Here is a 72,017-nt window from a genome sequence, read left to right as displayed (position 1 = left end):
GTACGAAATACTGTTATATAATGTCATTTTTGTAGAAATATCCAAACTGAAGCGATTATTTTAAATCGTTTTTAGGTTATTTCTTTTGGAAAATAGCAGCGGTGTGCAATGTATTTCAAAATATGTGTGGTGTATATAAATACCTATTTGCACCATTAAATGATAAAGACTATTTCATTTCTCAGACATATATATATATATATTATAATTAGTGTAAATAAATGACGAATAAAGTTAATTATTTTGGTTTCCAAATAAGACCTGTCAGTTGATCATGTAAAGCATGGATAAGTAACCTTGAAGTAACCGATCTTCTCCGTATACAAATGATCGAAACTACCAAAATTACGACAACTACCGCCGTTGCAAGAGTTCCAGAAATTATGCCGGTAATAGGTAGTTGAGTCTTGGCGATATGAGAAGAATATCCTGAGAAAGAAAAATGCAACTAGCTGTGTGTGATGCTTAATTTACTTATTTTAGCATGATGCTAAAACTTTAACATATAAGATGCTTAGAACACTACACACGTAAACAAATTATAAAATTATAAACGTTTTGGATAATTTTATATTGATATAAAAATATTGTTGTTACATGTATGTAAGTTAAAATGTAATGCACATTCACATGTAAAAGTAGAGTATAAATGAATATTGACAGCCTCAGTAAATATAACATTTTATATAAATATATAAATATAAATTTACCATTTGTTCGTATGCGAAGTTCATCCGTGGCAGGTGATTTCCCAAGTTTATTGACAGAATATAACACGATGACGTACTCAGAACCACTTTCTAAACCGCTAAATGTATAATTCATAAAATCTTTGCCATTATCGATAATAGAAACATTGATCCATAATTGGACTGAAGATTTCTTGTATCTCAGGATGAATGTCTGAGCCGGTCCACCATCTAATCCTGGTCTCCATCTCACAGTGAATGAGGATTCCGTAGTGAGATCATCAATATGCCCAAAGTCAGTCGGTAGATTTGGCTTTTCTGTAATGTTTGTAACTACAGTAACAAAGGCAACAAAAATGTAACCGTTGCATAAAAGTTGCTTTTGATACGTTAATTTTTTCCATTAAACATATAGAGAAACAAGAAAATGTGCAGTAAAAAACAGCATTATGATCGGTCTTTTATTTTTTCACCGTTAGATTTGAAATATGATATGACTTTTGCTTTGTTCAGCACTGGGAAACTCATATTGTACGTGACATTTTATCAAATATACAAAGATATTTCATCAAAAGTACCTTCCGGTCCAACTTTAAACATTTGCTCAAAAATTCCATTGGAGTTTTCAATGTCCAAACGATACGTCCCATAGTCAGATTGTCCAACCTCAAGAATTGTAAGATTTGACTGTAGCCCAGCAGTATTTATAAGAATGTTGTCACTGTTTGCTAAAGGCATCCATACAGACCCAACATATCTCCGCCATTTATAATCGGATATAGCTGGTACGGGATAAGCAAGAGCTGTGAAGCTCAGAATAGCTGGAACTGTCTCAACAGTGAATATTATGTTCCGTATTTTTACTTTCGGTGATGGTCGCGGGGAACCTAAAAGAGAATATTACATTTTATATGTATGTCAACTGTAATAACAAGCATATGACTTTTACTAATTTTAACATCCTTATACACATAGATTCACATTACATTTCTCAAGATTTGATAGCAAAGTAAAACAATATACATAAACAAATAAACCAGAAATTCGTTTTCATAAACAGTGGGGTAAACTTCCCGATCGGTAAATCGGGACATTCCCTTTTTTGTTACTATATTTGGACATTTTTCCCATTCGGAAAACAAAATCACTGTTTTTTTAATAGGGCCAGAAAAACTGTTGAGTGCATAAGGATGTTCAAATTACAGAAATGGTGGTGGTACCACTGTGCACAAGAAGTGTAGTTCTAAAATTCTACCGTTCGGTCTCTTTAAATTTTTAATTGTCCTTGAAAGTTCAATTTAAGGCTATTTTTATTAAACCAGAATTTGAGACTTCATTTCGTGTTACAATTAATAATTTATGGATATACATCTTTTCTAAATTATCTTCGTTAAAGGTAATCATCGTTTGCTAACATGACATGGGCATATATATATATATATATATATATATATATATATATATATATATATATATATATATATATATATATATATATATATATATATATATATATATATATATATATATATACATCATAGCTCTACACCGAGAGGCCAATTGCTTAACAGTCTTGCTTTGTTCTCGGTGCTTCCGAGGGATCTACTTTCCAGATTTTATTTACATGACAGGACTACGTGAATATATAACAAAATGCATTGATGCCAGTTCAATTTATTTTTGAGGCATTACATAAGAAGCATTGAATAGTGGTAAACGATTTAGAAAACATTCTCGTATTCAAACTTACATTTGACATTCAAGGTGAGATATTTCTTAGAAGGTTCTCCGCTATTATACTCATTCAATCCTGTGCATATGTATACACCTGCATGAAGACAACCGGCGGATTGTCGCATATATACAAGTGCTAGCGAATTGTCCTTGGTCGTCTTCAAGATATGTTCCATAAAATGTATCTTTATAATTGACTTTGGATTACTGTCAATGTTGCACCTGAATTCAACAGTCACATTTTCGTCTATTGTAACCGGATTCTGTCCGTAATATCCATTCACAAAGAAGTCTACTACCCTTGCCTTATCTGTAAATAATTATTCTATTGACAGTGCATTCGACTTTAACTGCGAGGTATAGGTGGCTATTTGTTATTTGTTTGCGAATTGTAAAATAAATGACAAATTCGATTCAATCCACTAAGGATACGTCAGTCACCTGAGCGGCAATTATCGCCGGTTTTTCAGTAAACGAACGGGCTTACGTATGGTGCAAATAAAAATAGAATTTTCTAATTTGTTATGATTTTCTCTTACGGACTTTTTCTGATAATTTAGCAAAATATTTCTTGCGGTATATTCCTACATGTACTGGTTTTTACCCAGAGTTTTCAAATGTTTAAGCCGAATTTATATGCTATTTGACTTCCCGCTTAGCGTATCTCGTGAGGCCAGCACACATCGGCGTACGCCGTAAAGACCCAAGCAGTGGCAGGAAGCCAAACAAATGCCTGGTTGGTTGCCAGTAGCAAAACGGCGCACACCGCATCAGTGAAAGAAACTGACCCAATATACTGGTAACAGTGTATGGTTGTATGTTGAAAAGATTGTTTTGTTTCCCCGTAGAAAATAAAGCATGTAAATAAGACAGTTACGCTCACTCGGTTTTCAAATCGCTACCAAGGTCTGTAAATTCTATGTATACATATTCCTCGCACGGTAACTATTTCCTCAACTTTGCTTGTTTTCTTCTTTTGATTAGATTAGTTTTAATTGTACAGTGTGAACCTTTAACACAAACCTGTTTCTAGAATGCTAAAATGAATAAAACATTAAGTTCATGTTCACAGCGTGCAAAATTTGATACTCATTACAGTAAGACCTGTGTATAAAGACCACCATTTGGAGACCTATAATGTGGTCTTTATTGGGAGGCAGCTTTTATTCACAGGCTAAAATACACTGTAAATGTTAAAATGGGAAAGAAACATGTGGTGTGTAGAGCCAGGTGGTCTCTGTTCAGAGGTGGTCTTTAACACATGTTTGACTGTATTTGAAATGACAAATAAGGGTCTTATATAAAATGAAATTTAGGTGTCGTATTGCATACGCAATGTGTATGCCAAAATCAATGAATTATTATGTTTACCAAACAAAATTGTTTGTTTATTCTCGAGATCTATAAACATTGAGAGGTAAAATGTAAACATTTTTTAATCTGATAAACTTGTTATATAAAGTAAGCGTTACATACATAGAACATCGAGGTAAAACTGTTTGCTTATTCGTCCGTCAGTAACATCCCCTACCGTTGGTTCCATTGTATTGTTTACGGTACACGTGTACGCCATTGAGTCATTACGAAGAACAGTCGGTATCGCTAATTGCTGTCCATTCCATAATATATCATCACCATCCCTTGTCCAATGGACTGACAGAATGCTCGGATTACCCGGTTTAACTGGGCAGGTTATGTTCAAAGAAGCGCCCTCAACTGCGGTTTTATTTTTAAGTCTGCCTATCTCCGGTGCATCTGGAAATATACTGGCATTTTACAGTAGTGATGATATTTCCCTTGCCTTTCTAAAGGTCTTCTTTAAAGTGGAATTCTTAACCGAAAACTTTAATAAGGTGCTTAAAGCGCCTAATACATTTTCATCAACTAAATTTTCATAAATTATGAAACGTATTAATTAACAATAACGAAACACTTCTTACTAAAATTGTAAAATATCTTTATTAACCTAGAATCAATTTCCACATAAAGCATTTATTTTACTCTTAAATTTATGTTTTTCCTGGGAAAATTAATAAATTCTTTAACCATCAATAAGGAGTACTTAACCTGTAAAAAATTTGATAGCTGCAAAAACACTTATATTAACAATAATTAAAATTACAGTCAATTTACACTTGTAGACTTGATATTGACATGGAATTTACACTTGTAGATTTCACTTAACAGCTTAGATACAGCTGTAAAAATGTTATAGCTGTAAAGTTTATCATTCTAAAAAATATAGCAGAAGAAATGTTACAGGTCTTGTAACAGGACGCATCATTGTATGAAGCGAAATCCTATAGTATAAAAAGTTTAAAGGTTGCATAATTATAATTCTCTAGTACAGGCAGCAATTATCACAAAAGGATAAATAATCACACAAGAAGCAAACGACAATAAGGGATGTTTCCACATTCAATCAGCAAATGTTATGTTTAAGATCGTTTAAGAATAGAAATCTGTTTGTCATATTTCTTTTACACTTACTTAATCTTAAAATATTTTAATACTAAATGCCATTGCTTATACAACTCCCTTTACAAACTTATGAGATGGATAAACACTTACATGTACTCCATTATTGTCCAAATTTCAATAGTTTTGAAAATGTGACTTTTGTCTGAATGCAAGTTCTATCCCTGAGGCTCCAAAATTAAAGAAAACAGATTATTTTTATGTTCAGAAAATGTTCTTTCCGAGTGAAATTACAGCTGCATTTTTGAGACATGAAAGTATTGCAGCAGCTGCTGTAAAACTTTTTTAAAGCTGTAGCGTTTTGCTGTAAAATCATTTTCGTACTCAGAAAGATAATTTCATACTTTTATCTGATGCTTAATTTATCTCCAGATATTGCATATTATGACTATAATTATATACATTTAATAATGTGTTGTTTCAAACTTAGTACTTTTTTCTAAGTAACTTTTTACATCGTTAATTATCTAGATTTTCGGTAAAATTCTCTTTGTTCCTATATATAGAGAGAGCGGAGTTACTTACGTAATATAGCTATGTGTATGCTTGTATTATTCTCCCCTCTCTCCGTCTTACCAAAGCTGCGTTTCATTGTATTAAATGCATGACAGCTGTACACCCCTGTCTGTTCTCTCTTAATATTTTCAATAGTTAATTCTGATGATGTCGAGGTCAATTGACCGTACCAAGAATATGATGATCTTGGTATGCTTGTTGCGTCGCATGTTAATGTAAACGAGCTTTGCTCTATCACCTCGATACTGCCCGAAACATTTATATAATTACTTAATTTGAAGTACAAATAAATAGTCGGTGCGCTAGGTGGATCTGAAAATTAACATAATTCATTTATAATATTAACAACTACAAACAACATTGTCGTATCGCTGATGGAGTAAAGTCTAATGAAAGTGTACATGTGAAAGCGACTGATGCACAAATGGCACGAATGTAGTGTCTTTTAGAAATATATAACATAAATGTTTTTCACAAATAACGTGCATAAGATGACCTACATCTTTTTTTGCATATTTTCATAATCAAAGCCTGCCTTTCTTTTTCACTTCAGGTAAAATGCATAGACTTTATCAGCCATAATTAAAATTAAAATATTTGACTGGCTTTTTAAATATTGATAGATATCATATTACTATTGAACTGTTGAAAGTTTAAACGAAATTCTAATTTAAGTCTAGCCAAAGAGAAGGCATATACAATTACTAGTGTATGATCTGAGTGTATATGAACCAAAAGGTAAATCAAGCAATACATTATATTAGATTCTAACTATTTCGTTTCTACTATTATTCATATATTATTTTATTCAGTTTATTTGATATGAAGTTAAAGTACTCACAAAGAATAAATACTGAAAGTTTTGCTTCAGTCTGTCCTTCACGGCTTTCTCCAACTGTTTCATTCATTACATTTGTTGCTGTACATGTGCTCGCAAAATCACTTGAAAACGAGGTAACTGTCAATATTTGACTTTTTATTTTCTGGTTACTCCAGCTATAGTTAGGCTCAGGTTCCCCGTTTGAAATACATGCTACAGTAAAGGTATCACCAAGAATCATATCCAAAGACATGTAAGTGATAAGAGGACCGCTGAGGTTTCCATATCGAAATATTGGCGTTGTCGGTGGATCTGAAATATGATAGCTCAAATTTTATTTAAACTGAAACATTTTATATATGCATATGCAACTTCGTAAAACTACCTGTTTTATATGTTCTGATTTAAACATTTATAATCAAATCAATCAGTGGATCGTATGGAAGCATATAGCGGAACACAGCCAATAAATAACATACTTGGTGTTATTAAACCATTTTACTGGAGAAAATGCAATGCCTAAAACACAATTCCCATTCACATACACCCTAGCAATACTTATTAACTTATCCCTGTTATTAAAGCAGACCATATATTTCATTTAGTCGTTAAGAATGCACAAAGCGCATGGCTTTATCGATTGGGTCAATTTTGCGTGGAAAAACACTCATTGATTGTTTGTAGTACTTCAGACAGGACCGAAAATAGAAATAAATCACGCGTCCAAATGTGACCGGCACATAATACTAATATTATACCGATATTGACAATAAAAACGGTTTATAATCTTACATAACATCGTTACGTTCACGTAAGAGACACGAGTGCCAGTCACAACATCACCACCTGAAACAGGCATTGTATTTTCCGCTGTGCAAAGGTAACTTCCTTCATTACTTGTCTGGAAGTTGACAATTTTTAATATTTGTCCAGGATTGACTTTTCCACCCGGTACTGTCCATTTGAAACTTGGAGATGGATTACTTGAACTGTTGCAACTTATTAGAAAAGTATTGTGTCTGATAATTTTGATGTTTTCAGATGAAGGAACGGTGACATTACGTACTGTTATGGCTGGTTTTGACGGTTCATCTGCAATAAACGATACCATACAATGAAGTTTTATTCTTGATCGCGTCGTTTTTATATTTTGTAACAACATATAAAAGCTTTTATCGATTTTAAGTTATTTATTGATGATAATAATACATGTAACTCATTTCAAGTTAGCATAATTTATGATCTTGGATAACTGTACACGAACTTACACAACACGTCAACATTCACAATAACAAGCTCTCGTTCGGATTCAATGTGCTCTGACCGACATATGCATGTCCCCGTCTGATTCCTAGACACAGTCCATGAAATTTCAGTTGTAACTATGTTTCCATCAGAAGAGATTTTCCATGATTTATCAAAGCAGATCCAACTTATAGATGCTAAAGGATTACCGCCTCGAACAGAGCAAGATAATTTCCCGACAGTGTTCTCAATCACTCTGTAAATGCTCTCGTTTTGGAAACCATGAATGTGTGGAGGGCCATCAGGAGAATCTAAAGGAAAACGTTTCAACAATCAATAATAACTACCAGTACACAAAGCTTATCTTATATCAAACTGATAAAAGAGCATTTTCATCTACTAGAGGTTCGGCGAAATCCCGAGACGAACATCAAATGTATTTTTTTTTGTTTATTTGGTAAGCATGCACACTCGAATAAAACACTAGAAGTGGTTTCAGCCTAACAGTGTTCGACATTATTCGGCTCGCCGAATTTAAACTTCAAACAACATCTAAGTAAAGTACTTGCTAAAAGTGAATAAATAAAGATGGCATTGCATGACACTGCGATTAATAAAGATTTAGAAATTTACATCAAGAAATAATAATATTCTTTGATCTCAGTAAAAACCCTATGTCCGTAATTAAATAATGTCGTCTAATATTAATATAGAAAGTTTGCACAACTTACATCTCCCCGCTGAATATATAAATACACTTACAAGTAACGTTTAGAAATATAATGTTGGATTCCACCTGTTGCTTCGGTACGTTGCTTGCAGTGCAGTATAAAGACAAACCATTAACCTGTCTGGTTGGTTCGTACATCAGCGTTCCAATTGTATATATGAGCCCATCGTTGTTGGTTGTGTTGGCCTGTGTCACATTTTTTGAAATTTGTATTTTGTCTGCCTGACCTGTACCTTTATCTAGGAACCATTTTATCGTCGCTATCGGTCTTGCTGGTGTTGTCGTGCATACGAATCTCCCACTCGAATTCTCTGACATTGTTGTTAGATTGCCTTTAGGTGTAGTAATTCCAACTTTGTTTACAGGTACTGTCAGTGATATTATATGAAAGATAAAAGTATAAAATGGCATTTCAAATTAAGTTCGGCCCTATTTATCATATTATCATTTATGATAAAACTACATATAGTGTTCTGAAATAAAACTTTTGTTTGTGTTATTCTATGGTTCTTATCTTATATAGTAAATTCTGTGCATCTTCACACATCTGGAATCATAATGCAATAATGCACACTAAGTTAAGTTCTATATGAAATCTTCGTTTTATTTCTCCCTCATTTGGACTTCCAATGTGAATAGTGGCAAAATTAATGTTTTCCTTAAGGTAGTTCTGCACGTTCGGATTATATTTTCCACAATGAAGAATTTCATTTAACCCTGAGCTTTCAAAAATTAAGAATATGATCAGAGATTTAGGCAATAAAACGATAGTGTCGAGTGATTACTTTTTGAATACTTTGGAGCTTACACAGATTTTCATAATGACTCACTTATTTATAGCTGAAACAATGATATGCACTTTATTTGACATAACACTAGGTACGTCATTGCTGAAAACGTTTCAATAACGATTAAGTACAGATTCATGTCCAGTAAAAAGCGGAAATAATTTTTAGTCAGTTATATAGGTACACACACACAAAAGGGAAAATAGTTATATACAAAACAGACAAATCATTTGAACACAGCAGGACACTGCCAGAGCATTGTCACTGGCTAAAATACACAAATCATATTGTATAATTAGCTATAACCTCTTAAAATATAAGTGTAGATATATATCATTTTATGAATATAAAGGCAAGATTAGAATATATCTTAACTTCCTCACAGAGAATTTAAAGCACTGAAGACTTGCCTTTCACGTAGATTGATACAGTATTGCTCTCAATATTTGTTTGCCGACAGCTCCATGTGTCACCGTGATTCTGGCGTTCAATTTTCTTCAGCGTTAATGAAAACAAGTTGTTTCCACGACATTCCCATGCATATAAAGCCGTATTGTTCAAGAAACCAACAGCAACGCACGTGTCATCGATCTGGACTATGACAGGGTTAGCAGATGCACCGGAATAAATCCATCTTGAGCTTGTTACTTCTTCTGTACCATCATACCAACACGTTAATGTGACACTTCCATTTTCTATAACGGCAGCTATTTCCGGGGACAATGTAACATTCTTGGAGAACACCCCTGGTGATATTACAATTGTTCTGTATTACAAGGGGATATTTAGTTTCATTACGAATCACGACATTAGAGATACATTTCGAATAGGAAAACAATGCTATATTAAAATTAAGAGATGAAAATTCTGAATTATCCAAAATTCACATAATGGCAAAGTATTTCTTTAAAGCCGAATATTTCATCCCACCGTGGTCTTGTGTTACAACTATTGTATAATGTAAATGTTCTCTGGTGCTGTGAACACAGTATATAAATTGATGTAAAGACGCAATCCTACGTTTACGTTTCGATTTGAATAGAACTGATTAACCATTTATAAAACTAATGCAAATATTTTAATAGTGCGAAATTGAGCCAACACTTGCACAATACAAACTTCGAGTAGCTGTGTATTTTAAGAGAAGATTTCACATTTAATTACTCTTTAAGTAGCATTAAGTTGTAAGGAGTAAAATGTATTTATTATGAAAAGGGTACTTCTGTATTTATAACAGACTATTTGCGTTTCTATACAAGAGTTCTATTCCGCACAATTATCATCAAACAAGGAGTGAAACCAAATGTAAATGTGCAAAAGCAAGTACGTTTATAAAACTTATATCAATCAAGCATGTTCCTAGCTACAGCACGAAGAAGAAAACTTAAGATCTGGCAAAACTAAAGACATTAGCATTTGCATATGGTATTTACTTAGTTTTGTTTCATCAACCAGCTTTTGTTTTGACGTTTCGTTTATAAATGAAACTTCATTTACATATTCTTCAGGTTAAAGTTCTATGCATTTAGTAAGTACTTTAAGCTAGGCATATTTAATGCCTTTCTACATATTAGAAGTAAAAATGTATTTATCTGCAAACAAATAAAATATCATAATTTAATCTTTGTATAAAACTGTGGTTCTAAGATATCACATATTTATTAATTTTGTTGTCCATGATAGAAACATATACAATTAATGATTATATATCATAATTATTTTTGAAAGAGAAATAGTTCATTCTATGTTATTTTGTTAAACCTGCACTTCCGCAGCGTGGGAATATATTTAAATACTAGATAAAACGGAATCACTTCAAATGGGTCTCAAAATATGTATAGTCATATATTTCTCAAACCTCACCTGTCCAAAAACATACAATAATCCAAAAAGACAATGTCTGAATATTGCAAAAACCGGTCATTATCTTTGTGTTGAATTACAGTGCTCTCTAAATCATATTAACGGTCCCAATTTGTTACGAGACAAATGTAAATCCAGCAATACTATCCTTGCATTGATTACTTTTCTTATATATCTTCCTTGCCGGTATTTCAATTTCTTAAATCTGTAAACCAGTGTTTAAAGGCGTATGCTAGAGTTTCTGTACATGAGATGGGCGAAATTTTTCCCAATAACAAAAATTCTTCAAACCTTGCATATTGAAGGGAAATCATTCAAAATAAAAACCGCAATAAAAGTCATAGGTCACCGGTATTGAAAAGAGTTGTCTGCCCTTGAAAACGTCATTTAATCTTATATGCAGACATCCTAGCGTACACCTTTAAGTAATTTTTACAATAAAGTTTGTAAAAGAAGTGCTACTACAACATAGTACACATGTTATATTTTAATAAAGCTTACACACCTTGGCCGATAGTACGTGGCGAGTAGGGCTCTGCATGCAGCCCCTGAATCATTGTTTATGGATTGAAATGTGTTGCTATACTCGACTACATGAAAAGATCCAATGGCAATTGCTGTTTTGCACTTTATATAGTTTTACACCTTTCAAGGCAAACATTCATTTTTAGGATATGGCAACATTCACTAGCCAGTTATGTCTTAAATAGCTATGATAAAATATACATTTCAAAATGGGACATAACTCTCTGTAATTGGTATTTATGTTCCTTAAATAAATCTCCAAGTGAATGTACGAAAAGTGAATGATGTCAAAAAAATAATACTTAAATGAGATTGTCCACCTTGAAGGAATTTAGCTGCTTTAACTTACTAAATTATAAATATAACCCCGCAATATTTCGACATGAGTTTGCACACATTTGTATCAGCAAAAACATTACAACGAGTTTAATTAACAATGTCTACAAAGGTGATTCAAAGTAAAAGGAATTATGGTCTTCTTGTAATAATTTACAAACACTTTATCTGGTAATTTATATTGTGTACACTATTGAAACACCAAATACCATACAAAATAATAGACTTTACAATATGTCTGCCTTCTTAATTTTATTTGAAAGTTTCGTGTTTCATACATTCAGATATTGATTGGAACGACGCAACATTTTATGACATTTCACTGTGTCTATAAAGCCTGCACTAGGTAAACATAATTCATACAAATAAATAGCGCATCGATATATTTTAAAATACGTTTACAAGTGCAAAATTAAATGTTAACGAGTTTGAACAAATAATCATTGTGATGAATTGGCAGTTTAGTTTCACGCACCATGGGCATGAAGTTGAAATTTCTTTTCATGTAAGGCCATCAAAAACAAACATTTTTGTCTGGCTCCATTGACATATCAATGAACTTAAATTTTTACAAAGCGATGATACTGATATCTTTGCATAAACTTTCGTAAAAATATTTTAATTCACTGTTTCTTGTCGCTTTTAGGAAATTGTCACGGTGTGAGAATTATTTCGAAATAGAATTGGGGTATATTTAAGAACTGAAAGCTATTTTTGTGCATTTATACGGGTCTAAATCATATTGGGACTTCGTACAAATCATAGAATGACGCTGGGTAGGAGTCCCACATAAAACTTGCCTCATAAGTAAGTGGTTTACTTTCAACCAGAACCAGAATATCAAATAAATGTCAGAATATTTTTTAACATCTAGAAAGAGAACATAAGTGGAATAATATTGCGATATATTCAAATACGTGATTATCATATACATTAAAGATGGCTGGTGAAATATTAGATCAGTTAACAATTAAGCTTTCTACTGTCTGTACAAAAGCATACATAATCTCTACTTAATATACAATTTTACCACATAATTTAATAAATTACAAATATATGGCTTTAATAAATACGACTTTTGCCGGGGAAAATGCTTATCTATGTCAGGACGTTTTAGTCAGCTCTCATGTATACAAACGGATACAAGTTTAAACACATGAAAGAGGTTTTCACCCTTTCTCAAGATATGCAGGTATAAGTTATTGCTGGGTGATATCAGTCATGTTTGCTCAAACGGATAATGCTACTTATACTCGGATTCCTTGTAAAATATCATGATAATTTGGATTCACAAATACTCTCCTCTTCAACAATGCTGCCGTTACAAGAAGTTGCGTAAATGTTTTGCTATTTTTTTCAATCGTTTTTCAGATTCAATCTTAAAATTTAAAAGTAATCGTAAGACACTTTTGTGACGACGTATATGACTTTTATGGAATGTTTCTTACGAACCTCGTAAGATTTTAAGTCAGGGAAATATTTCTTTTGTATTTGGTAATGTTGTGGATCGTTTCATTAAAAGAGATCATAATCCTTTTGAGAGACACCACATGTATGTTGTCCAGCTAATTTACAGTTGGCAATAACGCTTCGTTTTTGGTTTTCCCTGATAAAACTGACGGAATTATAGTTTTAAATATCCAACGGGATTATATTGCCTGACATCTATCTTCTATGGAACGCCTAGACTGCCTTGGCATGATATTTATTAGTTCGTCATGTGCCATTTCCAATATATTCTGTACAAGTCATAATTTGTTATGTAGATAAAGCAGTTTGTTATGTACATAGACTAGTTTGCGCAGTACATTCGCTACTTTGTGCTGTACAATTAATAGTTCGTTATGTGCTTTTTTCAATATATTCGGTACAAATCAAAATTTGTTATGTAGATAAAACAGTTTGTTGTGTACACTAGTTTGTGCTGTCCAATTAATAGTTCGTCGTTTGCATTTTCCAATACATTCGGTACAAGTCATAATTTGTTATGTAGATAAAGTAGTTTGTTTTGTACAGTTATCAGTTTGTCCTGTACATTTGTTAGTTTGTACTGTGCATTTAGCAGTTTGTTCTGTAGACTTAATAGTTCGTCATGCGCATTTACCGATGTATTCGGTGCATAATCATAATTTGTTATGTAGATAAAGTAGTATGTTATGTACATTTACTAGTTCGTCTGGTACATTTTTATCTAGATTATTCTGTACAATTAATACCCGGTAGTTCGTCATGTGCCATTTCCAATATATATCGTCTGGTACATTTTTATCTAGAATATTCTGTACAATTAATACCCGGTAGTTCGTCATGTGCCATTTCCAATATATTCGGTACAAATCATAATTTATTATGTAGATAAAGCAGTTTGTTATGTACATTTACTAGTTTGTCCGGTACATATATTACTTTGAGCTGTGCATTTAGTAGTTTGTTCTGTAGACTTAGTAGTTCGTCATGCGCATTTACCAATGTATTCGGTGCAAATCATAATTTGTTATGTAGATAAAGTAGTATGTTATGTACATTTACTAGTTCGTCTGGTACACTTTTATCTACATAACAAATTATGATTTGTACCGAACATATTGGAAAATGCACATGACGATCTATTAATTGTACAGCACAAACTAGCGAATGCATAGCACAATCTAAGATGTGTACAGCGCAAACTAGTCTATGTACATAACAAACTGCTTTATCTACATAACAAATTATGATTTGTACCGAGTATATTGGTAAATGCAAATGACGAACTATTAATTGTACAGAACAATCTGGTGAATGTACAGCACAAACTAGGAAATGTACCGGACAAACTAGTAAATGTACATAACAAACTGCTATATCTACATAACAAATTATGATTTGTACAGAATATATTGGAAATGGCACATGACGACCTAATAATTATCACACAAAGGCAGAAAATCTTTTGTTCAGAATTGCATGCTTCTTTATCTTGTGTTTATATGTTGCTTTATCTTTTCCAAAGGCATTGAGGGCATACGCATATGGGTCCTTAAATTAAAACATACAAACAACAAAGAAAACAAACAATAAAGGGATACTGAGGGACTCGCTTAGAAGAGGCCAGTGGCAAAAGCACCACCGGGGAGTCTGAATTGATTAACTGCTCAAATACCTTAACTTTGTATCCACCATCATCTTCAAACGTTTCAGGAGATTGCATTTGATCACAACAATTTAAATCCCTCACACAGACAATGGTTACCAAAGGCAACGTTTATAAACACAGAAATGCTCTTGTTATTAATCATAAAAAACTAGAAATAATATATATTTGCAAAAGGCAGAACAGGTACAAAATCAGATTAAAACAACAATCATTTCATTGGCAGCGTAATTTCTGGTGAATAGCAAAAGAATGTATGCTATGTGCAGTAATATCTAAATAATTGAAAAATCACAGACGACAGGCTTTAAAGTTTAAATTTAGATTAATTTAGTGTAACCTTTCCTTACAATTAGGTAGTTTGTGTTCGATCAATATCTGGTTTTACGTACACTATTTTGTAAATACAGTCCTGTGTTTATTTCAGACGGACTTTAAGTATGTAAGGTCTATATTCAGTTGGTGGAAAATTTTGGTTTAAGTTTAGAGTTTAATCCAGGAAGGAAATATTAACTTTTTCTAATATTCGGATGAAAAACATGAAAGCAGATTTTGTCTTTTTCATCTACGTTTTTGGAACTATGTCGTTACCTTGGGGTAATTTTCTTATTTTCACTTTATATAGATATAATAGAAGATTCATTAGCAAACCTATACTTGTTCTCAAGTGATAAATACGTTATTGCGTAACACCTTTTAATAAGTAAATACCTGAAAATATCATTTACTATTTTTAAATTAAGTTATTCTTTAAACCTTTCTGTTCGTTTTATCCTCATTTGTTTGCTATATCTGTGTATGTATGCGTGTGTTTTTAGCAGATTTGATCTGAATGAGATTTTTATGAGTGACATATGACATTTTCGGCATCCATCAAGCCTCCAAGTGTAGGTTGAATGCATTTTTATAAATGCATTAAATGAACTCTGACACGATTCCAAATGACCAGAAATTATAAAAATACTAAGTTCAAGTCCTGAACACGTTTAACGACAGCTATATTGCACTTTGGGGTTGATGTGATAGTTAATATTAACATAAAAGATAAAGATAAGTAAGACATTCAATGCAACCAAACACTCGGATTGATTCTTTAAGAGACAAGTGATGGAGTATGCAATACTTAACACGCCCACTGAAACCACCTTGAGCACACCCTTATTATGTGAACGCATAATATGGCCTCTAATATATGTTAGACCAAACTGTTACCTAAAATCTACAAAAACAACGATCTCCTGGACGATTAGAACGAATCAATCAATATAATACATACTCGGTTTGACTGAGTTTGTTATTGAGAGGTAAGGGGTAAGGGAATAAACAACATCATTTCCACCCCTAGCACCGGCCAAAGTTGAACTCGATTAAAACAGAATGGAATGGACCAGAAAGCAACTCTGAGTCACAAGCCTACTGTATACGCTAAATTTTGTAATCATTTAGTTTTTAAGCATATAACAAAGCTGAATTGGTACATTAATGTATTTGAGTTTGAGTTTAATTAAAACATTTATGATATGCCTTTAAATCTTTAACTTTGTTTGAGTTTCAAAAAGAATAAATCATATTTGCAGAAGTAACGACGAGCGTTACCATAAACAGTACTGGTGGACTCGGAGATACAGGTACTGTGCGATGTGGGTCGGAGGTTACTTTTATGTGTAATATCTCAACCTATATGTACTCTATGACATGGTCTATAGATTCCGTAATAGTAGCACAATGTACATTGTTGGAGTGTACAGATACAGAGCTCAAAAACACAATGTTCACGTTCAACACTTCCACAGGAATATTTACAATGACAATTAATCCGGTCACATTTGCAACCAACGGCAGAGTGATTACATGTGAAGATGGAACAAGCTCAACCGATGTTACGATAAATGTGATAGGTAGTTATGTCACTCTTTATTATCCTTACAATGTATTTCACGGCATTATGTAAACAACATTTGAATTGTGTCAAGGCTAGTAAGCGGGCCGTGTCAAGATTGCAAGATTTTGACTACACTGTTTGTTTGTTTCATTTATCAACAAGGGATACCTATATTTCCCATGTACAACGTATGAATATTAAAAAAACACACACGTTTCTTTTTTTTTGAAAGAAAATTACTTTTCGAAAAGATCCAGCGTCTTTTTAAAATAAGAATTTATTATTACGTGTAGGATCACACAATGTACGGGTACTATAGCAAGTTCAGTCATCTTCTAAGAAAGTCAAGCTTAGTAATTTAACATTTCCGAAAAAAAGGTGCTGCTCTACTTTTTAATTAATCCTGCTGATCCGATTTAGCAACATTTTTCTTTTCAAACATAAAACAACGTTTGAGGATTGCCTTTTTAAGTCTTAGATAGTAATATGATTCTCATTTTCCAGTATGTGTATAGCATACTGAAACCTTTAGATGTTGCATAAGACGTCTGAAAAAGTGTTTTCATACCGCTTATGTCTATTCAGAGGGAATGCAATCTCCATTTTTACATCAGGGATGTTATTGAATATAACATTGTGTGTGATGCACCATTTATGTATATTGTCACCTAGCTTTATTGAACTGAAATAATGTAATTAGAGTTTAACAAGATGCTATTTATAATGAGGAAGTTTATGGAATAGTACATCGTTTAACAATTATAATTTTAATATATAAACCTTTCTTCCATTTATTATGTAGTTCTTCAAGAGCAAAGTGACACCACAATGTTCGACTCCAGTTACCAAGATACAATAAATATAACGGTAGAAACGGGATGTGTGTTTCCAAGTGCGTCAGTGTCACTTCATTGGTACTATTACGAGGTAATTATACTTTGTATTTATGACATAATTTAAGGATGTACTATGTACGAAGGAGGTACCCTATTGACCTTAGCCCCAATTGTCGGAAAGACTGCGTGTACAATAACTTGTTTTATGCAACTGACGTCTTGTTTAGGTAGTCAATCAAACGCTAACTTACAAAATTCTGCAAGCTTTAAAAAGCCTTGGCTTTTGATGTCTACAATTTTTATGTCGAAAGATGATCGGTAGCCGGATAGCTCAGTCGGTAGGGCATTTGCTCTGTAAGCGCGAGGTCCCAGGTTCGAGCCCTGGATAGACTGCAAATTTTTCTTACCCTTTGACATTCGAACAAGTTGTCTAATTGGTTAGAATAAAAAATACATTTGCGAAAATAGAAATAGCAATACTGGAAATCCAAAATATACAGAATACGAATGTGAATGGGTCGTTGTCAGATCTTCGTTCAGAAGATCAAGTACTTTAGTCACATTGATAAGTATAGTTCTTCAAATTCGACCACAAGATTACACAGTGCTAAAACGGGTCAACAAGGACAAGACCCAAACTTAACAGTCGTGTCCTAAAAATGTAGGCCCTTAACGTCTGCAGGCAGGCATGTAAACCTAAAAGATATATTCGCAAAAGTGCATGGATAATGAAAACCATTAGTGCTACAATATGAACACAAACCTTTCACGTAGATTGACACAGTATTGCTCGAAATATTTGTTTGCCGGCAGCTCCATGTTTCACCATGATTCTGACGTCTGACGTTCTTCAGTGTTAAAGAAAATGTGTTGTTTCCATGACATTTCCATGAATACAGACTCGTGTTGTTTAAATAACCAGCTGAGATGCACTTGCCACCAACCTGTACTATGACAGGATTTGTAGATGAAGAAGAATAAATCCATCTTGAGCTTGTGACTTCTTCTGTACTGTCATAGGAACATGTTAGTGTAACACTTCCATTTTCAATAACGTCTGCTATTTTAGGGTTCAATTTTACGCTCTGAGAGAACTCCCCTGATTGAATAAAAATGATCTGAATTAAAACCGTAAGCACTGTTTTATTAAACAATTACTTTATTAATTCATTTTGAAAAGAAAGGAATTATATCTCAAATGAATTTTCTAACCGTAAATACAGATGTAACTATTTAAGCTTCAGAAATCAATGTTTACGTAAAAGGATCAAGACATACGTTTTTCATAGACAAACAATTGTCTTTTGAGATCAATGTTATCAGGCTCTGCAGATTTGGTCAATCTGCTCCCCTCCAGCCCGTACTAAATTTGAACTGCTTGTTCTTCTATATTGATATAACACACACATCTGAACATATGAAAACGATCAAGATCAGTATATTATATACTTCAAAAATATTAAGTTACTCAATGAAAATGCTTGATGGTCTTGTATACATTAGGTCAGGCCTTACACAATATATACAGAATTCAATGCATAATGGGCCTCCGTGACCTAGTGGTTAATGTCACTGACTTTAAAAGCACTTGTACCTCACCGCTATGGGTTCGAAACATCGCTTTTGACGTAGAAAAAACGTTCAGGTGAAAACGTTTGCCATCTGGCTTACGGAAGGTCGGAGTTTCTGAAAGTCATTGCCAGGGAATGGGTTGGGGTCATGGGTTTGCCTCCATTATTTAAAGCTAGAAAGTCACCGTATGATCTATAATTGTGTAGTTGTGACGTTAAAATATGAAAAAGCATCTTCAGATAAAGTCTTATCCACAATGCTAAGACACTTATCTTTTTGTTATATTCTGTTTAAAAGGAAACACATTAGAGATGTCATGCATACCGTTGAAATAATTTAGAAAACAAATATTACCTATAATTCTGAAAAGAGACGTACCTGCCTCTATGCATATAGCATACAGTATAATGCACTTGAAAGTTTTTGCAAAAACTAAAACCATAGTGACTGTTCTAAAATATTTTCATATTTACAGTCTTATTCCATAAGCAAATCTTACAAATTCGACACTTTATTTCCTTGTTATGACGTTGGTTAACTGATTTGTGTATACAATATAACGTCCGTGTTTGTATAATTTTAAGTTTTATTACTATTAATCAAAGTGTAATAAAATAGCCTTTACATTCACGTTTCTAAAGATAAGCGAAACGTAATTATATTCAAAGTTAATACCTTTTTTTCCTTCTGTTTTGTTGAACCAGGCTGATTGAAAAATTTGATAAAAATCATTATATTCACCTTGGTGGCTTTTATGTGTTAAAGAAAAATGCTACTAGTTACGATAATAATAATGAACAAATAGAATAGCAAGTATGTTAGGAATCACAGTCTTATATTTATCATAACAATAATACAAAGTATAGTAAATATGTTAGGAATCACAGTCTAATATTTATCATAACAATAATATAGAACGTAAAGTATGTTAGGAATCACAGTCTAATATTTATCATAAAAATAATATACAAAGTATAGTAAATATGTTAGGAATCACAGTCTAATATTTATCATAAAAATAATATACAAAGTATAGTAAATATGTTAGGAATCACAGTCTAATATTTATCATAAAAATAATATACAAAGTATAGTAAGTATGTTAGGAATCACAGTCTTATATTTATCATAAAAATAATATACAAAGTATAGTAAGTATGTTAGGAATCACAGTCTCATATTTATCATAAACAAATAATATACACAGTGCAGTTCAGGGCCGTATTTCAATGTTACTATTAAATAAATGGACCTGTAATGAATATCGGCAATATCCGTGCGATATCGTTTTCTCCGTAACTTACTTCGGCTTTGTCCGTCTCCTTGCTCGATCGAGTTATATTAGCAGCCGAAGACTGCCGAAATATCATCGGGATATTACGTTATGTCACGTAAGTTGCCGAATATCATTACGGGTACATTACATAAATCACATTTTATGATTTTTTTAAGAAATAAACATTATTATGCAATGCACAGATTATGATCAGTACTACTACAGTAACTATGGGATCATGCAGTAAGGAAATAAATTTTAGTATGTGTAAATAACTTTATAGCGACCAACCCACACAATGTCATAAATTTATATGAAACTTGGTAATTACGATCTACATACAATTATAACCTTGGCTCCTGTCCATATGTTAGTTTTTTTCATATTTGTTACATATAAATTTTCTTCGTTGATAGTGGAAGTAACTCCAGCATGTTGTTTCTGTATTGACAATTTTTATCGCCTCTGACTCTGAACATAGAACGGTTTAACAATCAGATAAAACGTGTTAGTTTAGAGGTTTACAACTTGGATATACGAGGGTTGTTCAAAAATATCGTAGACTTTTGCTGTCAAATGTTGCTTACTGTGTCGATAATAATGTGAAATATGTCGTTGTAATTCGGAATCTCTCTGTTATTTGGTCATACATATTTTGTAACATTTTTGCTGATAGGCAAAGCGCGTCGAAGGTTTTTATTACCATAGCTACGCATAACCGGCGCAGTCGCTTTTTGATATGTCGCGATCTGAATTCGATCGCTAATGTTCGCAGCTAAAAGTACACTTTTTGCCCAAAAATACGCCAAAGTGCAGCAACACGTCAGGGCGACATGTACTTAGAGTATGGTGTCATTCCGACATGGGAGACGGAAGAAAACAACGTTTGAACTAAGTGAGTATTACTGTTTATGATGCATGCAATGTCGTCATCGACTAACATGGATGATCAAACAGTTGCTTAGTTATGGCGAACAGCAACTGCAAATCATAATTCAATAAAGCAGACGCAACAACAATGTTCAGTCATCTCTTTCTTTACCTTAAAGTGGTATAAACGATTTTCAAATGGCCCAGAATTGCTTAAAAACAGCGGAGATTGAGGGAGAAAACGGAAAAACTGCGAATGGACGTTAACGCCAATGTATGACGCCGTAGATAAAGACCAAGTACTCACGTTGAATACCCTGCCTGAGATGCGTGTCGAAAGTGTTCATACATATTTAGTATTCTAACCAAACAACTTGATTTGAGTTAAGTTTTGCTATGAAAATTTATAAAAAAAATTTATAAATATGAATTAATGCAAACTTAATGAAAACATCACAATGAAGGCACGACGTCGTTAGCGTCGTTGAAATATGATCGCCGTGCGCCGGGTCCGTGTAAGTGACTGTTTTCAAGGAAGTGTAACTCCTGAATGCATGATCATAATGGCGTCAAATTTGCAGTGCAGTTAGTAGAAAGACTGCAAATTATGATGGTATATTTCTTGTTCTGCTTCATTAAAGTATATAAAAGCAAGAGAAAAAGTCTACATTATTTTTGAAGAGCCCTCGTAAAAGGTTTGCAGTATTTTTGAAAAGAAAAAATAAACGTGCAACTAGGTAGCAAGGTTACAGGACGAAAATCAAGTACAACGTTTTTAAACAATTATACTATCTAGAATAATGGATTGTGATATAAAAGTTGAATAATATATGCTTGAAACAATGTTTAAAAATAATATTATATTCAGTATTTACTGATCCTTGTTTTGTAGTTTTGCTAAAGTTTAAAAAGTACACTTAAGTCGGAATAATTTCCATAACTTGTTGAAATAAAATTCTCAGTTATATAAAATGTATCCAATATCCTTTTAACTGAATTTTCTTCTGTTTTAATCCTTAGATCAGAAAAGCGTTGAAACTAAAACATCTCAACTTTTATAGACCCATGATATGTATATATAAATGCTTGACATTCTTGTTTATTTCTGAAAGATATATGCATGGAACAAACGAAAAAGCTCTGGAATGTTCTATAGTTTGCATTAGAATAAGACAAACGAAAAGAGACGACCATAACTGGCAAATAAGTGCCATTCATTCATATATATATATATATATATATATATATATATATATATATATATATATATATATATATATATATATATATATATATATATTCATCAAGAGTCTGAGGAAGTTGATCTGTTGTAAATACAGTGTAACCTCTGCAGAGCAACCCTTTGGGAGAAGCAGATATTGACCTCTCTTGAGAGGTTGTTGCTCTATAGAGGTTTTATTGATAATAAATTGAGGTTTTGCTGTAGAGAGAGCCGCTCGAGAGAGGTTATACTGGTAAATATAAGGTTTTTATGAAAAATGACTGTGCAGAATTTAAGTCACATAAAAATCAAAGCCATAACACTAAAACTTGGTAAGAAAAAATAAGTGACTATGCCACTCGTGAAAATATTGCATATGGTGTTCACTCTGTAAACTATATAACGATCTTATACTAAAACAAACAAATATCTTCTATACTTTTGAGTAACGTAACCGTAAATTAAAACAGCATTTGTTCAGTTCTCTTTTAAGATGATTTAACAGAAAAAGTATTCATACACTACATAAAATAAGAGGAGATTATTTGGAAACATAGAATGTGGAACAATTTTCAAAACCATTACATGACAAATGTTTTCCAGTTTTCAATAACTCATAGGTTAATAGTATTCTATATAGTACATATCACAACGGGAAAATACAAGAAAAACAACAGAAAAGGAAAGGAAATCATAACATCATAAAAATGTAATAAATAAAAGGGAAAGAAATCAAATCATTAGATAAGAAACAAATAAAACGAAAACGTGTGCTCTTCAGTCTCGATTGCATTATGTTCACATAAGGTCTTTTGCACAGTTTTAAGCTTATTGAAACATTTGATCATATTGATAGATATGATAAACAATACAGTCGATGTAGAAATAGAATATTTCTCTAGTTTGCTTTTCTCTTTCTTGTTTGCTTGTAAGATCATTCCAACATATCTCAGTGGAAAGAATATTCTGTCAATGCATCTTTAGCTATAACACACAATAATACTGTAGTTCTAACTCTCAACCGTCATATCATGTCACGTAACATTATAGCAAATAGAATGTCAGGAACAGAGACAGCATCTTGGCACCTAGATTCAATCCAGTCTTGCCAGCTCGGTTGGCATGCACAGAATAAGCAGAACTGCTTACAGGGACTGGGGTAACAGAACTTGCTTCGGTTTCGATTTTTCCTAAAATTGAAACAATAATGGTATATCTACTGCCGGCAACAGAGTTTAAATAGAAGTATTACAAAACCTTAAAAACACTTTAAAGTACTCTTCAGCAATAAAACCTTTAAAATGATATTAGAGTCAAGAAGTTTTGAATGTCGGTGGTTGTTCAGCTATCTGAAACTAATGCGTTTAAATTCTCTGTATAAAAATCCATTTATAGAAGGATTGATCCAAAATTAACCGGAGTACGTCCATATCTTTTTTAATATTCAATATAATTTCATTTTGTTTGCAAACAAGTAACTTCATAGTCTGTTTAATTAATATTATACCTAAAACTATGTTCTCAACCTTATTATGCTACCAAGAAGGTTACTAATAGAACCATTCGATTTGAAAGTGGGGTCCGAGCATTTTTACAATTAATGTAATGTTGACTGAATAGAGCAAATAACGGGGACGTTATTTTGGCACCCAACAGCATGTCAGCAGAGTGACGTTTGAGTGTTATTCACAAGTCTGTTTCTAAATTACACACATCAAAAGACATCTGGTTGCTTTATTTCCACGGCGTCATCGGAACAAGTGCGTGCGATCATTAAGTCTTGTTGTCAACAACAAAAACATGCGAAATGCTCCAACATATATGTACAGGGAAGAAAATATCCAGAACTCATGTTTTGGAGTGGCATCAGATGTTCCGTGAAGGCAGGAGCTCACTTAATGATGTTAAGGGCACAGATCGGAAATCTACGGCGGATACGACATTAGTGACATCAGTCAAAGGTATTGTTGATAGTGAGATGAAGGTGACACTACGTGACATATGCGATGTGATAGACTACGGTGACGGGACAGTTCAACGTGTTATCACTAACAAAATGAACATGAGAAAGATTAGTGTGAGATGAATCACTGTCTTTAGAAAATTCCTATATTTGTATCATCGCATGGGCGCCATTTGCTTGACCACTGACAGGAGGTGGATATATTTGTATGATCCCGAAACTAAAGAACAGTCGCGACAGCAAAAATCTCCGAAGACATCCAGAGTCTGCAAAACAAGCGGACAGCAATATGATATTCATCTTCTTTGCCGACCAAAAGGGCATGATTTTACAGCATCTCGTTAAAATGAGACAGACTGTTTGCGTACTTCGCGTGCTATGGAAATGTAAGTTTGAGTTACCTATTATCAACTGAATACACACACACACACACACACACACACACACACACGCACATACACACTGATGAGCCATTCACGGCGAAACTAGTTTGTGACTTTTATATTAAAATTTAAGAAAAACTAAGGGAGCGTGTGAAGTCATTTTATAATTTTACGATATATATATATATAAAGGTTTCTGCAAATATACCTCACACGAGCGTTACTGAAGAAGAGGCTCGAGGTCGGAGATATAATATTGAAGCTGTTCTTCGCCATCAGGATAACGCACACAAGGCACAGGCCACTTTGCTAGAAATAAGACTTCTCGGAGTCCAGCTCATTGAGCACCCTGCTTATTCACCGGGTCTTTTCCCAATGGATTTTTGAGTGTTCCCCCTTGACAAGTTGGCTCTAAAGGACTTCAGGTTTGATTTCTTTCTGGCGTTGTCCCGCGTTGTACACGGTATAGTCTCTAGTTTAGAGTTTACTGTCATTCTCCATCAGTGGATTGCTTGACATGAGAAGGGCATTTCTTGAAAGTGCAATCACTTGGGAAAGCGACAGTCTCAAGGACGTGTTGAACTGTTATTACACGACGTTGCCGATGCTATATACTGTTCTGCAACGTGCCCTCCGTACCTGATACTAGTTTTGTGTTTATGTAAATATTTTGAATGTTTGGCAAATTATTGTCATGAAATTTTCAAGAACTGTGCAATACCTATTGAACAACTAAATATATAAATTCTACGAGTGTTCTATTTCTTAAAAGAACGTTGCAGGCCATGTCCGGTTAATTCTGGATCACTCCTCGTATAGTTGGCTGTGAAGTTATATACAACGACATAAATAGTGATATGATAAAACATGAATTCGCAAATACATTTGAACACATATACAAGTCTATAGGTTTTAAGGTACTGTTAAACTTGCTGCCAGACACCTACACCAAACAAACAATGTTTTGTAAGATGATTTATACCAGTATTAAATAATCTTCTTTCACTTACGTTTCAGTTTAAAAGGTTTGTCTGCTCGAACTATGATATCTGTTGTATCAGGATGTTTCACAAGAACCTGGAAATAATATTCCTCACCGTCAGGATCTTCTTTTATGTTGAGAGTACTTGTTACCCGGACAACGCCTTTTCCGCCACAAGGTCCGGTTGTACAGCCGTACTCGTCAGTTGCTTGACTGGACAGGCTTTCCATGTATAGTAATGGGTTGTCTCCGTCCTGTATAGAGTAAACATACCTGCTACTAGGTATAGAAAAAACATAGATACAGTCGACGTTTGCCTGTCAGTGGCTTAAAGCCAAACTAGATGTTAAATCAGTTCGGTGTTATGACGGAGTCCAAATTAATCGTATATGCACGAAACCTCAACATATAAGTTATTTTTATAATCATTCATCTTTTTTAATTCTTGTCATAATTTTCAAACTAAAGTAATCGTGAAGAATATTTCTATTTGACTTGTTATTCTTGAGATACATTTTTTAAAAGTATTCTAACAATCCTAACCTTGAAATAATACCATTCAAACGTTACACTTGAACTCGGATGAAGACATCCTGTCCTCGCTTTTATTTCAGTAAAGGACGAACTTTTCGAAGACGTCACAGTAGTAGCACTGTTATCAGGTATAACTATAAAAAAGAACTTACACCAAAAATATATTTATGTTTTCAACAATTACTTTAAGACAATATCGGTATATGTTTTATTTTAACCCTTCTCTCTATCTGTCCGTCTCTCTCTCTCTCTCTCTCTCTCTCTCCACGTTTTCAAACGGATGATGACAATTCTTTACACGATCTCATGCGTGCAAAACATCAACCGCTTAAAATACTACCTATCTCCTAAATGTAACAAAACATTCTTTGTTCCGACGTGTTACAAATAGTAATGAACTCAAAAGAGTCAAGATTGCAATAGAATTGTGTTCTGCATTTAAACATCTACAAGAAAAGAAACAGTGCAAAGGTGTTGGAGTTGTTTTCCTCTACCATATTTCACTTTGTGAAATAGAATTAATATACCCGTCTATAGTATGTGCAAATTATAACTGTTACAACATCAGTGTATAATTATTGATATCTATTGTACATTTCTTTTTGTTTTGAAATTTTTATTTTCATTTCGAGTCATGCACTTTCATTTCTAATTTGTAACCGCGTATTTAAGAAATTAATTCTGTTCACAATGAGCTATTCATTTCTGTCTGTGTTGCCTACTCACCTTTTACCAATGCATTGATATAAGCAAAATCAGATCCGTCATCACACTTGAATGTTCTCCCATTGATAGCAAATGTCACTGGATCCAATGTAATATTGAATATCCCCTTGCTTGTATCAAAGGAAAACCCATAGTTTCCCACTTCCGTTATGAAAGTCTTGCATGAATCATATGTGCATTCAGCAGCTGCTTTTTTGTCTATCTCCAATGTCATTGCAACTGAATATGGTTGAACCTTACACATCAACACGACCTTGCTGTTACATCTCATGCTTCCTTTGTCAGCAAAGTCACTTAACATAGTAAGAGTCACACTTCCCTCTGCACATGCTAAAACTGGGGAAACAGAAGTTACATTGATGAAATGCCGAACGCGAAAACTAATTTTTACAGATGTAATTTCCATGAGTTTTACTTAAAGCTTGCTAGATCAATATGAAAAAAAAGAAAAAGAAATAATTAAGATAAACATTGAAATGTTGCACTACCTATCATAGCAGTATTTCGACATAAACTAAACTGATTGTTTCACTTTTCATATTTGGTAAACATTGGTACTTACCGAACAAAGTACCCAAAAGTACAGGTACTAGACCTACTACATTTTTTTGATTTCCTATGTTGGGCGTCATACTTCCTGCAATGTTAAAACAATTCTAAATTGTGTTCATGTGTTGAAAAGTAAATAGGACTAACTGCATGTAATGGCAAAAATATCCTTTCCAAATATCTAAAATGGTATGTCAGTTATGTTTGAATTATTGGCAAAATAATTAGATTTATTTTGAAAGAAATACAATATAAGCTTAACATATCTCCTGGCGCTACTTCTCCTGCAGGATAATTTAAACGACAGCATGTTTATATTAGTATTCGATTGTTACGGTTGGTTGTCATGCATCGTTGAAGTCAAAAAGGTTGTCAATGATAGACGTTAAGTGCATACTGTAATGCTATACACAAATAATGTCTATATTGAAACGTTTTAATTAAGAAAAATCATAATGATGAAACATGTTATCGTTTGTGTTATCGTGAGGGATTTATACACTTAGATATATGCCGATATCTTTACAATGACAATATTTAGACATTCTGAGATAATGATACCACGTCGAAATTATAGGAAAATCGTAAACTTTTATAAAGAAATTTAAGTCTCAAAGAGTTATTCAACAGTTATTTACTTTGTGACGTTACGAGTTTACGTGTGACGCTACCCATTGCACGTGTCATTGCACCGAGAAAAAACCTGGTCGACATTGCCAAAAATAGTTTAAAATACATGAAATCAAAACTCCGATTTCGTTTCTCATGTGATGTTAAATATATTGCATTCCTGAACAAAAGATTAAGCTAAACCAAACAGATATCCTTTATGTGTTTTGTGACGTTTTACGAATGAGGTATATTTGTGAAATTACTAACTTATAAGATGGCTTAAATATATTACATTGGATTATTTATGTATTTTAGAGTTACATATGTAAAATAGATTGTTAAATGTATAAAGCTTTTTATATTATAAAGGATATTTAGGTTAATCTACATCGCACCCGACAAACAAATAAGGAATAAGAAGTTCCGATATTTTCACATTTAATAAATTGATATTACCATTTATTGCGTATTTACTTCCTGGGATTTTCATAACAAAACAAATTACTTATTTAAACGTTGAATTTCCTAACCTGTTTAACTTGTAGATAAAAATGCACTTAGTTTTACGAATATTCCTAGTGTGTTTACGATGTCTACGTAAGTTCCTATTATTAGCACAGATTTATAACAACCCGATTCTTAGATAGGTTTGATTTGAGTGTGTCGCGATGTCCAGTAATTAAGTGATAACACTGTTAAGATTGTTCTGCTCGATTGGATTAAACCTTTTCAGAACAGTGTAGAATTTAGTTAAAACCTGAATCTTTGAAACTTTAAAATTTACAAAGACAATTCGGCAGATAGGGTCGTGTGCTGCTTCTAGTAGATACAAAATCACTTCACCCAAGTTGCCATAATGGGAGTCAGTGAGAAGTTGACATTTTCAGATTTTTTAAAAAAAATGTAGACTTGAATGAAAGTGTTGTAAAGGAACACATTGTCTTTTATGTAGGAAAGTAAAATGTATAAACCCGTGCTCTTAGTTTGAGCTATTCGTCAATAACTTAATAAATAAGTTACATTATTGTGCATATCTATTTGTCAAAGTATTGCCCCACTCTGAAGCATTTTCACAGAAACAACATAGCTGAATGCTTCCAAACTCACCAGAAGTTTTTGGCATCATAACACAATTTAGCACAGGCGGTTTTAAAGCACTTACATTTTGGCATTCCTTTTTCACATTTCATATGTAACACATTTGAGCAGGTTCTGTCCTTTTCTTTCCTTTGTAAATAGCTACCGTACCAAAAATGTGTTGTCTCATACCAGTTAGCTTTCGTTTTGATATGTCAATTGTTTGTAATAAAGAAGAACAGGCTAAGACGTTTTTCATGTATAATGATCTATATTTTACCATTTATTGCGTATTTACTCCCTCCCTAATGAAACAAAAAGTGGAATTTCCATCGAATTTTAACAAATTATTTAAGCGCTTTATTTTCTGTTTTCATCCATTCCTATATATAGTAAGTTAATCAAAAATCTAGTTTCTTTTACTTACCTTAGCTGTGTTTGCTATAACTCCACTCAAATACAAATCATAATTAATTTCATTTTAAATCACATATTGCAAATGTTTATAAATAGGTGCTCATAGATCAATATACTAATCGATTAAACTATGGATTTGTTTGATTTGTACTGATATCAAATTCTTATTAATATTCAAGTAAGGGATTGTCATGTCAGTCTGTTTTGGCGAAAATGACTTATCAAGGGTAGAAAACTCTTTTTCAATGCCGTTGACCTATAATGTTTAATGCACATTTTTTAGAGTAATGTCCTTCAATATTCAAGTTTGAAGAAGTTCTATTGCTGGGGAAAATTTCGTCCCGAATTCTAGCGTTCGCATTTAAATTTATGTGTATGGTTGTTATCTAGATACGTGATATTTGTCATTTTAACATTTATACAATTTATCGATGCTTGTTCAACAGATCAACAATTGAAGTTTGTGCGAATCGGGGATAATCACTTGAAAATACAGAGTTTTTGGTCCCCCAAAAGTAAAGAAGATACAAATACCTCTCAAATTAATGTGCTACATTTGCAAAACGGCTGCATTTTTTATGTTCATTACCTCCTACGATGTTTATATAATCAGCTGTCTACAGTCCGTGTCTGATAACTTCGGAGTGACGTCACGTTTGTTTATGTTTTCTGGACTTATAAAACTAACACTCGGAAATTTCGTGCAGGTTAAATTCCTCTCTAGTATATTGCCAGTATTAGTGTATTCAACATATCAGAGGCGTCCATGTTTGTTGTTGCAAAGAAAAACATTGTTCAGTATATGCATACTACAAAATATTCTGAAGGTTATTTCAAGCAAAATCATTTTTCCATATTTCGTCATTCTATACCATAGTGCTGTATCACTGCATTTTGAATATTTTCAATTGTCTTTGAAAAAATGTATTTAAAACATTAATAAAAAAAAAAGATTTAAAAAAGTATAAATCACAACGGGATTCGAACCGACGCGACAATGGAAATAAAAAGAATTGCATATGTAAGGCTGACGCTCTACGGCCGGTACTAATCTTCAACTTCAAAGTACGCGTTCCATTTAGTAGTATAATATAAAAGTGTACACTTAAATAATGATAATTATCGATGACCCCCTTGACTTGGAATCGTCCAAATAGTCACTCCGAAGTTATCAGACACGGACTGTACTAGTAATGCAATTATCTCTTTATTTTATTTATTTATTTATTTATTTATTTATCTTTTTTGGTTGGATTTCACGTCGCACCAACACATGATAGGTCATATGGTGACTGTCCAGCTTTAATGCTGGAGGAAGACCCCAGGTGCACCTCCGTACATTATTTCATCACGAGCGGGCACCTCGGTAGAACCACCGACCTTCCGTAAGCCAGCTGGAAGGCTTCCTCACATGAAAAATTCAACGCCCCGAGTGGGGCTCGAACACTCATGAGGGGCAAGTAATTTGAAGTCAGCGACCATAACCACTCGGCCACGGAGGCAATTATCTATGTCAACAGTAATAAATACTGCAAAGCCGAGATATTTTAACAAAGTTTTATGTATGAAGTATTTGTCAAATTTAGAGACCACATAAATCATAACACCGGTACATTATCTGAGTGATAAAGAAAAACTCACAAGGATCTGACTCCAGTACGTTGTAAATGCTGTTTAAACAAGCTTAGATCATGGCACCAGACCAGAAAGAAGATGCCTCTGTACATGTTGTACCATACCCCTAGGTATTCTATAAAAAACATGGTCATGAACGGGAAAGTGAACTGACCCATTTCAATCGTATATTTCTCACCTGAAACGAGCAGGTCGGTGAATGGGTACCTAGCATATTGAACAAGCGGTAATTTATCTTCCATAGTGCACCAGTCACTTTGTCTCAATATTTCATATTGCAGAGAAACTACACATATTTTAACGTTACAGAAAAAACTTGCGTGAACTCACCTAATGAACATCAGGTCTAGAGGTCACAGTAGTGCGCACATGTTTGGCGAAACGTAAACAAACAAAAAAAAACAGAATTCAAAATATTCACAAATTTACAATAAAACTCGAAATGATGAACGAAATTCATCTTATTTTTGATTTTGAATTTCAAGTCATTCATTGGTATACATCTGTACTGTTTATTTATTTCATACTGCACACTTACGCTGCATATATAGTGGACGCAACTTGACCCCGATGGTTGACCTTTGTATTATAATACATAATGAGGCACAACCTGTTATTGAAAAGGAGTGTATGTAAAACACGAGCTGCATGAGAAAGTGGAAATATAAATTTGTGCAATTATAAATTAGTGTATTGGAAAGTTTTAACTGATCAAATGCAATTATACATACTTTGATACTGCACTGGATACAAACATATTCCATATAAATATACATGGCTACCCTCATCACCCTTTATTTCTACAATGAAATATTCGATATGAATAATCAGCCGAAGGTCAACCATCGCGGTCAAGTTGCGACTACTATACACATCTTAGCGTACACGTGTAGTTAAACAATGACTGACATACATTTTACACATCAGCCAATGTTTATTTTAATCTAGACCGGAACATCACCAGGGAAGTTCAACCAAGTTTTTTTTGTGTAACGTTGAAAAAACTATAAACTATGCTTTGTTTCTGTAAGATGAGAAATAATGAAGAAATGTTACCGGTACAATGGAAGATAAATTACCATTTGTTCAATATCCATAGTACACATTTACCGAACTGCGCGTTTTAAGTACGAAAAACGCGATTGAAATGGGTAAGTATATTTCCCGTTCATGACCATGGTTCTTATAGAATTCCTAGGGGTAGGGTATAACACGTACAGTGGCATTGTCTTTCTGGTCTGGTGCCAGTGGATCATAGCTAACTCGTGCAAATATCTTGACACGGAATTTGCATGCTATTTTCGCGCGGTTTTTGTTCAGCGATCGCCATGTGTAGAAATTCATGTTACAAAAATGTTTCAACAAAGCATAGGCTACGAAATGTGTTGTACATGTCCGAAATATTTGTAGTTCACGACAATTCTAATAAATTGATAATCCTGCGGCTGCACAAAATATGGAGATTGTGAGACATCAACTAAACAGTCACATGGAAAACAACAACAAAACAATATTCCTATGCACAAAAAAAAAATTAATAAAATTTAGATGTTCATGTTGCGGACAGATATATCCTGTAGAAAAAATGTCACCAGAATCTGCAACCTGAAGCACATTATTTTAATACTTATAGTTCTACAGAACCGTCTATGATTTGCTGTATTTTAATAAGCGTCTTACCTTTGTAAAGTATTAATTTTAGAATTATACAAACAAAAAAATTGTAACATAAAAACGAAAGTTTCTGTTTGTCGAGGCCTATATAAAGTGATACCATTGACGGTCTCCTATATGTGTAAAGTATGAAATCTCAAAGTGTCAGCGCGTTACACATACAAAAGGTAATTTTTACAATACATATGCTCATTAAGCAAAAGGAGAATTTTTCCTGCCACTGACATTCCTATCTTTCAACTATAAGTAAGAATATGGCATACAATTATCTGCACATGATATTTCCTTCAACTTTCAGGTTCGTAGAAAAACGATGTTTTAGGAAATTTTGTTAGATGATCAGTTTTGTACATTCAATGATATATCATACCGTAAGTATATTGCGGTAGCACTTAATGTGGTATATTTTGGGAACAAAGAGCGAAAATGATAGGTTATTGAACTGACAGTGCTGATGAAATAGGAACAATAACAGTAATCTACAGATGAGTTCTCAAGGTGTCAGAAAATACAATATGTTATGTATTGAATGAATTCCGATATCTTTATAACTTATCATTCATGTAGCCTACTAATCGTTAATGGAAACTTGAGAAAAAGAAATTTTATTGCCGGGGCTGTGACAAAAATGAAGATTTTTATTGACTAGAAAGCTTTCAAATGCATAACGACATTATTCATTGTTACATATAAGATTATTTCATACTTTATTCATGTAACTGACCAACACAAAGTAAGACATTTCCCTATTCGATGGCACACTAACGCTGTATTTATTATGGGTGCAAGTACATTGATTTTAGTTTTGACAGTGGCATACATATGCTTTACTGGTATTAATAACATTGAAATACTTATTTTTTTATGGGAAACACAAATATATCATAATCATGAAAATACTTAGGACATAAAAGTTTAGACAAAACAAAAACAATATCAAATGCATTTAAAATACCTATGACTGATTCATTTTAAATACTATTCCTTGATCAGAATGATTTTTACACGAGCATTACTACATGGAAGTGTTATATACGTCTGCATTTGGTAGAAAATACTAATATACTATGAATTGCGGTAAATTCAGCTGTTTCTTCAGTTTTCATTCTCCTACCTTTGTAATAATACTATATATACATTTTCGTGATTGAAACTCTAGTAAGTATTGCTTGCAATTAAATCATGTTCAGTTTCAAAAAAGAAAATCGTTACAAAATTGGGAAAATTGTTTTCCCAGTGTGGGATCCGAACCTATGACCCTCACAAATTCTGAAAGATTAACTGTGTAAAGTAAACGTACTAGTGAAGCCTGGTTTTCTAAAAATAAGATAGAAACAAAAACTTTTTATACGAAAATATATTGGTAACTGTGTTTCTTTAATTCTTTGTTAATATTAATTGCGATTTTCTAAGGCAAGAAATAACGATTTTCATGCAAAAATCAGGGACTGTGTATCATTGCGGAGGTTGAATAGACGATTCTCCGATATTTGATTCTTGTTTCCACATATCAAACCTGAAATTTTATTTTGCAAATATGCGCAAAAGTCTTTTTCTAAGAAAATCCAGTTTTCTTTAGCCTGTTATCAGATAAAAATAAATGCTTTTTCATTGTTATTCTTCCTGATTTAATGTTATGTGCTATCTTATTCAAATAATTACCTGGATAACTCTATTGTTTTCGTCTTAATTTTAACACATTTGCCTTCACTCTCAGCAAGGGTCATGGGTTCATGTTATTTTTTGTTGTACTCGAATATACATGATTTCCTTAATCCGAATGATTTTTATAGGAACCACTAATATGTTTTGACTGTTAATACTGTCTTCGGAACGAGTTGAATACAACTGCAAATGGTAGCATGTTGGTCTACAATATTGTGTCTGTAAATCAGTTCTTTTATTTAGACAGAATTGAATGAAAAATTGTCTGCTTAGCACAGCTTTATGAATGCCTAATGGAAAATTATAGTTAAAACATGAAGAAAGAACTGCAATATACAATATTATTTGATATCGAAGTTCAACAATTTTTGTAAGCAATGCAAAGTGACTGAAACATGAAATTGATACAAACAGATACTGTTTTGTGCTCTATTAATGTAAACATCTGACATAAAACAATTTTGATTGAATGTCGAAGGATTGACGTACTACGTGTACTTAAAAACAGAATATAGAATTTCCTCTATTGACTGACCGTCTCTGTGTTCGGGTGGTTAGAGTCGCTGACTTAAAATCACTGTAATCTTTCACTGATTAAGGGGCATGGGATCGATCCCTGCAACCGACCGTATCACTTCATGTAGGGAAGATGACAGTTTCTTACGGAGGATGGGTACTAGTAGTGGATCTTTCAGGAAAGATTGTTGGGTAAACTGCCCGCTTGACATAACTGAAATACTGTTTAAAAATGGCGTTAAACCAATCAAATCAATTTAAATCCATCGACTGACTTACTCATATATATGTTATGTAACAGATGCTTCCGCATACACCATTTTAATAGCTAGTTACTCGATTCAACTATACATACGCACCCGTTTAGTTATACACTTGTACCTCATTTAGTCTTTACACTAGATGACCCTAACGGTTAATTTGATTTTCAGGTCAGTAGGTCAAAGGTCAAGATCACAGTGACCAGGAACAGTTAAAACGTTTCTGGGTGATAACTCAAGAACACTTGGGTCTAGGATCATGGATATTGATAGGGATATTAATTATGACCAGCAGATGGCCCCTATTGTTCTCAGTAGGTCAAAGGCCAAAATCACATTGACCCAGAACAGTAGATCTGTTGTTTTTGCCAAGTAACTTCTTAGATCATATTTGATACAGAGGTTATTTATGACTGATAAATAACCCATTATTATTGATTTGAGGTCAGAATATCAAACATCAAGTACACAGTGACCAAATAAGTTCTGTTCTTTGTGCAAATACTGAATGCATCAATGGGACATTTCGTGTTCAATGAGCTCTTGTTTCAAAACGGTATTAAGTTGAATATGTTCCATTTCTCTGATTATGAGGTACTGGCAGTTAGTTCTACACAGATGAAAAGTTATGAAAAAAGTACAGGAGCATATTTATCTTGCAGGAGCATATTTATTATTTCTTAGGAGATGCTTCGAATCTGCATGAATAGGTTGTGGAACCATTTGAAAGGAATCCTTCAAAGAATTCACTTTCATGCTTGGAATCTTCATTTTTATTGAACAATTTTCTGTTAATACATACCAACAACCTTCTGTAATTGTATCCAAGTTGGAAAATTGTTCAGACGTCCAAACAAATCTGGGGTCTATATGCATTGGACAAATGTTCAGATGTCTAAACAATTAATATAAAAGCAAAGGCTTTTCATACATAAAAACTTTTCATAAATAATAAAATAAATAATACATATGAACAAGTAAAGTATTTTCATGAATTGTTTCGTCATCTTCTAACCTTGAAATGTAAGATAGAATGACAGGTTTTGTAATCGATAGAATTTTGATAATCAATATAAGTTCTTATTTAAGTGTAATCAATTTATTTATCAAACCCACTTGATTCTGTATGCATATACCAAGACCGAGATTAATTTGATATATGTATCATTTCAAGTTTTAAAGTGGCACTACATATAACTTTATTTTTCTTTGGAAGATATATGTTTTATGACATAATGTTCAACCAAAAGAAATACACGATTATTACATTCTACCTCATTTTATGGTCAATTTCTAAAACTAGTACAGTTATAAGTATGTCCATTATTTTTTATTAATCTAAATACAGTACAAATGCGTGGATATATTATGGCAACTAGAAGTCACTTTATTTGCAGATGAACAGCATATGCAATTTTATACAACGCAAATAAGGCCGTCTATTTTCATGTTTTATTACCTCACCCACTTGAGATTGCATGCAAAACCTAGTGTGGGTCTAAGTTTGATTTATTTGTGTTTTTTTTTTGCGATAAGGATTTTAAATGTTCTAAACTGCATGATCAATATATAAAACTAACATTTTGATCATTAAAAACTATTGAAAATATTACAGATTGTTTAAATATTTTGACCATTTCTATGGTGATAAATTGTTTGTTTAAAAAAAGGAAACATTTTTCAAAAAGTCGCTATGAAATACAAAACATTCATCAAATGTTTTACAATGCGTAATGAAACGCACAATTTAATCCCACAATGTTTAAAATCATTGACAAATATAATTTGGAAATTTTGGCAACTGCAACGTTTGGCAGCTATCATGGATGTCTCGGAGGGTAACTTGATTTGAGACCACCCCTGCACTTCATATAACCACTTTCATAGTCATTTTAAGAGGACCACCCTTGCTCACAGCGCCATCCACAGATGCTATACTATAGTTTTTATCCGACCTTATCGTCTTGTCTATATCCCGAAAATGTATGAGACATTTTTTCAGTGACAATATATCACACTAAAAACAAACAAATATCATTGATATTCGTTAACGAATTTTATTATGGAGGGATAAGAGATTCCACAAATATCGAATTTACGAATAAACACCATAGACTTGATAAACATACATATCATGAAATAGCAAGTGCACTGACGTGATAACATGACCTTCTCCTCACGAGACAGCAAATATAACGACCGTTCAAATAATTATATATATTTGTAATAATGAATTTGTGCATGTATGGTAATAATGAATTTGTGCATGTATGAAGATTTTCACACTAGTAATCGGAAGCTTTAAACGAGGTAATATGTATTGAATGGACATTTAGGTGTAGATGACTACTGTTCTCAAAAGATGTATTCGAGTAGCTTTAAAGGCACATCTGACATTTGTTCTACCAGACAGCTTTTTCAAAATTTTGCCAAATTGTCGCTTTTGAGGAATGAATTAAAAATAACCAACAAATTATTGGTGAGGTTGTTTGTTTAAAATTTATTGCATGCTGCTTTTTAGCAAACACAAAACTACAGATGATATTTAATGATACTACTTTTCAGTCTCGTTTTAAAATTTAGTCTTAACCTTCAATACGTTGCTAACATAATTTATCTAAACACTAAAGTACATTTGACAAGAAATAAAAACATTAAAAGGTCGAAACAATAACCTGAATATGATTTTATTCCATTGTTTTATGAAAAAATGCCCAATTTTACTTATAATTATTTTTTACCAATTCGATAGACAGAATTGTTCAAATTAAAGACCTTGTTCCATGTATAAAAAATATGATATGTTTCTGTGCTCGTTTGAAAGAAAATAGACTTTTAGTTAGAATTAAATCTAGAATTGCCAATGTAAAACGAAAAATGTGATCTGTTTTTCAACCTACTTATGTACGAAAACTATTTTTTTTATAATGCCTTCTAGTTAAAAATGAGAATTGATATATTATAAAGCATTCCATCTGAAAACAAATGACTGTTTCCTAAACAACAATGGCTGAAACAAAGTACCAGATGATCCCTTAAATAAATGGACATTTAAAAAATGGACACAAAGGTGTGGATTCTAACTTTGCTCAAAAGTAAATATATTTCATTGGATTATTTGCGTATGACATTTATAATATGATTGTCTGACGAATTTAGAAATACACCTCAGGAAAAAAATGTTAAATGTATAAAACTTTTTATTTTATAAAGGATCTAAATTACACCCAACATACACATAAGACTAATACGTTTTCAAACTTTATAAATTAGTATTACCGTTTATTGCGTATTTACTTCCTACTTTATGAAACAGAAACTAGATATTTCAACACAAAGCAAATTATTTGAAATTGAAATTAACTTACAGGTGTCAAAAGAATTAAAAGTTATATTCCGTTTTCAGTTGAACTTGTAGATACCTACGTCAATTATTATGCAATACATTTTAGTGTGTGAACTATTTCTACGTTTTAAGTTCCTATTATTAGCACATTGCAAAGATTTATAAATACCTGATCATAAATCAATATATTAATAGATAATATCTTAATGTATATGATATATTCAAAATACGAATCGTCATGCATCTCTGCCTATATTACATTCTAGAGGTAAAACTTGGGATATATTGTTACATAAAGTGTTCTTGAATGTAATTTAGGTTTATGTCTGGATACGTGATATTTGTCATTTTCACAATCGATATTTGTTTAACAGATCCGGCAAATCTAGTACTTGATTTAGATAAGATGATAAAAGCCATATTTAAGGTACCAAATCGCCTATACATCAATATACGTGTCAGTACTGATAGGTGTAAATATGTTTACGTTATAGTTGAGCACAGGTACACGAACAAATGAAATAATACATACACGAAGAATGAACACAGCAAAGCACAGTTGGACATAGGGAATCAGTGTGGACTATGACGCGAGCGGTCCAAGTTTGATTCCCGGGCACAACTTATCTCTATTAGGTTTCTCAGTGCTGAATAATTTACTGAGGAAGATAAATATGACACCTGTCGTGAGCTTGGCTGGAAATTAGTTATTCCATCCATTCCAGGTGGGAGCTTTCGTCGATGTCCCACATTAAAGAAGAAATTTTACATTTACCTTTCTTTCACCGTCCTTGAAACGTCGGAGGCAAATCAATTCTGTAACTTACAGGGGATTTTATACTGAACTACAAAATTGATCATGATTAATGAGTGAACATGTTTTTGAAATGAAATCATGTCTTTAAAGTAGTTCATTGAGAGGCACATTCAATACATATCACTGATATTGTTCACTTTTGTTTAATGAACAGATTATAATGCTGCGAACCGTTTTTCATAAATACATAAAGCACTATTACAATTAGCGAAGAAAATGTGAAGCCTAGTAGAGTATGTTTAGTGCAAAGAAGAAGTTTTCCATATCTGAGTGAATGGGGCTACATACTCAACAAAATATGAATGATATATATGTAAAGGTTTCTCATCTTTTTTTGCAGTAAATGATGTAGACAATACAAGATAAGCCTGTTACAAGCATAATTAAGATAGCTAACGTCTTTAAGTGAGAACAAATAATTTAAATTAATATTAGTGCTTAAAGTAGAAGGCTTTATCAGTGTAACCTTCGAGAAATAAGAGTCAACACAAACATTTGTTTATTTGTAAAACATAGGCAGATTTTACCAGATTTTAAACTGTCATATATAGTTTATTGTGTTAAGTTAACACAATAACTAGTACTTGTAATTTTTCTAGATATTAAACGATCTAATTCTTGTTGTTTTTGTAACATTCTACAAAAGTTTTTCCGACTAAGAATTTTTTTGATGTATGTAGTAAATGGACACATCTGTAGAGTCCGGAGGCCAAATTCAGAGCTATTTTTTATAGGTTATTTTTTCTCCCATATTTTGCTGTTTTAGAACATTTTAAACTTGAACTTTATAAAAACAAATAAGAGTATCTGGAGCTATGTATATATTATATAAGGCTAATGGACTGGAAATTCGCGTGTGTCCATTTGAAGTCTACTTTTGCAACCAATTGTTGCACCTTCGTCAAAAAGCATCTGTTCTGTTAAAGGTGTTACCCGATTTGCAAAAAGACTGGTATAAAAGAGTAGAAGGGTAAAATAATTGTGGCCTCTCGGAAAGGCTTTTTTTACAAAAAAAGAAATAAAGTTTTTCCAGTACCAGCGCGATTAATTTTTTTTATGTTACTAGGTCGCCCATAGAAACCATTGTACATAACAGCACGCGAGTTCCATGCCCTTAGTAACGGATGTTTACCCAATATACCTGTGGAATTTCTTCCAGTTGGCTATATATTAATGCTATAATGATTTGTTGAGAGAAAAAACAAAACAACAGAAATCAGGGGATTGCATTAAAGCCCTAAATCCTTTTCAGGGATCTCCAACAAAAAACATTTCAATATAATGTCGTGGTAGTTCTGTGATTACATTAAACACAGTTTTCGTTTAGCTCGAAGTTTTCAAGGGGAATGTTCAGGACAGTAAACATTCAGACAGGCCGCCTGCTGCAGCAGCAAACAAAAGCACTGTTGTCATTAGGGGGGGTATTGTAGACAAAGATGGTCCATATACTATTTCTAATATACACTGACCAGATGATATGAAAACGCAACAAACATATGCATGAACATAATTTGTACTACAAAAAGCATCACATTGAAATGTTCAACACATACATATTGAATCTCTATACCCATTGTGTTTATTTCATGGTCTTTTGTGCTGAATAAATTTTAACATAATGAATATAGTATATTGAGGTATGTTTGTGCGGAACACTTCAAAGTTATGCTTTCTGTAGTAAAATGATTGTTTGTTGCGTTTTCATGTCTCACCAGTGTAGCTTACACGATAGTCACTTCAAAAGGGACCGTCCGTTATATTCTGACTGACCGATTGAAGTTAAAGACGACTGGAAACAAACCACAGGCCAAAATGTAATTAGAATAAAATAAACATAGAAAAATCAACAACAACAACAACAAAACAACACTGCTCAAAAATTGTAATCACAAGAAAACTTCTGAATCTCTCGCTGAGGATGAAACTTGGGTTTATTATTTTAGACCCATATGACATATAAATACCTATCAGACACTGAGTAAAATTCAGGCAAATACTATTGTTGCAAAAAGGACAGTAAATGCCAGGAACGTTTTGATGTCATTTCTTCAATTCTAGTTTGTATTTGTTTGTCTTGGTTTAACGCCGTTTCCAACAGTATTACAGTTATGTAACGATGGGGAGTTACCCTTACCAGAGTACCTGGATTCTGTAACAGTAGAAACCTGTTCTGATCAGGTAACTCCACAATGTCTTTTATCAAATCGTCATGGAGAATATACGCTCCGCTCAGAGATCGAACTCACGACCCCGTGATCCGTAGATCTGCGCTTTCCCTATTAAGCTAAGTGGGCGGGCTCAATTCCAACGATTTTCTCGCAAGGCGACTTAAACCATCACATGCAGGGTCAGTCGTTACTTTTCTAAGTTTACTTAAAGCTGTAAAAACTCTATAAAAGTAAGCGCCAAAGTTAAAGTTCGGAAAGCATACAGCTAATTTGTGTCAAAGCGTTTGCCAGTAAAAGTCAATTCGAACAGTATCTCTTAGAACAATGAGGTGTTATTTAGGTTGATCATCCACATTATTGTACCTCCCTAGACTCCATCGACTTAGCGAAGTTTTACAGTAAATCGAATGGCTCCGTAGTCCTAAAGGACCTAAAAATATGACAACAGTGAATCTAAGTACAAGAGGAAGTCTCGTAGCCGCCACACGGCACTTTAAAGTTGCAAAATAAAGACAAATGAATAGACATATATCTTAAAACAAGACTACACGTTTTAAAATATACTACTAAACATTACGATAGCCGTGCAATATTCCCTTGAAATCAACACATGTACAGAGAAACAAATGATTGTTTCTGTATTTTCTTAGACTGACATGGGTGGTCATTTTGTCCTACTTTCGTGTTTTTGCTTTACCGTAATCGGACGGAAACTCTTCGGGATCACGTGATTTTAAAATTAATTCAAACAAAAATCCGGTTAAAAACGCGCGACAAAATAACCGTATTTCCATGATGATAGTTATACACGATTTGCATGAACAATATAAGATGTACATATTTTTAGTTTCAAACTGATATTGACATATATTAGGCCAAGACAATGTGTTTAATGTCTAAAATTTTATTGAATTAATGTAGCCATATGTACATAAATCAGTGTATTTAGGTAATTTTCAATCACATTTTGTTTCTACAGTGTGAGAAAATTATTCATTTATATTCTTAAAACTATGTTGAAAAGAGATTAACTTAAAAGGTTTGCAGACGAAGTTGTGAATACTTTTTTATTCGGGAATGGCCTAAATTTTCCTCCCGAAAACTTGTAGTATAGCTGTATATTATCTGTATCAAATGAATGATTTTCATGAAGTTTTTGTGAGTTACAAGAATGTTGAATTCCCTATGATAAGTTTGTAAAAATCACGTTATCGTTTGGGCATATAATATATTATTATTATTATTATACCAGATTTATATAGCGCCCTTTTCATGATCAATTTCACGTTCAAAGGCGCTTTACATAGTTCAAATGCAGCCACACAGGGCGCATAATTCATCCTCTACTAGTACAAACACAGAGCGATCTGACCAGAGGGACAGAGTGAGACAAAGCCCCCACGACAGAGAGATCAGAAATCAGATACAGACTTGTCCGGCTAACTTAGCCTAGCTCGTTGCGAATAGACAGCCTGGGTCTTTAACGTGCCCAGTGTATAGCATTGATACACGCAAGGATTGCCTGGGTTCCTGACCAGTACACCTCTAGTTGGGTGGGAAACACTGAAAAGCGTTTCTGAAAATTCCCGAGTAGCTGCCGGGGATCGAACCCCGACCTCAGGATTGGAAGGCCAGTGTGCAAACCACTGAGCTATCCGTCCACCCGGATGTTGTATCTATTTATAAATTATAGTCTCGTTTCGGAGGATTCTTCCAAAAAAATCCGAAGATGTGCGACATGTTCGTAAGCAGTCGGAAAACATACTTTCGGTTTGAAATTGAATTTTTTTTTGTTTATTTTTTTGGTTATTCTTGAACATATTCATGACTACTTGGTCAGATCCGATGCAGTGGGTCATATTTTCAGTAAAGTTGGACGGATAGCTCAGTGGTTTGCACACTGGCCTTTCAATCCTGAGGTCGGGGGTTTGGTCCCCGGCAGCTACTCGGGAATTTTCAGAAACGCTTTTCAGTGTTTCCAACCCAACTAGAGGTATACTGGTCAGGAACCCAGGCAATCCTTGTGTGTATCAGTGCTATACACTGGGCACGTTGAAGAACCAGGCTGTCTATTCGCAACGAGCTAGGCTAAGTTAGCCGGACAAGCCTGTATCTGATTTCTGATCTCTCTGTCGTGGGGGCTTTGTCTCACTCTGTCCCTCTGGTCAGATCGCTCTGTGTCTGTACTAGTAGAGGATGAATTATGCGCCCTGTGTGGCTGCATTTGAACTATATAAAGCGCCTTTGAACGTGTAATTGATCATGAAAAGGGCGCTATATAAATCTAGTATAATAATAATAATAATAATAATAAATAGGAAGTCTCAGCTACAAACTCTGTTTTTCATATAATACTTGTTCGGGTGTTAGTAGTGGAGCTTTAAAGGGTGACATTGTGATAGTTAATGAAATCTGTTATAAAATAGAAACAAATGTGATTCAATGATAAGATGAGGAGTTTTAATATTTCAAGACTGTATCTTAGTCAATTTATGAATTCGTTAATGGTAGAGAAACAAGAAATTCAATATTAAGAAGCTTTATTGTACGTACAAGCAGTTGAAACATGCATGTTTGTCATTTCAACTTTCAAAAAATGGCTTGTATTTTTGTAACTTGGAAGCTTTATCTCCATCATTGTTTTCATAAATGACATCATTGATCTAAGACTGCACCAAGCAGCATCTTATAATCATACAACATAATACTTTGGTTAACAGTAAATAAATCTGTCTCATTAGATATGGTGATTCAATTTAATCAAATTGATTTAAGGCAGGTTTTCATATTCCTCCCCCAAACAGTTTATTCCATCCATGGTTCTTTTTTCTTGCGTTTGTAAATCTTTATTGTCTGAAATACGAAGAAAGATATTGTTTTTAAGACATAACTATTTACGAGTGTCTTCATCTAAAGCACATAAATGTTACAGAAATAAATGATTACATATAATCTTTGCTGCTTTTAAAGTTCTTGAAAGCATATTAATAAAATAACAGCATCATAAGACTTAAAGTGTAAGTTAAAAATGTATTGTTTTTTACGTAGGTAAATTATTATACAGCCATGTCGGACTCCACGTATTTTCTGATAATACGGGCCTTTTCGATATTTCAATAAACACCTACCTGTATCCTTGCTCACAGCGGCCTTGTGCTTGACATAACGGATCGGACCTATTTATGGAACATAACTTAGTAAAACCTGATGCCATATCAACATCCATTATGAATAAATAGTATATAAATATGTACTTTTCCGACAAATCACTATTGTCACACGTTATAATTGTATTAGGCTTGATAGAATTGAAAAGGTTTATACGAATTGTTAAAAGTATTGTATATAAACGATATTTATTGATGGAAACTAGGTAAACCGTATCATAAATGGTAAGAAGAGCACATAAAATTATACAAGTTTGCTAGTTTGTTTTACAATCTGCGTCATATTCAAATGATCACACTGTTATAAAAATAGAATCCAGGTCTATATCATACCTTTCACTATCTCTATCGAATCATACTTTTGAAGTTGTCTCTTTTCAACATCTGTACCTAGAATAAATATAAAAAATAAATTTCAGACAAGAAACGAGATTAAAAGTCGTCTTGTTTAAAAAAGATTCTAAAAGAGGAGGAATATATTTGAAACGTTTTCATCTCTATTTGCTCAGAATGCAAATTGCAAACATTCTATATGGTTCCAAAACGTTTGAAACATGAAGGGAATTGCTAAATAAAATGCACGTTTATTACCATGATTAAAATGGTTTAATTTGTACTTCTCACATGTGTTAAGATGTAAAATCAATCTTACGTTTAGTGACTGCATCAAGTCCCTCGTATGAATGGACGGATCCTGAAAATTTGGACAATACAGTTTTACCACTATATTCAGAAACTTGTTACATGCAACAGTAACAAAAAAAAACACAAAAAAAAACACACACACACAAACTTTTCCTTTTCTATTTATTTAATGTTTAGATTAAAGAGTAAGATGCACGTATGGAAAGTGAAGAAAGGATTACAGGCCATATTGTTTCCTTAAGCTGTTACAAATGTAAAAAGATCAAAAGAACATCTAGTATCCTAACATTAAAAAATCAATTTATTTATCGCGACGATGAAGCTGTTGAAATTATTGAGAGAGAGAGAGAGAGAGAGAGAGAGAGAGAGAGAGAATACCTTTTTCTTTATTTATCTCTTCATACTGCTGCAATTGTGGCTTTAAAATTTCTCCTTCAATGATAATAAATATTACTGATAATAAATTTCGAGTAAAGAAAACGCTCTCATTTTTTTACACTTTCAATATGCTTTAAGTTTTACTTGAACAAACACCGAAATCCAAATTTTAAAATACAAAACGCTTTATTGTGAAATGATTTAAAAACTTTTCGTGTGAAGAAATGCGCAATATTATAAATACTTCCTTTTAAGGAATTCGAAAGGAATTCGAAAGGCAGATTTTGTACAAAATAACAGCCAAGTCGGACTCCACATAGTTTCTGATATTACAGGCATTTTACGATATTTCAGTATAACACATACCTGTATCCTTGCTCACCGCGGCCTTTTGCTTGACATAACGGATCGGACCTATATATTGAACATAACATAGTAAACGCTGATGCCATATCGACATCCATTATGAATAAATAGTATAAAAAATGTGTACTTTTCCGACAAATCACTGTTGTTGAACAGCATAATTATATTAGGCTTAATAGAATTGCAGAGTTATAAACGATTTGTTAAACGTATTACTAGTACATATAAAGGATAATTACTGATGGTAAGCTGTATCATAAATGGCAAGAGGAGAACATAATATAAGATAGTTAGTTTGTTTTACAATGTGCGTCATATTCAAATTATCGACACAGTTATAAAGATAAAATTCAGATCTTCATCATATTTTTCACTATCTCTACCGAGTTATACTTTTGAGTTTGTTTTTTCAACATCTAGACCTAAACTCATTAGATACAATAGATACAAAATGCACGTAGGTAACTAAATGGTCCAATTCCTACACATCAGCTGTGTTTAGATATAAAATCTATCTTACGTTTAGTAACTGTATCAAGCCCCTCGTATGAATGGATGTATCCTGAAAATTTGGAAATAAGTTTTACATCTATATTAAGAGGCCTCTTACATGCAACTGTAACAAAAATAAAATGACATCTTCCTCTTAAATTTATTTGATGTTTTGTTACTTAAAGTGTGTGATGCACGTATTGAAAAAGAGGAAAGGATCACAGGTATATTGCTTCCCTAAGCTGCTACAAATGTAGAAAGACCACTTATTATCCTAACATGAAATGTCAACTGGTCACCTCAACGCAAGAAGTTGATAACTGCATTGATTTAAATATGGACATATTTTACGCTAAGGTGACGAACTTATTCAACGAGATGATTATTGAGAGAGAAAGAATACCTTTTTCTTTATTCAATTCTTCATATTGTTGCAGTTGTGGCTGTGAAATTTCTCCTTCAGTGATAATGAATGTAACTAATAAGTAATTCAGTTATCGATATGTTCTCAAAAGTTCAACATCTTAAAAATGCAATAATTTTTAACTGAACCAAATACCATAGGCCCAATTTTAAAGAGCAAACCTTTTTTTTTACTTTGGTTTTGCATATTATTTGCAATAGTATCTCAATGTATAATTTCACTGATCCTTACATCATGAAATTTCATATCTACTTTAGCATTCATTGTTCATTAAGAATAATTATTTTAAAAAATGTGTTTGTTACGAACAATTTCTAAACATTGTGCTCTTTGGGTAATCTTATTGACTTGAGTGTAAACCATATTTCCAAGATAACCATTGTCTTGTCATGAATTATTATCATCTAATCTTATAAATAATTAAGTGTTGATATTTAAGATATTACCATGATCGATGTCCTCATAAACTGTTTCGGGTTTCTTCAATGATTCTTAAAATGAAAAAAGAAAATTATGCAAGGGAATATTTTAAAATAGATTACAGTTTTACAGAAAATTATGAATTTCAGGCCATTGATTAGAACAGCTGTAAGAATACCTTCAGGTAGCATAGTGCATTACCAAACAAAACAATAGGAGATGTGGTTTGATAAATTCAGTCCTATAGCGGCATTGATATGCCCAACACCTATAAGCTTTTTAGCACGCGCTTAAACAGAATCGTTACTGCTTTTGAGTATTGGTCATGCATTTATATCTATTCATATAATCTATTGTTTTTCTGGCAAAATGAAATAAAACATTGAAAGGCATATCTACCATAGTCTACGTTAGTTTCAGCTTCTTTTCTTGAACTTGGAGCGTATTCTATAATTACAAAAAACAATTGTAGGAAATGTTAATACAGGTGAAATAGATAACACTCATTAACTTGATTTAATGACCACAAAAGACAGATTAATCCTCGCGAATGCAAATGCATCGACTTATGTTTACCATTTAAAGTTAAGCCCTACCTGAGATTTGTGTAGTTTCGTTTTGAGAGGTTTTATTACTTTCATCCTTACTGTCCTCTGTATTTTCAAATTCAATAAGGTTGGTTGTGGTGAGTCGCTTGTTGAGTCTGTGAAATTAGTTCTAAGATTAATAAATTTGTGTGAAATAAATCTGCTATATTTGTTCATGGCAACAATGTTATACTTGTACAATTTTTAAAACAAGTAAAGGGCATATATTAGATAAATCAAAATTGTATTATTTATATTTGTCCATCATTACATAGATTTGGATAAGCAATGTTGCTACTCTTCAGTGCATAGAGAAAGTAAATTTAAGTACATCTTATTGTTCTAAATGTCTTCATGAACGTATACCGGGGCCATTATAATACTTCAGTTATGAATTAATTATGTTTGTCGATCTAATTAAACATGTATGAGTGTAAAATAACCTTGATGTAATCAGTCTTCTCCTTACTATAATGGTGAACACCACGACCAAAATCACAATGAGTATCAACGCTGCAAGTGTTCCTAGAATTATACCGGTGACTGGTAGTTCCGTTTTCTTGGCGGTGTCAGAAGGAATGTCTATGCAATAAAACAAAAACTAGCGGTGTTACGTTTCTCTTCTTTTATCATGTTCCAAGAAACAATTTCATGCTAAATGTAAGAAGCCAAAACTCTTCATAGTACATTAATAATATCATTCAAGCTTCGTATCGATAAAAGCTTAATTTAACTAACAAAAGAAGTAGAGATGATGATCTCAGACGATATATTTAGATTTCTAGATAAGGCTAAACTATAAATATAACGGTTATATTTACCCTTTGTTTTGATGCGAAGTTCTGAAGGAGCTGATTGTCCGAGTTTGTTGACAGAATATATCACAATTTCGTATTCAGACCCACTTGCCAAGCCACTCAGTGTATAGTTCATAAACTCTTCGTCATTGTCCGGAATAGAGATATTGACCCATGTCTGGACTGAGATTTTCTTGTATCTCAGGACGAATGTCTGAGCTTGTCCGCCGTCTAAACCTGGCTTCCATCTCACAGTGAATGAGTATTCTGTATTTAGAGCTTCGATATGCTCAAAGTCAGTCGGCGGATATGGCTTTTCTAAAGATATAAGCATAAAATTTCTGTTAGTAATTGTAACATAACATTTGACAACAAGATTTATATGAAACCGTTTTCATGGAGCTGTTGCCTTGGCAATTTCGTTTTTTTTTTACTTGAAAGGTTTCGGTAAGTCCTAATATTTTAAAGTGATATGTCTTTAAAACGATATTTATACTTTCACAATACCTTCTGGCCCAACTGTAAACAATTGCTCAAAAATTCCTAGGGCGTTTTCAATGTCCAGACGATACGTCCCATAGTCTGTTCCTGCGACCTCAAGAATTGTAAGATTTGATTGTAGTCCAGATGTATTTATAATAATATTTTCACTGGCTGCTAGAGGTCTCCATACAGATCCAATATATTTCCGCCATTTGTAACCTGATATATCGGGTACAGGATAGGCTAATGCTGTGAAACTCAAGGTAACCGGAACTTGTTCAGCAGTAAATATTCTGTCTCGTATCTTTACTGTCGGTGATGGACGAGGGAAACCTAGAAATGACCAATAAGCAACGCAAAACAAATTAAATCATGCGTTTATTTTCATTGCATGTATCTAATCTGTGTAAAATGTTTACACATACAGTAGCTACGCCTTTAGTATTTTAGCAATATTACTTAAAACTAACGGTATTTTTTATTTATTCTGCATAAATAGTCCAGACTGTACCTTTGTTTCCATTATTACGGATTAACTATGATCCCACGTATCAATAAGTGGACATATTTAAATAATGCTTATATTAAACGGACTTTAACACTAAATTTTATGGATATATTTTGTTTTGAGTTATCTTTGCAAAAAGGTTCTCGTCGTTACTTAGGAAGGAATATTGTCAACATACCTTTACACCGTTTGCTTATAAATGTAATCATCTGAGTAGTTGAATACATTGCATTAAACGTCAGTTTATTATGGGTAAATTATTATATAAACAGTTTTGTTATAATCAACTTACATTTGACATTCAAGGTGAAATATTTCTTAGACGGCTCTCCATTATTATATTTATTCATTCCTGTACATACATATACCCCAGCATGAAGACATCCGGCAGACTGACTCATATATACAAGTGCTAGCGCATCATTTGTGGTCGTCTTCAAAATTTGGTCCATAAAATATATCGTTATAGTAGACTTTGGGTTACTGTCAATGTTACATCTAAATTCAACAGTTGTATTTTCGTCTATAGTAACCGGATTTTGCCCATGATATCCATCCACAAAGAAGTCTACTACACTTGACTTATCTGTAAAATACCAGCATTCTCCGAGAGAGTAGTTAAAAAGTATAAATATTGACAACTGGGCAACACATTTTAGTATTATATTTAACTTATACATTAGAATGGTTTGACCAGTTTAACCTTTTATGACTACATCTGTGCATACAGATTTCATTTTTTTCCAAAAATATTTACTTAAGAGAACAGAACTAGCACTTTATCAAGCTCACGCCATACATAAAGGTACATTAGTATAGATAGCTATTCCAACTTTACAAAACTGTGAACATGAAACAATGATTAAATATAAATAGAAAACACACATGAAAAACACATAAATACAAAGAAAGAAAGAAAGAAACCAACAAAAAACCGGAATTTGATATTTTTGAAAGAGGCTATCGACAATTTAACTAAAATAATAGTGATTGATCAGTTTGACACGCCTCTGTCTAAAAAGGGCAATGCGTGCAAAATGAGAATGACCATGTGTTTATGTTAATTGTATTCCTTTCGGATTATTTCTTTAACTGTATAATATTAACTTCGACAATAATTTTTTTCAATGTAAGCCTTCGTATAAATTAAAAAAAATTTGGTGAATAATATGTAAATATATCTGATTGCACATACATGTATATCTACATGTATGTCTACTACACTGCATGTACACACCGTCAGTTGTTGCCACTTGATATTAGTGTGGTTTATGCATACTTTGATTGTTACCTGACCATTACTTTTACCGTAAAATGTAAGGCTGACCTCAAAAATATACAATACATACAAATATAAGAAGTGTTGGGCTTCATTAGGGAAGTAGAATACATTAACCTCAAAAAAAAGTAATGAATGTCGGCACACTATAATATGTGGTATACTAATATTTACACTAGTATGTATACTATATATAATAGGTAATTACTATATAATTAGGTAATTAATGGTTTCACATACATTTTATTTTATAAAATGCCATTTTTTAAAAGATGCTTTCACTTTAAGCTTTGCACTGTTACAAAAATTGCCAGGTTTAAGTATATACGTTGAATTTTATTGTACTTTTGTTTTGATTCGCATGCGTTTGATAACACTGTAAACCATAATCAAAGTAATTAAGTAATTTGGGTTCAGGTAAATTGAAACGATTAAAGAATTGATTCATATTTAAAAGATTGCGAAATATGATATTCGTTATAACTTAAATAAAATAGAATTTCAATCTTTCAACAAAGGATTGCGTATATTACTTCCCAAAAGATCTGTTATAACCTTGGTTTATCAAATCAACTGTCACTATGTTGTATATTTAAAGTCAATGCGTTATCACAAGTATTATGTGAGCTTCGCAAACATTTTATATCTAAACCTCATGATCACTAACTATTAGAAATTCAAATGTAAATAATACATAATCTTATAATTGTATTAAAACAAGTTATATATAGAATACTATACGTACATAAAACATCGAGTTGAAAATGTTTGCTTGTTCGTCCGTCTGTAAGATCCCCTGCAGTTGGTTCCATTGTATTATTCACTGTGCACGTGTACATCATCGAGTCATTACGCAAAACTTTCTGAATAACTAAGTGCTGTTCATGCCATAATCTGTCATCACCATCTCTTGTCCACTGAACAGTTAAAACGCTCGGATTACCACGTATAACTGGACAAGTTTTATTCAGAGAAGCACCCTCAATCACGGTTTCATTTGTAAGGCTGCCAATATCCGGCATATCTGGAAATATACTGCCAGCATTTTAAACATATTAAACATGTCTCAAATATTGTTCTTTACCTATCAAAGATAAATGCACCTCTCACTAAGCCCATCCCTATTAAATGCAGGTTCGGATTGTTTTATATATACTTTCTATCTAAAAGGGATATGTTGCATGTAGAAGTTACTAGTTCTGAAATGAAACATGTAAACAGTGTTCAAAATTAAACTTGAAATTTTCACAATGCTCAAGTTATTTCATAATCTAATCATACTCAAAACATTTCAAAGACAGATAATGAATTTAATGTTTACAAAAGTGTACACAATATAGTCTGACTTTCTTAAATTGAAATGAGCTGTGAACTATCCAACAAGAACAGTATCAATATGATATATAAACGATTGTATGTATATTCTTTTCATGTGTATTATTGTAATTTTGTTTTGGCTACCATCACTTGACTGACACTATTTTTATATTCTGATGGTCGCATACATTTAGATATGACGTAAGCCTATTTGTTGACCTAACCAGGTCGAAGCGCAGCATCTGCGCACTGACTCTCGTAAGAAACCGATGACGTCATTTCGTCAAGTTCATAGCATATGGTTAATTTTTAATATCAGGACATATTTGTGTTTTTTTATGCTTAATGAATTTAACTGACTTACAAATGTATGGATTTTTAACAAAGTCCATTAATACATAACTTTTCACAATTTCCATTAATAATCTTTACCGCTAAATTTGTTTTCAAAATGAAAATTACATGTACCTCAATCATTCCACAACTGCAATGGTGGGAAAAGTATTGCAGACAGTGGTACATATTTGAAACTTTTGTATGTAACATATTAAAATGCTGTTGTTTGGTTCGTGCCAGATCAAAAGAAAAATAGATTGAACAAATATTAAAGTAAAAGGTGAGTATGTAGTATTTGATTTGATGAAATTATAGCGTGGCAGATTTCTGGCTAGGTTTCAGCTCAGAGATCCAAAACAGAATATAACATATCTGAAACTAAGTTGATTAGCTGCTTGCAATTAGGTATTACAGCAAAACGATTACATGTATTTCAATACGTCTGCTAATGTTTAGCCAAGGAAATTATCTAAAAAGAGGATGACATCTGTGAGACTTCACATATTTGCGAATGCTACTAGTACTCGACATTTAGACGGCAAAAAAGAAAAATCAGTTTGAAAAGAATTATTAGGTTTCTTAGAAGCGAGGTGGTACTGCTTACTTACATAATATATTTATGTGCACGCTCGTATTATTTTCCCCTCTTTCCGTGATGCCAAAGCTCCGTTTCATTTTATTAAATGCATGGCAACTGAACCTCCCTGCCTGTTCTCTTTTAATATTTTGGATTGTTAACACTGATGATGTTGACGTCAATGGACCGTACCAAGAATAGGATGATTTTGGTTTACTCAATGCGTCACATGATAAGGTAAACGAACTTTGTTCTATTACATTGATACTGTCCGTTACATTAATATAATTATTGACACCGTAGTAAAATTGTACTTTCGGTGCGCTAGGCGGATCTGAAATTTAAATGTATTCATTCAATACAAAAATATTAATAAGTGTACCGCCGTTGAAACTGAAAAATGGCATGTTAAATTATATATGTTATTGCGCAAAATGCGCAAAAGATATAATATTTTTAACAAAATAAAAATTACAGATTTTGTGCATACTTAAAATCATTTTAAGGCTGTGGTTTAAACGTGTTTACTTACAACTAGAATGACTTTCAAGAAGAAATATAGACTATAGTTAAAACGTCATCAGCCATAGTCAAAATATTTTAAGTCTCTTTATTTTTGATGAATACTCTATTATTGTTGAAATGTTGCAAGTGTATGCAAAAATGGTAAGGCACCTCTAGACATACGATATACTTTTGTAAAACCTCATTAGAATTTAAATGGACCAATACATGTAAAGCAAGTTAGCTGCAATAGTTACCGACTGCTTTATTGTACAAGTGAAAAGACATACATAGTACAAATACTGAAAATGTTGCCTTCGCCTGTCCCTCGCGGCTTTCTCCGACTGTTTCGTTCATTAAATTTGTTGCCGTACATGTTCTTGCAAAATCACTTGACAACGATGTAACCGTCAACATCTGACTTTTAACTGTATGGTTAGTCCAACTATAGTCGGGTTGGGGTTGTCCGTTTGAAACACATGCTACAGTAAAGGTATCACCAAAAACCGCATCCATAGACATGTTACTGATAAGAGGACCGCTGACATTTCCATATCGAAATAATGGCGTTGTCGGTGGATCTGAAATGTAAAATACATCATATTCTCAAAATAAATGTGCATCAATCAAGCGACATGTTCATTAACTTCCAATGTATGGATTAAAACATTGATATGACGACGCGTTATAGAACGAATCTGCCATTGTTACAATCATAGGATAAACAAAAGACATAGAACTTACATAACACTTCCATGTCCACGTAGGAGACATTAGTACCAGATACAATATCCCCACTTGAAGCATTCATTGTATTTTCCGCTGTACAAAGGTAGCGACCCTCATGACTTGTTTGAACGTTGTCAATATTTATTATTTGCCCAGGATTGCTTGTTCCATCTGGCACTGTCCACTTGAAGTCTGGACTTGGATTACTCGAACTGTTACAACTTATAAGAAAAGTATTGTGTCTGATGACTCTGATGTTTTCAGATGAAGGAACGGTGACATTACTTACTTCTAAAGTTGGTCTTGACGGTGGATCTGCAAAAAATATATCATCAGATATGTTAGCAATTTAATGTCATGTGCTTTACTGTAAACACATACTTTATCGATTTTATATCATTGTTTAAATGGTAAAGAATGGATTCAATTTCAGAGAGGCATATTTTTTATTACTTGCGTAGTACTGTAAACTAACTTACACATTACGTCCGCATTAACGACTACAATCTCACTTCCAGACTCGATGTGCATTGCACTGCATATGCACGGACACATCTGATTCCTAGATGCGGTCCATGTTACTTCAGCTGTGACTGTTTTTCCATCTGACGAGATTTTCCATGTTTCATTAAAGCATTTCCAGCTAATGGTTGCTAATGGATTACCACCACTTACAGAACAAGACAGTTTCCCCACAGTGTTCTCTATCACTCGGTAAATGCTGTCGTTTTGAAAACCTTGAATGTGGGGTGGGCCATCAGGTGAATCTGAAAGATCAAGTTTAACAACATTAATAATACATAACATGACATGGAACTTCCTGTACTTAATCAGGATTACAATTACCAGATGTCAAATAGCGCAGTGAAAGTTCACATATTTCACATTTCTCCGCTATATTAATACTTACGAGTAATGTTCAGAAATACCCTGCTGGATTCTACCTCTTGATTAGGGAAGTTGCTTGCAATGCAGTACAAAAGCCGCCCATTCACTTCTCTAGTTGGTACATACATTAGCGTTCCCGTTGTATACATCAACCCTTCATTATTTGTTGTGTTTGATTGTGTCACATTGTTTAAAATTTGTAAAGTGTCCGACTGAGTTTCTCCTTTCTCTAGAAGCCATGTCACTGTTGCCGCCGGTCTTGCTGGAGATGTTATGCATATGAATGTTCCATTCGTATTTTCTGACAATGTTGTTACATTCCTCTTAGGTGTAGTGATTTCAGCTTTTATAACTGGTACTGTAAGTGAAAAACGAAGGAGAAAAAAAGTTCATTTAAAGACACATCTGACAGTTTCATATATGTATATAGGCAAATGTTTTCCTACGGACAGAATTTGTTTAAGCTTTGTGTACTGACTGGGAATCAAGTTTAAAACAGATATACGTATCTTTAGATATACATAGATCTTTGTATGCTTATCCATATTTATTGTCCTTATTTCAACGGCAATATTCTGATTATTACAACTTGAATTGCCTTTATGACACAGGTAATGACTGCATATGCAATATAATCAAGGTATCGTGTCATTTGACGCAGAAAAGCAAAGCAGTGTACACTGTCGTCACCAAAATGTCACATACGAGATTGATAAAGACCCGCTTTTTCTTCAGAAAAATAATTTTATGAATTCACTAATTAAAATAATTAACATTTGAATAGCCGTTATATGATGATACATTGCTATCCTTTTATGTTGATCGTCCTAGATATCATTCAATATGCAATATGATATTCAGATACTACTGAAAATGCGTATTGAACTTTGATGTTAAACTGATAACAAATGAAGGCATAGACGATGTCTCCAAATTAGGTAAACTCTTGTGTATGTAAACAAACAGAAATATATCTAAATGTTTACAATTGCTTCAAATCACCTCCGATAAATGACCGGTAGATTTTAAGCACAGATTAAGTAGGTTTTAAATATTTTAGGAGATCTTATCAAATAAGAATTGCTGCTTGAAAAATACAAGAAGAAGTCCTTGAAAATGTTAAAGTTACAATTATTAATATATCGTACGCTATCTATTAGTTTATTCCTTATGTCACGCACATTTGTTTTCACAGACCAAAATGCAATTGGTTTATGTATTCCCCAATTAACAGTGTTACTTTGTTGTTAGTAAACAGTCTGTATGCATAGATGGGTACTAAACGGATATGTGTACCTATGGCAATGCATTGACATTGTAAAACATCGATAATGTTTAGTACTGAACACAAACCTTTCACATAGATTGATATGCTATTGCTTTCAATATTTATTTGACGGCAGCTCCATTTTTCACCATGATTCCGACGTTCAACTTTCTTTAGTGTTAAAGAAAATGAGTTGTTTCCATGACATTCCCATGCATATAGCTTTGTATTGTTTAAAAAGCCAGCAGCAACACACTTTCCATCAATCTGGACTATGACAGGGTTAGTAGATGCAGCAGAATAAATCCATCTTGAACTTGTTACTTCTTCTGTACCATCATACCAGCACGTTAATGTAAGACTGCCATTCTCTATAACTTCTGCTATTTCAGGTGTCAACTTTACATTCTGGGAAGACACTGCTGATTAAATAGGAACTGATGTGAATAGCAACCTTAAATAATGTTTCATTACATATCACAACACTAGATGTATGTTTTGAAAAGCATTCTAACACGACCAGCAAATAACCTACATACATGTAGAGCAAACTCTATCTCGGGTTATTCTGCAATAAACCACTCGCGTGCAATCACGTCATCCGATCCAAGTGCGTAGGACGGTCGTTATTCTACGGTAAACCACTTTTGGGAACTTATTATTTCTTAAATAAAACCTACATCAATGTAATTTAGTCTTAGATAAATTCCTCAAATACCTTTATTTCAATTCATAAGCTTTAGAATCGTGTATGTTTTTAAAGCAGATGCATTCGATTCCCGTTGCATTGTTAAAAGAAAACACTTGCAAAATACGATCCCAACTTGTGTCTTTTTATGAGAAGTGAGTTTTTTTTAATGTTTACTATGTGATCTTGGTTGTAAACACATAAATTTGCATACAGTTGTACACATTTTAAGGCACATCTGAAGATATGACAAAATAAAGCTCAATTTATATATATACACACAATTTGCAATACCTTAAATATCAAATATTTTGATTCTAGACCTCCACGTTTGTCTCGGGATTATAGTTGTTCTTTACTCAAGAATTCTACTAATATAATAACATTTTATCAGACATTGTATGTTTATGTTTATGGATGCATTATATATTTCCATCTGTCAATATTTGAAAGGTATCATTACATGATACGATATGTCCTGTAAATATCTGTAACGTGCACTTTAAGTACAAAGTAATTTGACGCATCAATTATACACAGCAAAAGAATATTTTTACACTAAATTTTTAAAGTAGGCTTACCTGTCTTCAGATACAGAACATACAAAATTAGATACTTGCAGAAATTCACAATCATATTTTCATAATAACAGTCCCTTTTAATACACGACTCTTATAAATCTACAACTTCGTCCTTGTTAAGATATTTCTAAATTACTTTATGTCTGCAATATTTCTTCCTTGTCGGTATTTATTTAGCTATAAATCGAGCTTTGATAACGTAAACTTCACATTGGCTCTATCAAATAGAGATCTTCATTATTGCATTTTAAATGTTTTCACCTGTTTACGTTCCGCTTCAGCCTATATTCGAATTTTAATTTAAAAATTAATTAAAAGATTACAGCTGATTGAAATCAAAGAGAACTGTTTTAAACTGGATATTTCCTTCTTCTTCTTCTAGTACTGCGTCTGTTGCTACTGCTACTGCTACTGCTGCTGCTGCTGCTGCTGCGAATGCTACTGCTGCGAATGCTCCTACTTATACTACTACTACTATAATAATAATAATAATAATAATAATAATAATAATAATAATGATAATGATAATGATAATGATAATAATGATAACGATACTGATAATGATAATGACTATTATAATAATAGCAAAACTATCGACATGAATGATAATGAAAATTAAAAACAAAATATCGATTGAAGTAATAATTGCAATAATAATTTTAATATACCTTTGTTTTCTGCAGATTATACCAATTTTTTAGTCTCTTGATCCTTTCCTGTCTGGTCGTATCCGACAATTTTTCTATAAAAGGCATATAGAATTTATTTGAGTGATTAACCAGAGGAGCAAATTATCTTTTATTTGGCCTTACTTATTTTCACCTGTAATAATGAATGATCGATGTGAGGTAATACCTAATATCGCTTGTTTCACATCGTTCTTTATAGTACTTAACTTTATTGTTTTACACTTGATGACGCCATTGATATGTGACGTTGATATTAAATGAGGTCACTGATATAATCTAGTATGTTTTCAGTTAGTTCAATAAACGGAACAAAATTAATCTTCCACGCCATTTAAATTGTAGATTAAAGAAATCATTTCCTCGGTTTGAGATAAGCCTAAAACTCGAATGGGATTTCACCATGTATCATCTTTGACTGCAGAAAGATATTAGCTGCATTTTCAATCGATTACAAGTGCCTATGCTCCCCAAGGTCGCCCCTTGTTTTTTTCTGAGTTATTGTCTTTTTGTACTCCACATAGGTACTTTAGTACCACTTTTTGTCCGGAGTTTTTCTCAGCAACCACTGGCTGGAATCCATCGAAATGTCATAGGAAGCTTTACACCCAAAAGTGAAAGCGCATAGTATCTTATTTTCCGGTCGAATGTTTTTACCTGTGTTATTGCCTTTTTAGAATTCAACTTAGTATAGTACCATTTCTTATTCGGAGTATTCCTCAGCAAATAAATGGCTGGACTTTATCATAGGAGGCTTCACTCTTAAAGGGAGATGCGCATGATATCTTCATGTTCTATTTGCATGATTTCTTTTCACTGAGTTATTTCACTCAGCAAACACTAGCCAGAATTCATTAAAAAATCATAGGAAGGAAGCTTTACTGCCTTGAGGAGATGCGCATTTTATCTTCATGATCAGGTAAGTTGATTTTCTACTGTTTAATTGCCCTCTGATTGACTATTCAACATTAGTATACTGTTATACCATTTCTTGTCCAGAGTATTCCTTAGCAACCACCGGATGGAATTCATCGAAACTTAATCAAAAGTTTCACTCTTGAGAGTAGATGCGCATATTGTTTTTGGTTATTAGTACATTAGTATACATAGTCTATATATACTTGTCCGAAGTATTCCTCAGCAAACATTTGCTAAAATTCAGTGAACCTTCATAGGAAGCTTCACCCTCAAGGTGAGATGCGCACATTTTCTTGTCCGAATTATTTCTCAGCATCCTTAAGCTTTAATGTATCAATACTTTATAGAAAGCTTCACTCCCATGCGCATATTGTCTTCAAGTTCCGGTCAAATGATTTTTACTGAGTTATTGCCCTTTGATTATTCACAATTAGTAAACTATAGCACCTTTCTTGTCAGGAGACACTGGCTGGTATTCATCGAAACTTCAAAGGATGCTCCACTCTTGTGAATGTTGAGAGAAGATTCTTATATTATCTTCATGTTTCAGTCGAGTGATTTTTCAATGAATTATTGTCCTTTTATTATTCAACATAACTAAATGTAAAGGAATGTGCCCAGTTGATGAATTATCATTATTTCTTTGAAAATGCAATGATCATATTTCGGGGAGCATCCGTCGGTTTTACCGAAATTTTCTTGTTAACAATATAGCACAAAACGTAACTCATTGGTTACGTATTGTGACAAGAGACTTGCTATAGCAAGCGCAAAACGGTACTTTTGGCCATCGTTTTCTCAAATGTTACATTAAGGTGAATTAAGTATAAAAAACATCGAGTTGATATTTCTTTTTATATGTAGCTGAGTATATTGTTGAAATGAATATGAAAATATTGTCTCTTTTTACCCATTCCGTCGGGAAAATTATTGTACATATTCATATTTGCCTTCAAAATACTGTCGTAAAATTATGACAAATTACTTAAAATGTTTAATTTGCGTTACGTATTAGACAAAACAAGTTACTATATCGTGATTGAAAATGATAAAATTAGGAAACGGTAGGAACTAAGTATATGCCATTTGTTAGTCTGTCTGTGTGATATATATACTATAAAAGCTGCGTTTGCCTACTGCTTTTCTTTAACGTAACATCTCTGTGGAACTTTCGATAATAACAATATTATATTTAGAAATTAATTAAATAATATGACTGCCAAACATGTGTGAGATATCTCAACATATATTGCTCGCGCCGACGGATTTGTCGGAACGAACTCCGACACTTTACATTTTGTGTGAAAATGTGCTTATTTGTGAATGAATAAGCGTTAGTTACGGGAATTGTTTGAAAACTCGTATATTCCTATATTTATATTCTCGTAAGTAGTACAATATGCCTTCTTGGAAAGGTCCGTACTCAATAAGCTTAAGCCTGATGTAACACATCTTGTTCATACATATGAAAGTCATCTATTCCCTATGCTATAATTTTACACATGTTTACCCAGAAATGTTTGTCAATATTCGACCTAGCCGATTCCATAATGACAAGAAGCGTTTCCGTACGGATTTGCTTCCGCTTTATAGACTTTTTGTAACGGTTATTATTTTCAATCTGGAATGTCATCGTGATTTCAGCTTTTGGCGTACTAGTCCCCAAAAATAATAAGTTTCATTTATTAACCACAGGTAGCCTAACACAATTATCCTAAAATAACCACAGTTATTATATGAAGACTATAGCGTTCTTAAATTACTAGGCAAAAACAGTTTTCAGTCAATAAGACCTTGACATTTCGATGTACTGACTCTAAAAGATATAACGGTCATGTAATAACCACCGACAATGACAGTTCAAAATTCATTAAGTGTTCATTTAAGAAATAATTTATAGCAAAAGAGTGTTTTAACAATGTTTACGCACGATGGGCGGTTATATGTCGTGCGTAATAATATGACGAGGGCGCAGCCCGAGTGAAATTGTTCGTACGACGTATTACTGCCCGAGTGTATAAATAAGATTAAATGACTGTTTTTGCTCTAAATTATTTCGATTTTGATATGCCCTCAATCTAAGACAGTAGATAAAATATAGAAGGTTTCTTTCATTGTCGCAACGAAAGCTTGACGTCATTCTAGCGTAAGAGTGTTTTAACAGAGACAAGCATATTAGAATAGTTATTGAAGACAAACCTTTTCAGCCTGGTTGTCCATACACTTTAACCTACTTACCCCCAAAAGAGCCATATACTTACCACAGCAAAGGCAACTATAAAGTTTGATTATCGTTGGTCAAGAGTGATTTCGATTTATTGTTCGGAAACCAAATTGTGTACAGAACGGACCAGCAAAGAGCAAAACAATATACCCTCAAAATTTCAAAGGGAGAGACACACATATAATAACTTATTACCTTTTAACAATGCATTTCTATTATATTTTTTTTTCTAAGTAAAACTATCCAATTAGTTTGAGAAAGATATTTCGATCTGATACTGAAACAAATAAATAGTATGCTTTTTGTGCTGAAACTTGTGTTCAGAATGACACTTAAGTTGTTACAGAACTTTAAATATTTAATCTATTGCGTTTTAATGAAATTACAACGGCGTTTGATATAGTGCACGGTTTGTATTCAACGATTGAAGGTGAAATTTCCATGTTCTGACTGTTTTCTACTTAACGCGTTTTCAAAAGATATTTTAAGATTACCTAATACAACCTTTTACAAAGAATATCTATTTATATACTTCTAAGTATAAATGCTATATTTGTTTTTTCCCACGAAAAAGAAAAAAAAACATAGTCGATCTATTTGTATAAATTTGCGCGACAATAGTATCTCTATGCTCTAGTATCACAACTGTCAGCTATGAAGATATTTAAAGGAGATACCATTGTAAACACGAATGCGACTAAATTATCGCGTTTATATGTAAACAGATCTGATTTGAGGGAAAATTACACCGATAATACGATGTTACAGTTATTGAAGTGGTATAGATGAACATAATGAATTCAAATTGATTAAACAGAACGCGAAGTATATATAGTACAACAAGAGCTCCACAAAGCGGGACAATGGACGCCCCACATTCTACAACAAAGAAGAAGAAGTAAAACTAAAAGATTTTGGGTGTTTTTCGGAGAGGGTGTAATGTGGCAGTTGGGGTTTTGGTGGTCCGTGTGGCAGAGGCGACGAAATACTAAGGCACAAGAAACTTTGTGATTTATCTTTTTATATTTATTTATGTATTTTTTTTGAGGGGGGGGGAGGGGGGGGGCGGGGAGGGGAATGGATAGAGGGTTTAATATATGTATGTGTAGGGCGTGTGAGTAATGTGACTTTGCTCAAATCGCTTCATAACCACTTACCAATATAAAGTTTGAAATGAATAGTTTTAATAGTTTGAAGTTGTGCTCTGTACATACATTACAATGGACATATTTAACATTTGAACTCAATTTGTGACTCTGACATTTGACCTACCGACCAAGTTCATGTGATCTGCACATCGTGTCATCGCCATCTTACCTATATGCCAAATCTGAAGTCAATCATCTTGAACGATTATTAACATATGCTCTGGACACAAAATATTACCCTGCCTTGACCTCTACCTTTACCGAAATGACACTTATCCCGGCCTACCTATTTACCCAGATTGATGTCAATACCTTGAACGGTTATTACGTTACGTTCTGGACACGAAATATGATGGGCGTTTGATATCTGAGCTCCATTTTTGACTAACCTTCACCTTTGTCCTACTAACACGGTTCATGCACTCTGCACATCGTCTTATCGCCACTTATCTATATACCAGAATAAGATTAATAATTTGAATAGCTGTACAGTCGAGTCTCACTAAACGACAATAGAATTATTATGTTGTGCAAAACATGTTAAGAACACACGCAATTGAGTCTCCCAAACAGTGTTTGCCCTAAAGAGATTGAATTTTATTTTTCTCTATTTAAATTACTACTTCATCACATAACATAACATTTCTAATGCAGCTTTTATATAATTTATACAACATACGCGTACCATTTGTTGACTTAACATTATAAATTATATTGTCTGCAAATTTCAGGATAAAGTGGACAACATAACAGTGAGCTGTACTCATATTCAATATTATTTTGACTACACCATTTACGGTGTGAACTTAACCTTAAGCAGGTAAGTTGCCTACGTACAGTATCATTCATAACAGTGTTTAAATAAATCACAGAACTAAATTTTTTTTTCTTCTAAATCTAATTTATTTGTCCAATCGTGGACGTTCATTTTTTCCGTATTTGGACGGTTCATCAGTCCCATGTGTAACATACGATAAAGCCAGAAACGCGTGAAAATGTTCCGAATGTAAATCGGGTGAAGTAGGCGCTCTATGTATAGAGTTTGATTATGCGTTTTAATATCAGGATTATTTGTCGTTTGTTTGTAAACACAAAAACGAATGGGCAAGTCATGGCAATGCTGTCCGATTTGGATATAACCAAAAGCCAAAAAATAATTAAATATGATTAAAAACATCATCAGATGTTGGAATTTTCACTTTACCCTCTTAAGTACTTAAAGGGACTGGCCTCCAGATCGTCCGACAACAAAACAAATACATATTTTTTTGGATATCTGGATTATAATGCTATATTTCTTAAGAAGGTTTTAAAACTTAATCACTGACAAACTAAATGTCATGGAAACACATGAGAATTTGCTGTTTTTACTAGTTTTTGCGATGAAAATCGAAAACCGTTTGTAACGCTTTACTCCAGGTAAACTGTCTCGACTATAAATATCTATATTTTGATGTCATAATTCACTAATTACTCTACTGGTTACGACGACGGGAAAATGTCTTTTTGCCGCGGCGTTCCGGAGTTAGATTCCCAGCACAGTCATCTTTTATTCTTGATTTAGAATTTTAAAATATTTTAGAAACAAAAACTCATATTATCATGTTCATAATATGACAAATCTTCAATTGGAAATTTCATCTTTCTTAAGAAAGATCATTTTTGGCCAGATCTGCAGGTCAGTGCCTTTAAAGTACTGTTATGGAATTTTGTCTGTCTGCCCGCCTAATTGAGTCCCTCCTACGCAAAAACTCCCCCCGAGCAACAGTCACCTCCTTACAACAGCGAGTTTGGTCATGTAAGGCTGCTGGCTATTGTAGGGATGTTGCGCTATATAATTTATTTAAAACTGAGAGTCAGAAATACAATATTCAGTGAATCATGTTTAATTCAAAGTACAATAAAATAAATATTGAACAAAAAGCTTATTTAACATTGTACTGTACAACACGAGCCTAGCGGCTTGTGCAATATGGTTTTTACAGCTGGGTACGAGTCCAAATATATCTTTGTTTTGTACAGAACAATGTTAAATACGTATAATATTTTACAGATTATTCTTAGACATTATTTCTACTTCAATCGTGTTGGTAATTTTATAACTGATATACCATTCCTCTAATTTCAATAAATCTAAAATGCATCCCTGATGAGTGAATCGGATTCTTTTTCATAATCGATGATTATGCATGACAATTTGGTGATATTATTTTTTTGCTTTTGTTTTTAATAATTGAGTGAAGTAAGAAAGTGGCATATATTTTGCCAATGTATTTGGAAGAAATATCATGAATTACCTTTAACATGTTATTGATTCTGGTATCTTTATCACTTAAACCCGTACATATTGTAAAAAAAATCTAATTTATTATAAAAGGCAATCAAAGCTGACGGATTCCATTGAATCATCTCTACCTATTGAACTGTATGTACATGCTCAATGGTTGCATTGTACTGCATAGCAAATAATACAGGATAATGATAAAAAAATTCTATTAAGTCATTTACATAAATCACAGATCAAACTTATTAAAATTTGATATCACATAGTTAGTCGTCTGGGTCTGTTTATATGAATAAATGAATATATAAATATATATAGAATCCACAAACCATTATTTCTAAAAATAGAATATACAAACCATTAGATTTATAAGATTTTTATTTTCACGTTTATATATAAATACATCACAGACCATTACTCCTCGTTTAAATGGGTCAACAGTGTTGTTGTACTTATAAAATAGACTGGCCCGGTTTATAGGTTGGTCAGGGCTACGGACATGAATTGTATTTTCCCATTGAAATATTTCTATAACATGCTTCTTCCCCTTCATCTTGGAACCGTCCATGTTTTCAAACACGCTTGTTTATTGTATGGACTGTACATTTCTTTATACATTTAACAGTAATAATCAGTGTTGTGTACATTTCCAACATTAAAGTCACCCGAAGAATGTTTCAAAATACTTTACTTGAAACACTAGATATGACGGCTCGGTATTTTAAGGATATCTTATCACCAGGATACAATCAAATTTATTGAACCGTAGCAATTCAGTGTACTTCGTGTAATTCAATATTAGCTGCTGAACTATCATTTTGCCTTCTAGTTCAGGTTTGAAGTACATGACTCTCTAAAGGTATTTTATATTGGAAAATGGAAAATAATATTAATTTTGTATTGTGATTTAGCTTAGTATATTAATTTAACTAAAAAATAAAATTAAAATTAAATATTGTCATAGAAGTCTGTGTAGATGATGCCAGCTAGCCTCGGCGCGACGTCATAATAATATTTTACTTGAAAATCAGCTAAAACTCGGAACATTTTCAAAAACAGGGAGTACGTGGCTTTCAGCTTCTCCTTTCATTACAATTATAAAGCTGGTGATGTTTGACGAAAGTCGGAGGGATATAGTTTTGGCGTTGTCCGTCCGTCCGTCCGTCCGTCCGTCCGGAGCCATATCTAGGAAATGGTTGGGAATATTTATTTAAAACTTCAAATACTTGTTCACCACTATGAGTTCTTGCGGCCCGTCAAGTTTCAGTCAGATTGCCCAAGTAACACCAGAGTTATGGCCCTTAGAAGTTTCTAGTGTTAACTATATAGGATACTATAAATATGGCAATTTCTGCATCATAACTTTTGATATATTTGACCTTGAACTATGAAACTTTAACAGAATTTAGAGCACTATAATGTGGTTGTGCACACACAATTTCATATGGATTTCTTTTGTAACTGCAGAGTTATTGCCCTTTAATTGTCTAAAAATCCACAAATTTGTACATAACAAACTTGCCATTTGGCAGAATTTCATTAAATTTCTTTCATTCTTTTCTGTGAACATTTATTATAAACATGTGAAGTTGCGCACCCACACCAGGTCGCCCACTTGCCTTGGTCACCCGGGGTGACCCCGGGGTCAAAATTGACCCGCCCCAGGGGTCACTTGATTTTACATAGGAAAATCTTTAAAAATCTTCTTCTCAAAAACCAGAATCCCTAGAGCTTAGATATTTGACTTGTAGCATTGCCTAGTGGACCTCTACAATAGTTTTTTCAAATCATGACCCTGGGGTCAAAATTGACCCCGCCCCATGGGTCACTTGATTTTACATAGGAAAATCTTCAAAAATTTTCTAAAAATAAACCAGAAGGCCTAGAGCTTAGATATTTCACATGTAGCATTACCTAGTAGACCTCTACAAAATTTGTTCAAATCATGACCCCAGGGTCAAAATTGACCCTGCCCCAGGGGTCACTTTATTTTACATAGGAAAATATTCCAAAATTTTTTAAAAATAAAACAGAAGGCCTAGAGCTTAGATATTTCACATGTAGCATTGCCTAGTGGACCTCTACAAAATTTGTTCAAATCATGACCCCCGGGGTCAAAATTGACCCCGCTTCAGGGGTCACTTGATTTTACATAGGAAAATCTTCAAAAATTTTCTAAAAATAAACCAGAAGGCCTAGGTATTAGGTATTTTACCTGTAGCATTGCCTAATAGACTTCTACAAAATTTGTTCAAATCATGACCCCCAGGGTCAAAATGACCCCGCCCCATGGGGTTACTTCATTGTACATAGAAAAATCTTCAAAATTTTCTAAAAATAAACCAGAAGGCCTAGAGCTTAGATATTTCACATGTAGCATTGCCTGGTGGACCTCTACAAAATTGGTTCAAATTTGATTTTACTGAGGAAAATCATTAAAAAATTTCTTAAAATAAACCAGAAGGCCTAGAGCTTAGATATTTCATATGTAGCATTGCCTAGTGGACCTCTACAAAATTTGTTCAAATCATGACCCCTGGGTCAAAATTGACCCCGCTCCAGGGGTCACTTGATTTTACATAGGAAAATCTTCAAAAAATTTCTAAAAATAAACTAGAAGGCCTAGATCTTAGATATTTGACTTGTAGCATTGCCTAGTAGACTTCTACAAAATTTGTTCAAATCATGACCCCCGGGGTCAAATTGGCCCGCCCCATGGGGTTACTTGGTTGTACATAGAAAAATCTTCAAAATTTTCTAAAAATAAACCAGAAGGCCTACAGCTTAGATATTTGACATGTAGCATTGCCTGGTGGACCTCTACAAAACTGGTTCAAATCTTGACCCCCCCAGGGTCAAATTGACCCAGCCCCAGGGGTTACTTGATTGTACATAGGGAAATCTTCATAAATTTGCTAAAAATAAACCAGAAGGCCTAGATCTTAGATATTTGATATGTAACATTTTCTAGTAGACTTCTACAAACTTTTTTCAAATCATGATCCCAGGGGTAAAATTAGCCCCGCCCCAGGGGTTGCTTGATTGTACATCTGAAAATCTTCAAAATTTTCTAAAAATAAACCAGAAGGCCTAGAGCTTAGATATTTGATATGTAGCATTGCCTAGTGGACCTCTACAAAATTGGTTCAAATCTTGACCAACCCAGGGTCAAATTGACCCAGCCCCAGGGGTTACTTGATTGTACATAGGGAAATCTTCATAAATTTGCTAAAAATTAACCAGAAAGCCTAGATCTTAGATATTTGATATGTAACATTTGCTAGTAGACTTCTACAAACTTTGTTCAAATCATGACTCCCGGGGTAAAATTGGCCCCGCCCCAGGGGTTACTTGATTGTACATCGGAAAATCTTCCAAAAAATTTCTAAAAATCATTGAATTGACATTAGAAACATGTAGCTCATATTACTCTGGTGAGAGATCCAGGGTCATCATGACCCTCTTGTTTTTCATTTTTAATTTTCCATCAATATTTATAATCAACGTGTGAAATTTTGTTTCCTCTCCCATTCCCCCGCACCCCCACACCCTTAAAAAATAAATATATATACATAAATATATATTTCCATTTTTTTTTTTTTTAAATGTTCAAACCTTCAACATGTTAAGTTGTGACTGCACAAGCCTTGCCCTCAGTCATGTTCAAGATATCTTACCATAGTTCTCATAAGGATATCTGTTTTTTTTAAGTTCAAATGTACATGTTAAACAACAACACCTGGTGCCAAACCACTCAAAGACAATATTTCGTTCCAGTTAAACTTCAAGCTCATATTTCAGTTAACTGCATTTAATTTTAAAAGCTAAGCTTATTACAGTAAGCATATCCCATTCAAAATAAATTCTTTAGTCAAGATCAAAGTATCATACATTTATTATGTACTCTTTAAGGTATTAGGTCACTAAAAGTAATGTTTACAAAATGGCCTTTGCTTGGTATATTCTGAAAGGTAACCGTGTTTTGCACTATTTTGCAAATTTTAAACAACTTTTACCGTGCCGTTTTTTATACATTTTGAATAACTTATGGTATCTCCTCAAGCTCAAGTAGAGACAAATTTCAAAGTGATAGCTACTATCCAAAACGTTTGCAGAGAACTCATTTTACCATTAATTTCAATCGAAGAAACATCAAACTATTGGTGACCAATTATAAAACGCAAAATAGAAATGTTAATATCATTTTTTCTATGGTGCCTCCAGTAAACGGATTTAATGAGACAGAATTCATACTTCAACATTGAAAAAATAAGGTCGAATGATAAGTTTCTGTTTTGAATTTTGCTTACTCCATTTAAAAATAACCTTAGGGAAGACGTAAAACCTACCTAAATGTCTTCCACAATATATAATCTAAGAGTGAAAGCAAAATAGAGAACTTTCACCGTCCGTGACTCAATATTTTTAAAGATGTGTAACTCTACCCCTTCTGTTTAAGTAGTAAATTCTCTTTGAACACCACAAAATCGCTTATAAGATTCATCTTTTTCCATTTTTGTACAAAACATCAATAATAAATCTTGAAAGAAGTAAAAACTTACTAGTAAAAAAGGAAAATAAAGAAAAAAAAATTTGGTCCCAGTAGGGCTTGAACCTACGCCCCCTAAGAATTGAAGTAAAAGTAGGTTTATGGTAGGAATTAAATACTCTTCAAAAAGGAGGTTCTCTATTAGTGATCTAATACCTTAATTAAACATTTGTTTTCTGTTAAATTGATTTTGACTAATGAAATTATTTGCTTCTTATTAACATCCTTAACTTTTTCCTGGATATATTTTTTTGCCATTCCTCACCACAAACCCTTTCGGCGGGGGATACCAATTCATCGAATTTGCTTGTTTGTTTTGGGTTTAACGTCGTTTTTTTCTTTTCAACAGTATTTCGTGGGCAATTAACCTAACCAGTGTTCCTGGATTCTGTACCAGTACAAAAACATGTTTTCGGCAAGTGACTGTCAACTTTCACACATGAATCAGAAGTGGAGAACGAATGATTTCAGACACAATGTCTTTTATCAACTCGTCACGGAGAACACACGGCCTGCCAGAGGATCGGACCTACGACCCTACGATCCGTAGATCGGCGCTCTTCCTATTGAGCTAAGCAGGCGGGTATTTATTGCTGGTAACGAAGCACAATGAAAAATAAAAATTGCCTTGAAAAGATTGAAAAGTGACCATTATAAACCAGTCTTTCATTCAGGGAGAAATGTCTCAATAATTCGCAGCCATCATTATAATTGATTCAGAATTCTTTAGTTTTCACTCTGTTCATTCCATTAACGTTTAGGCCTTTGGGCCTTTATCAAAATGACAAATCTCGAGTAATTCTCTACATCACGGCGTTCTCTCAGTACAACAACTAAACGATTGAAATTCAAAACCAGAACTGACGTAACGTTGTTAAACGTCACCATTAAATCTTGCTAAAATCGAAATGTCAATAGTTATCTGGTAAATATGAAAGTATATACTTTCACATATTAAATGGATATTACTGGGAACATATATACATTATATTTGAAAACTGTATCACTGTATAGCTTTCAACGGGCCTGTTGTATTAAATGAAAAATAATTACTTTTTGAATTAAATGGACGCCTCGAAACTAAATTAATCGCCATAAACACGGCAACGTCACAACTATTTAGGGCTAGGCTAAAACGTGATTTTTGACGCCATTTGAGTAAAACGTATGTATTTGACCTTAATTATAATAATTACACATCGGGTGAGGATCAGCTTTTGATATTTTTTAAACATGTTATCAAGGATACAACTTGTTTTTGAAATTCCCGCTCAATACGCCTTCTTTACCTTAATTCAAATTGGAGACAGACTGGTGAAGTTTTACAGAACACACATTTTGATGATCATAAATGTTGTGACGTATATTCTCACATTTGCTTCTGGTTGGAAATTCTTACATTCAAGCTTAATCGATATTATGGTCTAAACTAGATAAGTCACGTGTAAACTAAAACGAAAAATGAATTCCTATTTAAACCAGAAAAGCATGTTTACAAAAATCTAAGTATATTATAAAACATACGTTTTATTGATACATTCACAATAAAAATGCTGCAGTTGTTCGACATTCATATCAGATTGCAGTAGGAACTTGGCAGGGATAAAGGACGAAGTAACCCCAATGGTGATTTCAAAGCCGTGTCGCACCGTGTACCTTAAAGTGGTTGCTTTGCAATCGTTATAATCTAGATATGTTTATGTGTAAATATCTATCGTTTACAATACACACATGGTACACTGCTGCAAGACTTTACTTTGGGTAAAATCGTCTGTTTTTGGTTGCACTATTATACAGTCTGTAAAGGTATTAATTTGCACTTGGATCTCATCCGTCGTCACAAAAACAGTACAGCCCGGGTACAACCATGTGATTTTCGGTCTCGTGACTAATTCATCAATTGACCAATTGGCTATTATCATTCCATTTGTAACTT

General features: G+C 33.2%; 4 protein-coding genes across 14 annotated transcripts; 1 reads left to right on the top strand and 3 right to left on the bottom strand.

Annotated features, from left to right (window-relative positions):
- Nucleotides 1-15,276: 15,276 nt before the first annotated feature.
- LOC123527739 (uncharacterized) lies at nt 15,277-18,406 on the top strand. Its single transcript, XM_045307392.2, has 4 exons — nt 15,277-15,454; nt 16,435-16,755; nt 17,542-17,666; nt 18,350-18,406. The coding sequence occupies exons 1-4, from the start codon at nt 15,388-15,390 to the stop codon at nt 18,404-18,406; spliced, it is 570 nt and encodes a 189-aa protein (XP_045163327.2). The 5' UTR covers nt 15,277-15,387.
- A 1,236-nt stretch (nt 18,407-19,642) lies between these two features.
- LOC123527738 (uncharacterized) lies at nt 19,643-38,985 on the bottom strand. Of its 4 annotated transcripts, none has more exons than XM_053523942.1 (6): nt 38,877-38,985; nt 27,666-27,740; nt 27,104-27,439; nt 26,387-26,511; nt 25,872-26,097; nt 19,643-23,705 (listed from the first exon to the last, which is right to left on the bottom strand). In XM_053523942.1, exons 2-6 carry the CDS (start codon nt 27,733-27,735, stop codon nt 23,560-23,562), a joined length of 903 nt encoding a protein of 300 aa, XP_053379917.1. In that variant the 5' UTR covers nt 27,736-27,740; nt 38,877-38,985; the 3' UTR covers nt 19,643-23,559. The 4 variants fall into 4 exon arrangements, with proteins under 4 accessions (XP_053379917.1, XP_053379918.1, XP_045163324.2 ...); XM_053523943.1 differs by lacking the exon at nt 38,877-38,985 and adding an exon at nt 38,788-38,848; XM_045307389.2 differs by lacking the exon at nt 38,877-38,985 and adding an exon at nt 29,769-29,918.
- A 5,377-nt stretch (nt 38,986-44,362) lies between these two features.
- LOC128548604 (uncharacterized) lies at nt 44,363-46,532 on the bottom strand. Its single transcript, XM_053523941.1, has 6 exons — nt 46,396-46,532; nt 46,030-46,083; nt 45,659-45,700; nt 45,340-45,396; nt 44,968-45,015; nt 44,363-44,692 (listed from the first exon to the last, which is right to left on the bottom strand). Exons 1-6 carry the CDS (start codon nt 46,487-46,489, stop codon nt 44,610-44,612), a joined length of 378 nt encoding a protein of 125 aa, XP_053379916.1. The 5' UTR covers nt 46,490-46,532; the 3' UTR covers nt 44,363-44,609.
- Nucleotides 46,533-46,662: 130 nt separating this feature from the next.
- LOC123527737 (synaptogenesis protein syg-2-like) lies at nt 46,663-58,456 on the bottom strand. Of its 8 annotated transcripts, none has more exons than XM_053523932.1 (17): nt 58,273-58,456; nt 57,090-57,425; nt 55,759-56,094; nt 55,328-55,615; nt 54,864-55,163; nt 54,377-54,700; nt 53,647-53,949; nt 52,131-52,409; nt 50,399-50,692; nt 49,623-49,931; nt 49,140-49,433; nt 48,762-48,900; nt 48,328-48,434; nt 48,131-48,178; nt 47,758-47,802; nt 47,291-47,365; nt 46,663-46,957 (listed from the first exon to the last, which is right to left on the bottom strand). In XM_053523932.1, exons 1-17 carry the CDS (start codon nt 58,325-58,327, stop codon nt 46,884-46,886), a joined length of 3,606 nt encoding a protein of 1,201 aa, XP_053379907.1. In that variant the 5' UTR covers nt 58,328-58,456; the 3' UTR covers nt 46,663-46,883. The 8 variants fall into 8 exon arrangements, with proteins under 8 accessions (XP_053379907.1, XP_053379909.1, XP_053379908.1 ...); XM_053523934.1 differs by having other exon boundaries at nt 47,291-47,344; XM_053523933.1 differs by having other exon boundaries at nt 57,090-57,422.
- Between the last annotated feature and the right edge of the window lie 13,561 nt (nt 58,457-72,017).

The sequence above is a fragment of the Mercenaria mercenaria genome, chromosome 14 (assembly GCF_021730395.1).
Source record: "Mercenaria mercenaria strain notata chromosome 14, MADL_Memer_1, whole genome shotgun sequence".
NCBI lineage: Eukaryota > Metazoa > Mollusca > Bivalvia > Venerida > Veneridae > Mercenaria > Mercenaria mercenaria.
Note: the sequence above shows the minus strand (reverse complement) of the source record. Positions and strands in the feature narration are given on the sequence as shown.

Excerpts from the sequence above, each read along its gene's own strand:
- LOC123527739 (XM_045307392.2), top strand. The coding sequence starts at position 15,388 with ATGAAAAACATGAAAGCAGATTTTGTCTTTTTCATCTACGTTTTTGGA. Across the intron at positions 15,455-16,434 it reads AACTATGTCGTTACCTTGGG|AAGTAACGACGAGCGTTACC; the intron begins GTAATTTTCTTA and ends TCATATTTGCAG. Across the intron at positions 17,667-18,349 it reads TTCATTGGTACTATTACGAG|ATTGACACAGTATTGCTCGA; the intron begins GTAATTATACTT and ends CCTTTCACGTAG.
- LOC123527738 (XM_053523942.1), bottom strand. The coding sequence starts at position 27,735 with ATGACGCCCAACATAGGAAATCAAAAAAATGTAGTAGGTCTAGTACCT. Across the intron at positions 27,440-27,665 it reads ACTTTTGGGTACTTTGTTCG|TTTTAGCATGTGCAGAGGGA; the intron begins GTAAGTACCAAT and ends CTGTTTCCCCAG. Across the intron at positions 23,706-25,871 it reads CAAACCTTTTAAACTGAAAC|GAAAAATCGAAACCGAAGCA; the intron begins GTAAGTGAAAGA and ends TTTCAATTTTAG.
- LOC128548604 (XM_053523941.1), bottom strand. The coding sequence starts at position 46,489 with ATGTCGATATGGCATCAGCGTTTACTATGTTATGTTCAATATATAGGT. Across the intron at positions 46,084-46,395 it reads CGCGGTGAGCAAGGATACAG|GAGAAATTTTAAAGCCACAA; the intron begins GTATGTGTTATA and ends TTATCATTGAAG. Across the intron at positions 45,397-45,658 it reads ACTTGATGCAGTCACTAAAC|GTACAGATGTTGAAAAGAGA; the intron begins GTAAGATTGATT and ends TATTTATTCTAG.
- LOC123527737 (XM_053523932.1), bottom strand. The coding sequence starts at position 58,327 with ATGATTGTGAATTTCTGCAAGTATCTAATTTTGTATGTTCTGTATCTG. Across the intron at positions 48,179-48,327 it reads CGAAACTACACAAATCTCAG|AATACGCTCCAAGTTCAAGA; the intron begins GTAGGGCTTAAC and ends TTGTAATTATAG. Across the intron at positions 46,958-47,290 it reads AGAATTGAATAAAGAAAAAG|GATACATCCATTCATACGAG; the intron begins GTATTCTTTCTC and ends CCAAATTTTCAG.